At 39.1% G+C, this 72,089-nt stretch overlaps 2 protein-coding genes across 2 annotated transcripts; both read right to left on the bottom strand.

Moving 5' to 3' along the window:
- Positions 1–24,469: 24,469 nt before the first annotated feature.
- On the bottom strand, positions 24,470–30,003 carry LOC149188565 (uncharacterized). The gene is made up of 2 exons (XM_089409994.1): positions 29,374–30,003; positions 24,470–28,636 (listed from the first exon to the last, which is right to left on the bottom strand). The coding sequence occupies exons 1-2, from the start codon at positions 30,001–30,003 to the stop codon at positions 24,470–24,472; spliced, it is 4,797 nt and encodes a 1,598-aa protein (XP_089266120.1).
- Positions 30,004–40,180: 10,177 nt separating this feature from the next.
- LOC149188564 (L-type lectin-domain containing receptor kinase IV.2-like) lies at positions 40,181–50,758 on the bottom strand. Its single transcript, XM_089413046.1, has 3 exons — positions 50,089–50,758; positions 47,766–48,743; positions 40,181–41,314 (listed from the first exon to the last, which is right to left on the bottom strand). The coding sequence occupies exons 1-3, from the start codon at positions 50,221–50,223 to the stop codon at positions 40,484–40,486; spliced, it is 1,944 nt and encodes a 647-aa protein (XP_089269172.1). The 5' UTR covers positions 50,224–50,758; the 3' UTR covers positions 40,181–40,483.
- Between the last annotated feature and the right edge of the window lie 21,331 nt (positions 50,759–72,089).

Below are 72,089 nucleotides of genomic sequence, written 5' to 3'. Positions count from 1 at the left end.
TCTCCTTTACAAAAAGTAGCTTAATCGAACTGTCGTCTTTTGATTTGGAAGTGTCGCAAGTGTTGTTTTCAGTCAAATAAAAGAATCCTACTCTTTTTGATGGTTGATTACACTGTTACTCTTGTAATTGATTTGAATTAATAGTATTTCAAGTGTCGAAAGCAGTTTTCAATTCAAAATCGCAAAGTGTCGTCCTTGTCTTCCTTTCGTCTTTTGAAGAGAAAATTGTTAGTACTGTCGCTTTGAAAAGATAATTCAGATTTATACTTAGCATTCTTTTTGTCATTCACACATTAAGAAAGTGGAAAACAAATACATGCATGTGCATTTGCATTTAGACTGCTTATTGATTTTGATTTAGGACAGTGCATCTAGTGTGTGCTCTCTGCTCTATGTTGAAAGAAATTCACTTCTCTTTCCTTAGTAGCTAGGATTTTCATTGCAAAAAGAAGAGTAAACGACTGTTTATCATCTTAGATTGCATATTTAGGAATTGTATATCTACATCACATGGTGAACCTTAAAGGCAAACTTCTTAAAAAAGATCAACTGTAAATAAATTCAATGAACATAAAAATGCTTTGGAACCTAACGCACAACATTTAGAAGTCTAGGCTAGAGACATATTCCGGCGTCATAAAGCCTGGTAACTATCACTTTCATCGTAGGTTGGGTGATTCCTCCTCTTTGAGACGACAAGTGCTAGTACGGACTTGTGCTCCCACGTACCGTTGAGTATATATTGGGAGACCACAATAGGCTATATCCTTTATCCTTAGGAAGCCGTGTCTGTCACCCTATCGATCGCAATGCACTGAACACAGCATTCAGAAAGATTGACTGTCGTACCGTAAAAAGTATTCTGCAGTTTTGCGATTGGTTTGGTAATCCCTCTGTCTAGATTTCTAGAGTAGTCACTTTCGTTCCTTTTCAGACTCCTTAATAGAAAAGGTCCATCTGAGAACTTGTCACTTTAGGTTCATTAAAAATCGAAGGCAACTAGAGTTATCTTTAGCTTTTTCTCGACTCTTAAAAATTGAAAAAAGAAAGTTGTGTCAAAGCATCTAAAATTCATTTAATTCGGAATCACATATTCCCCTTTTTATTTTGAGTTTATCAAGTAATCCGCAATCGTGGAAGAAAGTCAACCGAAACCCCGTCATTCACGGATACTAATGAGTCAACCATCTTTGACTCCAGAAATGAAACCATTTCGGGCCAAGCGAACTCATTTAACTGGGTCAAAGTCCCCTGGTTTGTTTGAAACTTGTGTTCCAACATCCTCAGAGACTCCAGTTACTCCAACCATTTATGGTATCCCTGCCTCTATAGAAGAAGTTTCGCAGTCACAAGAGGACATTAGAACTGATCCTAGTGTAACAGTAAACATTTCTATTCCTAAACCAACTCCATCTAGGGTTGATTCAGAAGGTTTTACCCCTCCAGCACCTGTCGCTGCAGAATCCATATCTTCTTCGGCACCAGAAATATTTTACGGACCTGACGGTCTACCTCTTCCTCCTGGATTGATTGCTATAGAAGAGATTGTGGAGTATCTTCCATCCAGTACTCCATTGCATTTTGGAACTGGGATCACCCTATATCCTTCTTCGTCAGAAGTTAGTCTTCCTTCATCACAAGTTCCTGTAGAATTGCTAGGAAATATTTTGGATAGACTCGATATATCTGGACAACCATCGACATCTAGGACTGTGTCATCCAATACAGTAGCAGCAGAACCACCTACCGCCACTACGACAATGTTTGCTGGTATACCATCTGTCCCAACTAGTTCTCAACCACTATAGGAAGTCCACCCAGGGACTGTTTCGACAGTATGGTCTATTCCCGTTTGTTCGTCTGGAATAATATCTGGAATTTCTTATGTTGAGTCTCAGCAAATTGATCCTTCACAACAGTATCAATTTGGGCAGTCCGATCTCCAAAGGCCCATCTTTCCTTTGAACACTGGATTTCCGTCATATGGGGGGCAGTATGCCCTTTCATTGTTCCCTCCGGGAGAACAACCATACGAGAGTTCACAACAGAATTCAGGTCAAGTTGGAATCACATCCAGTGGTTGGGTGCCAATACTGCCTCAACGGCCAAGAGTTGTATATTCAATGCAACCAAGTCTACCAGTGTCGAATATCCCCTGTACACCGGCTATTGTAACGGTGTCGCAAATACAAACGTTGCCTATTGTATGTCAACCTCAAGTCTCTCAGATCATAATACGACAGCCTCTTGTCTCCACGACACAACCACAATCACCAATTAGTGGCTCCTTAACTGGAGCGACTCAGACTCAAACGGGTACTATAACCCCTCATCTTGGTCAAACATCTAGTATTGGTCAACAGCAAATGGTCTCACAGCCATGGATGGTACAATATCAACAACCGCAATTCCAACAAGCTTACTGAGGACCTGAGCAACAAAGCTTTGCGGGTAATGGACAACTATATATTCAAAACGGTCAACATCAATCATATCATAATGGTTATGCCCATCAACCCTACCAAAGTTATCAGCATCAAATACATTATGCTGGTAGGCAAAGATCCACTGCTCAGGCAATCCCATCTTATCCCAGGTATGCTTCGCCAAACCTGAATCAATAGTTGCCCTTCGTGGTGACTTTAGAGTTACCAGATCTAAATCGGCTAACAAACGATCCAATTACTTATGCCCCTTTGTGGTCGGCGATTCCTCATAAACTTCCGTCAGATATTCCTAAATTCAACAGAAATCTGGGTGAAGATCCGTCGAATCACGTGATGACCTTCCATCTATGGTGTTCGTCCAACACTCCCAATGATGATTCGATTAGGCTTCGCCTTTTTCAGCGAACATTAACTGGTCCGGCAGCAAAATGGTACATCGAATTGCCTAGAGCTTCATTTGATAACTTCAGCACCCTTGCCACCACCTTTTTAACCCATTTTCAGTTACCAATAAGGTACGAAACAGGAACAGAGCTTCTTACCAATTTCAAGCAGACGACAGCCACTCACATATCTGATCATATTCATGAGTGGCGACGTCATCGTAGAATGGTAAAAACATATGTTCCTGATCAGCTACTAGCTGAATGGTTTATTAAGTCATTGTTACCTTCTATTACAGAAGATGTGGCAAAGGGAGGAGTCGTCACTGAAGAGCAAGTCATTGCTCGTGCGCAATATCTAGACTTGATCTATACTCAATCTGGCACGCTCTACGACAAAATCCCTGATGCTTTTAGACCAAAGTTTTATGTTCCTCCTCCTCCTCCTAAATCAAACAAGGACTCTCATCGACGATGGCATGATAGGTACGACTAGCACAAAAACTGCAAAGGCTACATCGAAGAAAGCCTGTACGGTTTCTAGTCAAAATGCAAATGAAAAACTTCTCACCTCGGAGGTTAATGCTGTGTCACCTGACAAGGGCAAAGAACTGAAGCAACCAGGAGACAAGAAGAAAAAGAAAGGGAAAAATAAGAAGCAGGATGATTCGTCTCCTAAAAAATCTTCTGCAAACCCTTCCGGACAAAGGAAACCTCCTTCGGGGTGTCAGATATGCGATGAGGATCATTGGACGAGAGATTGTCCACATAAAGCTGAGATTAAGAGATTCTTTAAGAATTCAAAAACTTCAGTGGTACTAACTGATCCGTTTCCAAACCCAGAAACCAATCTGGTTGCTAGCGACAATGCTTCCCCATCCCAAGTGCTTATGCTGTCCATTTTGAAACAGCAAAATGATGCTTTGATATCGACAAGGAATAAATATTACGGGAATCCACAGCTGTCGAACAGCAAGGCTACTGATCAACCCAGTATTTCGACAACAACTTCGACCGAAGTTGTGCCATCCATCATTCCTGAGCTAACGATAAAGCCGCCAAAGGGAGTAGTACACAAATTGACATTTAATCCTCGTGCCAGAGCAGCACAGAATTATAATATAGTAGAGGACCTGGCCAAATCGCCATCCGCTATGTTGACACTTGAGGTACTGCAAAATTGCCCCTCCCAAAAGCAAGCTCTATTATCCGCGATAGGTAGGATTGACCCAGCGGATTCCAATCTTGTGGCCTTTAATCATAAAGGATATGAACCTCAGTTACCTACTCAACTTGCTTTCCTCATTCAAGTGAAAGCCCTCAAAAAAACTGTTCATCGAACAATTATCGATGAGGGGGCATCTACATGTATTATGTCAATGAGTTTCTAGAAAACTTTAGGCTCACCACCCTTGTCGCAATCTTCAACGACATTAAAAGCATTTGATGGACGAACATACACCCCATACGGGATTTTAAGTAACTTACAAGTTGAACTGGGGGGGAAAACAGTAGAAATTGATGTTGAAGTTATCGATGGAAACCTCGATTACAACATCCTACTGGGAAGGCCTGGATTTATGCTATGGCTACTATTGTGTCAACATATTTCAGAAAGATTGCATTTCCTTTTCAAGGAGGAATTACAATCGTTGATCAACAAACCTTCCTCCCCAACAGTTCACAAGTTACGGGAAGCATTCCAATGATCCATGCAAGCTCTCATTCACTTCAAAATATCGGAGTAGGCCTCCTAAAAGACCCTACTTTAATGGGTACTTTTGCCCTACCGCCTCCGAGTAATCTGGTGGAAGTGGCCACGGTGGAAACCTGCAATATGATATCTTCTATATCTAAAAGATTCAGAAGATTCCCGAACATTTTGTCAGCATGGATCATAGCCTGGTATTGACCCCAAGCCCAATAGAAATATTGTAGCAATCAATTTTCTTGGCCTGGGGGGCAAACCCAAATCAACGCTCATCGAGTGTTTGGATAAATAGGTCTAAGGAATATGGCACCTCTTCAGATCCTTGGTCGCATGTACATTCTACAGACGAAGGAATCATTCAGCCAATGATGATAGGAGAGGCACCATGGGAAGATTACCACCATCGTTCCCATCTTCCGGATTACCATGAAGATTATTCCAGCGACCTTAATCATCCTTTAGTTTTTGATTTTCTATCAAATACTGTAAATACGGTGGATTCGAGGACAGTTCTTATCTCGTGTCAACCTCGTTAAAAAATGAAACAAGGAGTAATGAGGATAGTTCTTTTACTATGTCAACCTCATTAAAAAACGAAACAACTCCCTTTCCAAATCGAGTCTTTGATTACAATCTCGTAAAATCCAAGTCGAGTCTTTCAAAGATCTCGAAGGTAAACCTTCATTCCAACCACCGCGTTGAATGCAATGAAGCTTGGAGGGCATGCACCTCGATTTGCGTCATTATGCTGGGGGTATGCGAACTTATAACAAGCATAGTTTTTCATTTCAAGCTTGTGTAAACATGCAACCAAATCTGAGCATATGTTGTCGGATGGTTCAAGCTCATTAAAAAATGAACCAGGCTACAAGTAGTTTCACGCGAATTTCAAGCTCGTTAAAAAATAAACCTAGCAATGAGCATATGTTCCACCAGAGTTTAAGCTCATTAGAAAATGAACCCACCTTCGGTAAATAACCATTGCGATCGCATTATCATCAGCTTTTGAGCCTTGGTCATGTTCTTACCATCACCTCCACTCTTTTTAGCCCATCATACGCCTCCATTTGATTGTTTACCCCTTTTGAGGAACAGATGCGACGAGTGATCCTGTTAGCCATCTTCTTTACACTGTTGTGATTGAAAAGTTCCAAACCTTACCTGGAACCAGCTACTATCCAAAATCATCACTCATTCCTCAAAAAACGAGTCTTCTTTAAGCTCTTTTCATCTGACTTGTAAAATATGAAAAGACTACCAAGCAATTGGCCTCTCCAGCTCGTTAAAGTGATCGGAAGTGCTATCCCTCCTCTAGATTTTAATCTTTTTGGACCTGGGGGATTATTACACAAAAATATCGAGCGCTTGTCTTGTTCGACTCGTTAAAACTATCGAAAATTCATCCCTTTCGTATTATTTTACACTTTTTCGGACTTAAGGGATTACATTATGAATAAGGAATACTAGAGTTTCCTTTCCGTCCCTTTTCAGACTCTCTAAAATTGAAAAAGGACCGAGTTATCTTTGTCGTTAAACTCGTTAAAACCAATAGCGACAAACTTGTCCATGCAGGCAAGAGCGAGTTTCACTGTCACTAGGCTCGTTAAAACATAGCGACGGGTTTGCTCGAAGGGCAAATTATAGAACAAGCATATGTTATCCTCCTCAAGCTTGACAAAAATAAAGAGGTACTGGTCAGAAATGACTGGGGAAAAATTGGGAAGAAAACTTGAAGAAACTTTATTGGTAGCAAGTCGCTCTTGAACATGACACTTTCACTCCATCACCATGATTGAGTCGGGTTGGGTTATTTCGTTCACTGGTCATATTACCATTGGTCCACCATACCATCCATTTTTTGGGTTAACACTACTAATCCATTTTAGTGTCACCGATATGTTCAAGAGAAGTTGCTCATAGAATTCACCAACCCAGCTTGTGTCTCATCCGCTGCAATACCTTTACGCTTCATTCATTCATGACCGCCACCCTGAACCCTATATCATTAGATCGTTTTCACCTCCACAAAGTCATTTGCTCTGTTCCATGTTGTAGATGTGGGATTCATCAATGCCCTCCTACGATGGGTCACTTCTTGTTGACATCAGCTCATTATCCAAGAAGTTGACTTAGGAACAACCCTTTCAGTACTTTGAAGCTTGCTTGCCTCAGTGGCAAGTTTCTCACTTTCGGCAACAGGTTTACATCAATGGCCTTCAACCAAAAGATTTTGTGTGGTGTTCGACATCGATTCATGCATTCACACCACGTGAATTGTACTGCAGTACCTTGAGGATCATTATCATTATCGGTGATTCCTCTCGCGTCTGTTAATAGCTTACATCATTGGCTGGTAATCAGGTGATGTCTTTCCATGTTCGACGCCAGAACATCTTTTCACATGGATCGACTTGTACTTCAGGCGAAGATTGAACGAATTTTAAAGACCCCGGATCTAGTTTCATCCATCCGGGCTGCGATATATTCAGGAAAATAAAGACATCAAATGTACATCATTGCTGCACAGATAATCATCCAAGCCAAAGGATGATGGCTCTACCAGAATCATCAATCTGCCATACAGACGGTTGTCTATCTTATGTACATGAAAATGAATTTATAAAGCTGAGCATGGGAATGTCTGCCTCAGCTAGATCATGAAAATATTATGAAGATAATGTATTTTATTGTATCTTATTACAGGTCTCCTTCCAGTTCGAAAAACCTCGAATCCTCATGATAAAGCATTTCACCCGACATCAAAAGGATTTACGACCTCATGCTTTAGGGGGCAACTGTTATAGACATATTTGGGCACTGCAACCCCAATCACATATGTCCATAAACCAAGGGCTTCTAAGTCCCTAAAAGTGTTGTTTCATACCCTAAAGGAGCAAGGTTAGCTGATTACATAATCTCCCAAAAGTTCTCCCTGAAAAACTACTCAGAACTGGTCAAAACTGGACCATACAGACTGCTCAGTGCTAAGGGTGCGATGCATCTCACCTGCCACATGCAAAAAGTGCAATGCATACTGAAAATCCCTTCTATGGGGTGTGATGAGTGAGAGCAGACAAATGGCAGAAACAGTTGGCTAGGTGGAAACCCAGAGAATCTTCTAGAAACTGCCCATTTGACACTTGCCTCTCTGAATTCACCCAGGGATGAGTAAGAGATCATGAATCTCCAAGTGGAACCAAGAACTATCAGAGAGAGGACACTAATCAAAATCCCAGAAGCTGACTCACCCACCTGCAAACATCTATATATGGATCCCTCATCCCAGAGATCCAAAGGCTGGAATTTTGCATCTTGTAAGGAAGTGCTATTGGTTTCTTTGTGGAACATCATAGTGTTGGGTGATCTAGCTTTTCATGAGGTGAAGAGGGCTTTCATGCTGGGAGGATGGCGTTGGGTCAGACCAATGGGTTGTAATCCTCTCTTCTACTACTTCTATCAATAAAGCTATTTGAGTTTTCCTCCATATTCTTGTATATATTTGAATCTTGAATTGGTATATGCATTTGTATGGTTAATATATATCTGATCCTATATTGTTTATGATTATAGATCTCTATGCTTTGATGGTATTATGCTGCTTTGACTCTACAGGTGTTCTTTGAAGCGGGACAAGTGAGGAAGGAGTGGCAAAGATCTGTCAAAGGGGAGAGGAAACAAGCAAGGAGCCAAGCGAAAGACTGAGTTTGGTACTCTCTGCTTCTTTCTCATCTATCTCTCATAAAGGAAAACACAAGTGACTTTAGTTTGTTTGTTTCTAAGATAGCTACCCGTCTTAGTGGGACTAGCAGCTCTGAATGGACACTAGTTTTCCCAATAACAAGAAGGCCAAGAAGACAAAGTGTATTGGTTGAGGAAAGCTCTTTATGGGTTGAAGCAAGCACCGTATGCATGGTGCAGTAGGATAGATGATTACTTGTTGGATAATGATTTTGACAAATGTGATGGTGAGCCTACCCTCTACATCAAAGAGAGCGATGGTAAGACTCTTGTTGTCGTCTTATACGTAGATGATTTTGTTTTTATGGGAAGTGATGATTTCGCCATCGCTAATTTCAAGCAAGTCATGAAGAATGAATTTGAAATGTCTGACTTGGGATTATTAAGGTATTTTTTGGGCATAGAAGTGAAGCAAACAGAAAAAGGCATTTTCATTTCTCAAGCAAAGTATGTCACATACATTTTGGAGAGGTTTAAGATGCAGAACAACAAGCCTACACCAACTCCAACTGTCATGGGATTGAGGTTGAGAAAATAAGATTACAGCAGAAATGTCAATCCGACATTATACAAAAGCATGATAGGCAACTTGATGTATTTTACACCAATAGGTCGGCTATAATGTATGCAATGATTTTGGTGTCAAGGTTCATGGAGACACCCAAGGAAACACATTGGCAAGTAGCGAAAAGGATTCTAAGGTTTGTCAATGGGAAAAAGGAGTATGGTATTCAGTATGTTGCAACAGATGATTTTAGGTTGGTTGGTTACACTGAAAGTGATTGGGAAGGAAGTGTCAATTACAGAAACAGCACGTCATTATATGTTTTTCATTTGGGTTTCGGAGCCATTTCATGGGCTTCCAAGAAGCAGCTAATAGTGTCACTTTCAATAGCAAAAGCTAAATATGTCTCCGAACAATAGGATCATGTCATGCAGTTTGGATGAGAAGAATGTTGAGGGATCTTCGTCACGGCCAAGGGGGAACAAAAACTATTTTCTGTGGCAACACCTAAGCGATTGCATTATCAAAGAAATATTTTTTTCACATGAGAACCAACCATATTGATGCTAAATATCATTTTATTAGAGAATTGATTAACAATGATGAAATTGTGTTACTACACTAAAGGTCACAGGAACAATTTACTGATATTTTCACAAAGCCATTGGCACGTGAAAGTTTTGTTTATCTCAGAGATTGTTTGGGAATTGTTAATGGTGGCAGTTGTGATTAAGGGGGAGTGTTGGAAATAATAATCCCAACCACCGTATTAAACACACTAACAAACACCATGCTTGCCCGGTCAACTACTGCACGATTGCGATTTTGTTTGCAGGCGAAAGGACTGAAGTCAGAGCAGAAGTACAATGCTGACCATTTCGCAACACATAAAAGAAGTTAAGGCACTTAATGAAGTTGGTAAATAAATATGGGCAAACATTCACTCCGCAACTGTTGCCCACACTCCACAAAACCTGCAAGTTCAGAAAACCATTTACTATGTAAAATCTCCCATATTGCATATTAATTATTTTCTCTGTCATGTATTAATGTCAAAATAGTATGTTGAGATAAATATGGATGTAAAAGTAATTTGTAATGTTGGGTAAGTTAGATAGCAAGAGAGAGTGAAAATTTGTGATGTGGTGAGGAGAAAACCGTGGAGGAAATATTGGTGGGTGCGTGAACACTGTTTTATGGAGTTTTACAGACATTTACTCTGCAACCCCTGTGATGCATAAATCACAATAAGTATTTTGTGATTTTTTTTACTTGGAGCTGCAATGTCCATTTATAATGTGAATGTATTTTCTTATATTTTAACATATAATATAATGTGTGGCTTGTTGCGTTATGGTATTAATCTTTCACAAGTAGATTTACCACAACCTTTTTTTTTAACTCCGTTTTGTTGTGAATGAGTTCTCTATTTTATTAAGCCTCTTTGTACTTGTGATTTCTTTACTGCAACATAAGACTTACCTCGCCGCAACTGAATTTGACTTCGCCAAAACCAAATTTTTAGCTAGACTTCTCTCCTCTACCCTGTAAAATTTTATAACATGGTATCAGAGCAGGTTAAACTCTGTTAGTGTAAAAACAACTGCTTTTACTAACAGTTAAAAATTGTTTTGAGGGCAGAATATTTGAAGTGTATTTACTAGCAAGTAGAAAGTTTTTTTTCTTTCACTTAGAAATGGCAACATCAAGCACAAGCTTGAATAATCCTCAAATACCTCAGTTTAATGGAAAAAACTTATGACTATTGGGCTATTACAATGAACTTCCTCTTTTCATCTCAAGACATTTGGGATTTGGTGGAGAATGGTTTTCAAGAACCAATAGATGCAGTAGCATACAATATTTTGTCTCAAGAAGTAAGAGATTTGTTAAGGGACAACAGGAAGAAGGTTGCAAAATCCCTCTTCTACATTTTCCAAGTAGTTCATGAAAGTATTTTCCCAAGGGTTGTAGTAGCAACAAAGTCCAAGAAAGCATGGTACACCCTCCAGATAGCCTACCAAGGAATTGCAAAAATCAAGACAGCAAAGCTGCAAATTTTGAGAAGAGACTTTGAAACACTATGTATGAAAGAGCCTGAGAATGTGAACTCATTTTTTACACATGTCATTGGGTTGGTTACTCAAATCAGGTGTCATGGTGAAACACTTGAGGAAAGGAGAATAGTTGAGAAAGTTTTGAGAAGCCTGCTAGCAACGTTTGATGCGATAGTTGTGGCCATAGAAGAGACAAAGGATCTCTCACAATTCTCAGTAGATGAGCTTCATGCATCAATAATTTCTCATCAACATAGACTTAATAGAGCAACAAGCTCCTCATTGGAGCATGCCTTCAAGACACAAGTTTCATTTGGTCAAGGTCGAGGCAGAGGAAGATCATATGCTAGAGGAAGAGGAAGAAGCCCACACAGAGGTGGAAGAAGTAGCCCTTCAAGCTCAAGTGGAAGGGGCAACAATCAAAATACAAGTCAAGGCCCAAGCCAAAATCAAGCACAAGGTTAGAGGTATGATAAATCTCAAGTCCAATGTCATTACTATAAGAAGCATGGTCATTATGCAAAAGAATTTAGAAAGAAGCAATATGACATTAGTAACAAACCAAGCGTAAATTTCACAAAAGAAAATCAGAACCATGATAGCATGTTGTTAGCTTGTAATTGCACAAGAAAAACAAAGTGATATATGGTATCTAGATTCAGTGTGTAGCAACCACATGTCAGGGAACATAGAAATGCTTTCCAATCTAGATGAAAATGTGAAATCTGAAGTGACATTAGGGACTGATAGTAAAGTCTTTGTCATGGGAAAAGGAAGAGTAAATATCCTAACAAAGAAGGGGGAGAAGAAGTACCTCTCAGATGTTTACTTTATCCCCGGTCTAAAGCATAACCTCATAAGCATTGGACAACTCATGCAAAAGGGCTACAATGTCTTCTTCAAAAGTGACGTGTGCACAATTTTGGATAAGCCTCCAAGTAGACAGCTGATTGCAAAGGTTCAGATGACAAACAATAGAATGTTTCCCCTAAAGATAAGATCAGATTTGAAAGAAGAAGGTGCAAAAGAACAACTATCAATGAACTCACAAGAGGATAGAAGAAAAGATGCATTTGTCACACAAGTAAACTATCAAGCAGAGGTCAAAGATGAAAATTGGTTATGGCATTTGAGATTTGGACATCTAAACTTTGGAGGTTTGAATTTGCTGCATAGGAAAGGCATGGTGAAGGGATTACCACTTATAGAAAAAACAAATAGCCTATGTGAAGGATGTATCTTGGGAAAGCAACATAGAGAGACATTTCCAGTAGGAAAGTTAGTAAGGGCAAAGACACCTTTGGAGATTGTCCACTCAGATTTATGTGGACCAATGCAAACACCATCAATTGGTGGCAGCCATTATCTATTGACCTTCATAGATGACTACACAAGGAATATATGGGTCTATCTCCTAAAATAGAATAGTGAAGTGTTTGAGAACTTTCGCCAATACAAAGCTCTTGTTGAGAAGCAAAGTGGACACTACATCAAAGTCCTTAGGACTCACAGAGGTGGTGAATACATATAAAATGATTTCCTTCGATTTTGCAGGTAGCAAGGAATTCACAAGAAAATTAAAACAAGATATACACCTCAGCAAAATGGTGTAGCGGAAAGGAAGAATAGGACCATTATGGATATGGAAAGGAGTATGTTGAAGGGAAAGTATTTGCCAAATGATTATTGGGCTGAAGTTGTCGCATGTGCAATATATATCTTGAATAGATGTCCAACCAAAAGCATCCAAAACGTAGTTCCTAAAGAGGCATGGAGTAGAAGGAAGCATAGCGTCACACACATGAGAGTCTTTGGATGTGTGGCATATGCACATGTCCCGGATGAGTTGAGGAAGAAGTTGGACAACAAGGGGGAGAAATGTATATTTGTTGGTTACAGTCATGAATCCAAGGCATACAAACTCTACAATCCATTAACCATGAAGGTCATAATCAACAGAGATGTGCTTTTCATAGAAGAGGAAGCATGGGATGGAAGTTTAGAGAAGATGGTCAATGTCAAAGCATGCATACTGCATGAGGACAAAGAGGAATTGACAGCAGCAAGCAATTCCTCAATAGTGACTCCGTCTACTCCTATTCAAGTGCAAAAAGGCGGGCAACAAGCAACACCATCGACAAATAATAGGACAACATCGCGCAGTCAAGCAAGTGCTTCTCCAAGCATGCCACAAAGTGCAACACTAAGTGACATGTCAAGCCCATATTCAGCAAGCACAAGAAGACCAAAATTCAGAAATTTAAATGAAATTTATAAGCAAGATGAAGTTGATAGCAGCACTGGTCTGAATTGATTATTTGTTTTGTTTTGTCATGTGGATGAACCAATCCATTTTGAGGATGTAGTCAAAGAAGAAAAATGGGTTGCGGTAATGGAGGATGAAATAGAAGAAATAGAAAAGAATGACACATGGGAGTTAGTAAACCTTCCGAAAGGAAAACAAGTCATTGGAGTGAAGTGGGTCTATAAGACCAAGAGCAATGTCAACGGTAAGATTGAAAGGCACAAGTAAAGGCTAGTTGTCAAAGGATACAAGCAGCAGCATGGAAGAGATTATTCGGAGACATTCGCGCCAGTCGCGAGGATGGATACAGTGCGTACAGTTGTGCCGATTGCCACACAACATAAATGGAAAGTGTATCAAATGGATGTAAAATCAATGTTCTTCAATGGAGTGATGAAGGAGGAAGTGTATGTTGCGCAACGGCCTGGTTATGAGGTAGAAGGCCAAGAAGACAAAGTGTATTGGTTGAGGAAAGCTCTTTATGGGATGAAGCAAGCACTGCGTGCATGGTGCAGTAGGATAGATGCTTACTTGTTGGAAAATGGTTTTTACAAATGTGACGGTGAGCCTACCCTCTACATCAAAGAGAGTGATGGTAAGACTCTTATTGTCATCTTATACGTAGATGATTTTATTTTTATGGGTAGTGATGATTTCGCCATCGCTGATTTCAAGCAAGTCATGAAGAATGAATTTGAAATGACTGACTTGGGATTTTTAAGGTATTTTTTAGGCATAGAAGTGAAGGATACAGAAAATGGAATTTTCATTTCTCAAGCAAAGTATGTCATATACTGTTGGGTGCAAGATCCCCCAAGGGAACTTTTGGGGCTGAAAGCCCAGATTTTGACCAAATCCGATGTAAATACTCCGCGTTTTGTGGGCGCGGAGTGCGAAGATTGTAAATGAGTCATAGGGTTGTCCGCACTCATTTTTGTAATGTAATGTCAGCCTTAGAAATCTACCCATGGTCCACGGACCATGGGATTGTACAAATAGAGCGAGGCTCTAAGTTGTAAATAAGTAAGAGAAGTGGAAGCAATAAAGATGAAGAATTGAGTCTTATCGAAGTGTAGAGTCAAGTCTTGGGTCATAGAGTAGGAGAAGGCTCTGCATCTAAGTGTGCAGAGGCCTAGTAGTCCGCAGCTGAGTGCGCAGACCCCTGCAACTGAGTGTGCAGGGTTAATAGAGTCTGTAACCTTTGGAGAAGTAATAAAGAGAAGTTTCATATTATTTCTATGTATCTTTTCCTATTTTATGCATTGAGTATATTGGGTATGAATTGCATTTTTACTGTTTATATGCGTGAACTTATATGATTATGTTGACTAAGAGAATATAAGACAAAGTATCTGTTTACGCGAAGTTAATTAACAAGTATAAGAAGATAAGTAAGAATCGCAGTGTAACTTGGGAAATTAGCACAGATCACTGCCTTAGCAGTGTGAAAGCACCCTAGTCCCTGGTTAGGACTACGCAAAGGCAATTATAAAAAATCGTAAAGGCCTCACAGGCCACGGCGGTGCACGAAGTAACCTACGTAAAGGTATTCACAGTTGGACTAAACCGACCCCTTAGACATCTCAAGGGTGTGGAAACTTGGTTCATGCATCCCCCCATGCTGCTTCAGGTAAGATCTCAGTCCGCGCTCCGTGGGTTGTTGCCAAAAGGGCCAGTAGTACAGGGACTTGTTTAGCTAATTAACTATGAACCTGGGTCAGGCCTCCTCAAGCCAACAAATGGTTATGTTGTCGGGATCGGAATCTGCATAGAGATGTCTGATGTCGTATCATTGGAATCCAACTAAGAAGGAAATTGAAGGGTGGTTGGACAGGAGAATTCACGAGTTCATGGCACAAGAGAACAGGAATCCATCACTGAGAAAGGAAGAGTGGTTACACTGATACCTGTACATAGAGATCCATGAAATCTTTTTCTCATCTTTCCCTACTGAGCTGTATGAGTGGTTCGCGAAGCTAGTAGATAACCAAGGAAGGTGGAAGATTGACGGTCCTATTGTGTGGACCCCAGAGTTGGTGCACAGATTGGAAGCATCAGAAGATAAGATCATGTGCATTATTGATCACTGGCTCGATCAGATTATAGGAGGATTCATTACTGAGTTCGCGGTAGATACTTCAGTCAGCTATAGCAAGGCAGAGTGAAGCTTCCTCAAAGGACCGCAAGGTAAGTACATAAAGTCTCTAAATACTTGGATTAAAATGCTATTGTGTGAAAAGAGGGTTATGCAATTACCTTGATGTTCAAAGCTATGCGAACTGGAAAAACCTACAGAAATGAAGGAAGTAAGGGACCAGAGAATAACCCTTTGATTTCACCTCCTCGAGGGAATGGGGAAGAGCTCGCAAAGGCCTCTCTGTGAAGTGTGATCCATTTGATAAGGCAAAGGATTCCACACATACCACCCCCACCCACACCACCACCGGCGTCACTGCCTTCACCTCCATCTTCACCCATACCACCTCCGCCACCACTGCGAGTCAACATGGCAAGCGCAATAAAGTTGCATGTGTTCAAGGGAGTAGGAAATGAGGATCCGGACCAGTTTTGGTTCATGATAAGAGCCATATGGGAAGCACAGGGAGTTATAGATGACAATATAAAGAAAGCGACACTGGTTAGCACCCTACAGGACTGCACACTGATTTGGTATATTAAGCATTCTAATGACAGTCTGAATTCAGGGATCGCGGATATCCAAACTACGCTAAATAAGGAATTTAGCAGGCCAAAGCCAGAAGTGCAGTCGATCATTGGGTTCAAAGAGATCACAATTCTACCAGGCGAGACTCCTTAGGATTTGGACTAAAGGCTGAAGTGCACAATTCGCGAAACTAATATGACTTTGACGGATGGACAACACCGTGAATAGTTTGTAGCATCGCTAATGCCGCATTTGAGGAACACATTGTCGCAACAAAGGTTAATGACTCAGGCAGAGGCCTTGGAGATCGCGATGAGCTGCATGAGACCCCAATACAGGGTCCTAACTTGGGAGTTCAGTAGATCCACGTGCAGTTGAAAAACTTATGCCTTGAAATGCAGAGTTTGAAATAGGACAAGACAACCTGACTAGAAGTGTGTGAAGAGGTATGGTGCGTTAAATGTAAGGGTCAGGGTCATGACAATGACCACTACTTGGTTTTTGTGAATTACCTCGTGGGACGAGGACCGATGCCATTAAGGCTAGAAACGCAACCAAGAGCTAGTGTGGTGCTTACTTTGTGGTGCGTGATTTGTCAAATAGGAGGGAAACACACTACAGACAACTACCATTTGTTATAGAAGTATACACAAAATTCACAGCAATTGTTTTGTAACTTGTGTAGGTCAGTAGGAAACGATGAGCGCACTTGTAGAAGCTATGAGTTAATGATGGATAGAATTCCCACCTACAGAGTTCAGGTTGAATCGCGGCCCCTAGACCTAAGTGCAAGGATTGTGCGAACCAGATTTCCGGAGCGCGGACGACGCCGAGGTGGAGTAGGACCTGGAAGAGGTCGCATACAGCTGATATGCTATAATTGTGAAGGGCCAGGACAATATTCTTGTGATTGTATGAATACAACGCATCCATCATGTATTTATTGTACCTTGTTTGATCGTGAGATGGAGGATTGTCCTACGCTGATAGCTAGGATACATGACAAGTGAGCGCTACCACCTCCCCCGACTCAGAACCTGCAGATGATGAGGTATGAGACGTGTGAGGAAGATCCAAATGTGAATATTGTGCTCCGAAGTGGAATTACGATGGGAGATGATAAAGGAAAACAGCCTGAAGATAGCACGTGGGTTCGCAAAGCTCCAACGAAGGAAGCAGAGTTTGATTTGGAGCGCGCTAAGGAAACTTTCATGGAAGCTAAGAAGAGCTTCACTGATGCCTCCACTTCAGAAAGCAAAGATAGACCGAAGCCAGAAATGGACCCATGTATGCTTACGACATTACTGGGAACATGCATGAAGCTACTACGTGACAGTAAGGCTGTAAAAGGATTGCAGTAACTCATTAACAAATGCGCTGGGACTGCACCAGGAGAACTGCGCATAGTCTGGAAGATTGGAAAGCATAAGACAAGGTCAGGGAGAGAAATGAGGCTAACCTCATAGATTGGAGAATATGAGATGGACCAAGTAATTCTGGACTTAGGATCGGACACGAACATTCTGCCGAAGCAGACTTAGGAGTGCATGGGGAGGCCTACGCTGCAGTGGTCTCCTATTCAACTGCGAATGGTGAACCGACAAAAGATAATACCCTTGGGGCGATTGCAAGGAATCACTATGGATATTGAGGGAGAGAGCACACTAGTAGACTTTGAGGTGATAGAGATTTTTGATGACAGCAATCCCTACCCCATGCTCTTAGGAATTGATTGGGCCACTGACATGAATGGGGTGATTAATCTGAAGAAGCACAAGATGATTTTTGAGAAGAATTCTTTGCGCATAGTTATACCCTCAGACCTTGCTGAGGGATCGTGCTACACCGAGCCGGTGCACGACTATGAAAGCGACGACGACTGCATCTACGAGATAACCACGCAAGAGAAAGATTGTGTAAATCCCACCGCGGATGGATGAATATCATGGGAGCACGAAAACTCCTGCACTTCAAATTCGGATGAGGAGATAGAACGATGGGAGAATTGGTTACACTAGGTAACCACACTTAATTGTAACATGATGACAAGGTCACTACGCTATGTACCAACAGAGGTGAGAGATCTCCCTACTTATGATGGATTAGGTGAGGTAGATGCTTTCTTGGATAGATTCGAAAGGGAGGTGCCTAAAAAGCAACGTTTCCAAGCCTTGAATTGGGTATTGTGCGCTACACCTGGAAGGTGGTGGGTTACGCATAAACGAAGCTTTGAAGACTAGCACACATGTAGAAAAATTTTGCGCTCATGGTTTGGGAAACCTATACTACGATTGGAAGATAAATACAATGGATGGGATGGTCCATGTGCACATCTGTCTAGGTGGGTATAGGCATATGGTAAACAACCTGCATGGATACACATGAACGGTGTGTTGGGAAATAAGGTCAATAAGCATGTGTTAGGGGGGGGGGGAATGTGCGAATGGTTCCTCAAGTTGGAACAACAGACTATGGAGAGAATGAGCGCGCAGAAGGTTATCGGCCCGGAATCATTTAACGAAGTGTGAAAAGCACTGAACAAGGTATGTAATGCACAACGAAGTGATTGGGACCTACACGTACCAGCAGTCTTATGGGCTTATAGGAAAATGTGTAAGAAACTGATGGAACAGACGCCTTTTAGGCTAACCTATGGAGCGAATGTTGTAATGCTGATGGAATATATCATGCCTAGTCTGCGCGTAGTAGCGCCCCTGGATATGACGGTTTGTGGAGCCTTGGAAGAAGGGATCATACAGTTGGAAGAACTCGAAGAAGAACGCTTGGGACCTAATGAAGAGATTCTTCAGGGTAATCTTAAGCTCCAAGAACTCATGAATGAAAGATTTTGGTTGAGGGAGAAAAGCGCCATGGTGGAAGCAGAAGTCAAGAAGCTTGAGGAAGGAATACAGAAGGACTTTCTTGATAAGAAAACTATGGTGATAAAACAAGATGCGCATGATTATGTTGAAAAATTTAGGACCTACCACCGAGAGTTGATCAGTTTAATGCCTTGGATTGGACCATATGTTACTAAGGGGATCACAGATGGTGGGGTGATGCAGATGGTAAAGTGAGCGATGCAGATAGTAAAGTTAAAAGGCAGACTTTTCCCAGGAAAAGTGAGTGATGGTTGGTTGAAGCCATATACAAGTGGCTCGACAACCTGACTAGCCATAGGAAGCACAGTCTTAGTGCCCCAGGCAGTTGAAAGGAGGTGCGGGACTATAAACTACTCTATCTAGGCGCTGTGCAATGTCAGGGCTGCGTGCAGGAGAGAAGTGTAACAAGGTCCGCGACATCGCAAGGGTAGTTGCGCTGCCGCATGGGTCAGATGGAAAGTGACCGTTATAGTCACTATTCACGATGTGATGCTTGGTTTGAGACCAAATGGAGTGGGCGATAAGCATTTAAGATAGGCTTTATGTGCTAGATTTGGGAAAATCTACCGCTAAAGGAGCATTAATGAACCAGATTTGGGGGGAACGATCGAATTCGAATTCAAAAGGTGTTATAAATTGCAAAGGGCTACCCAGCAAACAACACTTGGCCATTTGAGAATTGAGCTATTGTGCACCCAAAGATCTATGAACCCAGATCTATTTGATTTTTTGAAGTCGAAGGCATTGTTTGAGCACTTACCTAAGCTGTTGAGAGATTTGTGGAACAGCAGTATGACCACACTAGAGGAAGCCATGGATATCGGTGAAATGACCACTGAAGAGGCTGTGCAGGCCATGACAATAGGAGATGCCCCTGAGAGTGCCGGGATAGTTGTGAAAATCCCTAAATCACCACGCATGCTGAGACCAAAGAAAGATAAGTATCCCATGGTTCTAGTGCGCATGTCCCCTAGAAACCCGCTGCGAACTAAACTGACCATGGAAGAAAAGGGGAAAGCAGTTAATGTGGAAATCGATGAGGAGGAGAAAGACCTTGAGGAAATCCTAGTCAAAGAGGAGGAGGACGAAGAAATGGAGGAAGAAACCTAAGGTGTGGACCCTCTAACCAAGCTACCAAAATATGTTCCTCCACAAAAAGGGAAAGAAAGGGTACTTAAGGACCTAGATGAGAGCAAGAGCTCTCTGCAAACTCCGCTACTACCTAGCGATATCATTTTTGAAGGAGCGCAATTGGGATGGGTGCCGAGTCTAAAGTTTGAAGACTGGGATCTTGCAAACCATGAGAAGTTCCCACACTTGGCAACCTCCCAGCTCATGAGGCTAAAGAAAAACACTACGGTGAGAGTCATAGAGTTGGAACCACACATGTGGTTGCGCGGAGTCAAGAAAGAAGGGTTGTTAAACCTACTCTGGGTGCCGAATTACCATCACGCCCCAATAACTATCTTTGTCATCAGGTAGCTACTTTTCCTGGTGCATGATAGGTGTCTATGGCTGGAGGAGCCCATCCCCATTAGAGACCACTTGATTCATAGAATTACCCGACTTCCCTGCAAAGGGGAGGACCCCGTGGATATTTCGGAGGGGAAGAGAAATGACTTGGCCATCGCGGAGGCCATGAAGGAAAAATTCAAGCTGGAGAAAAAGAAGAGAGGGTATGCGATCTCCAGTATCAACAACAAGGCAGTCAGAGTTGTCACCCATATACTGGCTAACAAGGTTATGTGAAAGTGCCACGCAGATAAGGTGCTCGCGTCGATGATAGAAGTTGCCACGCAATGTGTGGAGGGGGTCCAATTTAACTAGTCTGAGTATTTGCGCAAAAAGTTCTTGGAGAATTGTCATGAGGCACAGGAACAGGGGAAGACCTTCCACTATGCATAGCTTCTGTTGTCCATAGTGCTGGTGGCTTGGGAATTTCCTAAGGACAACTAGTTCCCCACAATTGTGCGAGATCTTCTGTAGGCAACAAAGTATGCTTCGCTATGGGCCACTAAAGACGCGTAGAGGATCCGAGACAGTAAGATATTCTGGGTGTTCATGGAGATGAACATCAGAATGGGGATTAAACGCAAGCCATAGTTATCGCCCATTATCTATAATAGTCTACAAAACTTTGCGGAGTTCAAGGTAGACTTCCACCACATGTATGTTAGGGCACGCAATGACCCTACGAAGAAGTGGAATGAGCTCCCATACCTAGCCATGGACGATGTCATATTCATCGTACTTGAGTTATGGCCGCCAAAGTGGTGTGATCCAGCTATCTCCACGTTAGAAATGGAGAAATCGGCTGCACAAAAGAAGAAGGTGGAGGCAAAACTGTGGATGGCGCAGTTAGCAGAGAAAAGAAGAAAAGAGGCAGCAACAGCAAAGGCACAAGAGGCGCAGAACACCATGAAGGCAGCAACAGAATAGCAGAAAGCAGCAGTTGAGTAGCAATAGGCAGCAGAGAAGGAGCATGAAGGCCATAAATCGCCCTTGCCTGAGGAAGAGCCCGAGATAGAGGAAGGTGGTGCAGACCCAAAAGTAACATCTACATAGTTGAAGTGCCAACGCTCGAGAGAGCAGGTGGGGCCGCGAAAGAAGTCGAAAGCTTCTAATATTTCTTTCGACCTGATCATCCTCACAGAAGGAGATCTCCATGATATAGGGGAGACGTTACACGACGTCAGCGCGGAGGCCCGCCAGCAGTTCGCGGAGGAGAATCAGATTGTCTTGGGGACCTTCTGAGCACAGATACAGGAGTTGCAGGTGCACACTCCTCAGGCTGGTACTCTCTCCACCAGCCTTGCAGTAGGAATGGTTGCAGCTAAGGAAATGCTACGCATCCACATGGCCAACACCATAGTGCTGCCAGAGGGGGCACTGGTTACAGAGAATGAGGTTGACAAGCCTATAGTCAGTGCATTGAAGGGAGTAGGGATCAACATGGTTACGCTCCCTTGGGAGACACTCTATGTCCTGCAGGACGAAGTGACTGCAAAACTGCAGCTAGGGAGGGCCGTGCACTACATGTGTTAAGTGAGCAAAAAATTAATATGGAACAACTGAGCCTACAGCACGATGAGTTAGTGGCGCAGAACCAATAGATGGTATAGGTGGTTGAGGAGGCCTGCGAGATGGTCCCTAAGATGGCCATCCTAGCAGAGGTGCACATCCAAAGGTTAGTAGTAGGTGTGCGCAAAGTGCGAGAAGAGATGGCTAAGGTTTAGCTAGAACTAAACCTTCAGATAGCAGAGCTATGGTTGAAGGTGCAACCTTCAACTCCTCTAGAGGTGAGGGAACAACACGCTAGCGCCATTACATCGGGGATGGAGGAGATCAGTAATGCAGTGAAGGACTGCACCAAAATGTTGGAAGAGTCATTCGAGGTCCTTAACACTCTACAGGAGGACCCGAACATACATCACTTAGAAACAGATGCGCGTGAGCTGCAGCAACAGTATGATGATATAAAAGGGACCACGTAGATGGTGGCCCTTACACAGAGGCTCACATGGATGCAACAGGCAAAAGCGCTTAAGGAGCAGGTAGACGCGACGCAACACAAAGAAGTAGATTTGAAGGCGCACATCCAACCTTGGATTGATGAGGCATTCTTCATTAAAGCCTCGATCGAAGCCAAGCTTGCGCAGATGTAGGGAACGTAGGAGAAGATGCAAGGAAGTAGTTCAAATATCGCGGTCTCTGAAGAACGCATGCAAGAGGTACAGTAGGCAGCTGCTCAGGGCACTATCGATCTTGCAGCAGTTCAAGCAGAGTTGGGAGGTCTCCACGCAAAGATCTCCACACTGACAGAGTGACTCGAGGGTGAATCACGATGTTTGTGTTAGGGGCCTATTGGACACGGGATCACCCAAGGGAAGTTTTGGGGCTTAAAGCCTAGATTTTGACCAAATCCGATGTAAAAAATCCACGTTTTTTGGGCGCATGTTAGGTTCCTATAATACTAGTGATTCCCCCATTACTATTTTCGTTTTATCCCTTATTAATATTGTTGTGTCCTTATTTTCCTCATATTGTTATTATTGCGCCCCATAGAATATTGTTATTTTTGTGCCTTTATATTATTATTGTTAGGTCGGCTTGGCTATATTGTGACCCCTTAGACTCCTATATAAAGAAAGGAGGTTTTGTCATTTGAATCATCAAAGAATTGTTCATTGGTGTAATGTAAAGGAGGTTTCCCCCTCGAAGAGACTGAATTATATGGCATTGATCTATATTTTCTATCTTTTTATGCGTTGGTTTCATAACATGTGGTATCAGAGCTTTGGATTCTAGGGTTTCGCTGCTCCAAACAGGTCATCGTGGAATTTTTTTTTTTTTGAAAAAGTCGGTTGCTATGTATTGCATTCTGAAAAAAACGAGGGTCTAAATCCCTCTTTGTACATAAAGTTCGCAGATTGAGAGGAAACAAGGGGTTTACAAAATGAGGCTGCCCCCTTGATCCTTAGGCTACTTTTTTCCTTACTACTGCTAGAGATGTTGCTAGTATAGATTCTGATGAAAGAAGATAACAAAAAGATGCATTTGATTTTCATTCAGTCGATCATTATGTGTTGAATGTGTCTCGCTGTTGATTCTTCTGGATTCTCATCTTTGGCTCCTTGGTTTGCGCTGGAGGAGCTGGTGGCGTTGGTGTGCTTATCCAGCCAGGATTTCAGAGTGTCGAGCGATTCTTCAACATGGCCACAGCGATTTGAGAGCTGCTCGAATTGATCTCGGAGAGAGGAGACCCTGTGCATGAAAAGCTGAATTTCTGCTTTGTATTTCTCCGTGTTGATGCGGTCTTGTTCAAAAAGTCTTCTACTGTGCTCATCAAGGCGCCGGTCATGCTCTTCTAGCCTTGCAGCAAGCAGACCCTGTTTTTCCTCTATCAGTGACTGTTGGGTCCTTATTTCTTCCAGCTCAAATTGAAGGTCTGCACAGTGCAGACAGTCTTCACTGCGCGCCATGGAATGGGGGTTGCAAAAAGGGGAGAGGGTCCAGTAGGCAGTTAAGATTTTGAAGATTTTGAAGATATCTTGCAGACGGGTTTGGAAGGCACTGTCAAGGGATACAGCAGATCCCACTTTCTGAGCGTCAAGGGAAAAATATAAATGGACCCGGATGTTGGCGCGCAAGCTTGAAGGGAGAGTACTGTAGATAAGGGAGAAGGAAACAGAGGGGAGTTTGCTGTAGGTGCAAGATTGAGAAATGGAAGGCGACCAGCGGAGGTGATGGAAAGAGAACAGAGAGTAAGGAAAGGGTGGAACAGCAATACTGGCCACCCCACAGATACTACTCCTGTAAAACACCACGACAGAGATTAGTAAAAAGATATACAAGACAGGAAGTAGCAATACCAGAGACTGTTTTTTTCTTCGGCCCTGGACGAGAGCGCCTTCATCGAACCAGAGTATCTGCTCTTGCGCAAGGCAGTGAATGACAATTCTTTTCTTTCCTCTGCCCGTATTTATGGAGTGAAACCAACAGTAGCCTGGGTGTATTACGGGAGCCGTATCCTCTGTGGCGATTAGATATTTCCCTGAATCTCGATGGCGATCTGCTGGTGCAGCATATTCGATCTTCCGGCCTTCACTGAATTGATTGGTTTTCCTTGGGATGCAGGTTGCTCTTTGAATCGATGCTTGGATAAGACTACTTATGCATTCCATGCTCTCTGTCAAGTGTCCTGATGCTGATGAAACCAAGCCCGTCGCACGCTTGATGGATCTGCGAGCCTGGGCAAAGTCAAGATTTGCCTGTATCATGGCAGAGGCTGGAAGGTATCTCTGTCATTGTGCCTCAACGCACCTTCCGGATTTCCAACTGCGTTATTCGCATGTTTGTCAGCTTCCCCGTTGAACGTGCGAAGGATATGGTAGAATCTGATATTTTCAAAGTGTTTGAGAAGGAGCTTGATGCGTTGGATATGTTGCTGAAGGTTGCTGTTTGTTGATCTTTGGTTGTGGTTCATGAAGCCAATGATTATGGAGGAGTCCCCAAATACTAAAGCTTTTCTAATCCCCAGATTTTTTAATTGCAACAACCCTTGATAGAGAGCTAAGGCCTCTGCGTTATTATTTGTTTTTTTTCCTAGACTCCATTCATACTTGCAGATTTCTTCTCCTAATTCATCTATGATAACTCCTCCCGCGCCTGCTGGTCCTGGGTTGGACTTTGAGGCGCCATCAAAGTATAAAATCGGGCAATTGTTACTCTGTATCCATCTCTTGTAGTCCTGGGTGGGAAGTCTTATTTCCCACTCCCTGGTCTGGTCATGATGCTGTCTGTTAGTTCTCTGGATACTCTGTTGATGTCCTGGACGGCCTAGAATATGCCTAATAATTGACCTCTCCTCAACTGAATAATCTGCTGCTTTGAAAGTCCCTGAGTGTTTTGCTGCAATTGTCTCCTGCGCCAATAGGTGAGCCTTGTTGCATGTCTTCCATACATTACTCTCTTTGTTTTGGAAGATTTTTTTATTTCTTGTGAGCCAGATTTTCCATAGTAGATTGTGAGGTATGATATCCCAAGTTCTTTTGACAATCTTGCTCCTTTTATCTTTCCATGGGCAGCTCCTTCTCCATTCTTGAATTGTCTCTGCAATGTTCTGATGAGGTTGCCATGTTATATTGCCCAAGTTGGACAAGTTTATCCAGCATTTCTTCGCGAAGGGACAGTCAAGGAATAGATGGTGGATGGTTTCCTCTGCTGAGCAGCAGTTGGGGCAAATTGAAGGACCATATATCCCTCTCTTTCTTAAATTTTCAGAAGTGAGGATTTTGCCTTTTAACAGCAGCCATATGAAGAATTTGACCTTGGGGATGGCCTCTGATTTCCATATTGTTCTCCATTGGTTCCAGATAGGAGTCTGGTAAGTGCTGTTGCAGATGAATTGATAGCCGGACTTGATGGTGTAGCTTGAGCCCGTGGGGTCCCATCTGAATCCATCTGCTGCTCCTTTTTTAATGGGAGCTCTGTTCTGAAGGTTTTTATGAAAAGCTTGGAAACTTAATTCTAAGTTTGAGGGGATAACTGGAAAATCCCAGCTAGTCCAGGCTCCTGTGTCAACATCCCATTTTGAAATTTGATCAAGCCTCTGAATGCCTTTGCTATTAAGATGAAGGATGAAGGGAATGGCTTCTTCAACTGTGTTTAGAGGTTGGAAACCCATTATCTTATCAGAGGCATAATTAATACTGGTCCCTCCCCCCGGGATCTTTGAAATGTTTTGATTGAGAATGGGAATCGCTTTCTTACAGAGGTGCCAGATTTTAGTAGAATCTCTACTGGGAATATCAGTTTCAAGGAGTCTTTGCCTATTGTCAGAGAGGTATTTGCATTCAATGACCTGTTTCCACCAAGCTTTTGGTTCATTAATTAATCTCCAAGCCATTTTGATCCCGAAAGCGAGGTTAAGAATTTTAGGGGCTCTAATTCCCAGTCCACCTCTATCTTGGGATTGAATTACGCTTTTCCATTTGACCAAATTGAATCTATTTTTTTCTTTTTTTCCTCCTTGCCATAAAAAGTTGCGGAGGGCAGTTTCCAACTTATAGTGAAAAGAGGCAGGAGCTTGGTAAAGAGTGAAACGGTATAGAGGTAAGGAGGAGATACCTGATTTGAGCAAAATTAATCTGCCTGCTGGGTTAAGCCATTGAGTTCCCCATTGCTGAACCTTCCTTTTGACTTTGTCTATTATTTCATTCCAGGTAGTGGCTTTTAGAGAGCCCATGGTGACCGGCATCCCAAGGTAGGTGAAGTGGTCCCAGGTTGCTTTGTAGGCAACTCCAAAAATGTTGGCTATGATGTGAGCTGTTTGATTGGAGATATTCCATCCATAGATGCAGCTTTTTTGAAAGTTGACCTCTCCCCCTGAGCACTCCATGAACTGGTCGAGGAGGATTTTGAAGCGCCTTGCTATAGTAGTGGATGCCCCTCCAATGAGCAGAGTGTCGTCAGCAAATTGAGAGTGGTTGATATTCTTCACTCCGTTTCCAAACTTGATACCAGAGATGAGGCCAACTCTTCTATTGTGATCAAGGGCGCTGCTAAATGATTCAGCCATCAAGATGAAAAGATAGGGGGAAAGAGGGCAACCTTGCCTTAACCCTCTTGAGGATTGAAAAGCTTCACAAGGGCGTCCATTTATGAGAGGCGAAATCCAGGGGCCAGAGATGCAAGCGGCAATGGTGCTGATGAAGTCAGAATTGAATCCCATTTTCCTCAAGACAGCAAACAAGAAGGAGTGTCTTACTCGATCAAATGCATTGGCTAAGTCAAGCTTAAGAACGAAGCCTTTCTCCTGCCTTGATGTGCTGGAGTGAATAGCTTCTTGGACCAAGGTGATGGTATCATGAATTTGCCTGTTGGACATAAAGCCTCCTTGATTTTCGGATATAAGGGAAGGGAGAAAGGGTTGGAGTCTGGCTGCTATGATTTTTGCAAAGATCTTATATGAAGTGTTACACAGTGAAATAGGTCGAAATCTGGAGAAAGAAGTGGGGCGATTTTCTTTAGGAATGAGGGCAAGGAAAGTTGAGTTTGTGAAGCCCCCCATCTTCTTTTTTCTTTGGATTCCATTCATCATTTTAACAAGGTCTTTTTTAATCAATTGCCAATGGTCCCTATAAAAATTTATTGGGAACCCGTCTGGACCTGGAGACTTATCTGGTTGTAAAGTCCAGATGGCTTTTCTGATTTCCTCCTCTGTTATTTCACTGTTTAAGCTGTCATTCTCCTCAAGAGAGATTTTTTCCGGTAGATGCTTAAGGAGCGCCGAATAGTCAGCATCTCCTTGGATTTCCGTGAGGAGACATTTGTAATGGAGGAAGGCAGCTCGTTTGATGGATTCTTGATCATTATGCTGGCTGCCTTGGCTATCAATTATAGTGTTTACATTATTCCTTGTTTTTTTGACAGTGGCCTGCTTATGGAAGTAAGCCGTATTTTTATCACCTTCCTTCAGCCAAACTTCTCTTGATTTGATTCTCCACTTGATCTCTTCCGCTCTCTTGATTTGAATTAGCTGGCTCTGAATTTCCCTTTCTTTGTTTTTCAGCTGATGAGTGAATCCGTGGTCCTCTATTTGCTTATGGATCTCTTCCAAGTCCTGCTGAATTTTTTCTCTTATTTTTTCTGGCTCTTGATAGCTGACTTTTGCCCAATCCTTGAGTGCTCTCCTTATGTTTCGAAGTTTTGTTTCCCAAATATGGCTTGGAGAGCCTTCAACGTGTTGCTTCCAGGTTGCATCTATGATAGCCTCGGCCTCAGCGTTGTCTCTCCACAGAGGATTGTATTTGAACGGAATTGGTCCCAAATGAGAATGGGAGTCCAGCGTTAAGATAATGGGGAAGTGATCTGAAGCTGTGGCACTGAGAATTTTGGTGTGGCCTGCAGCAAAGGAAGAAAGGAGGGAGACATTAACCAAAATTCTGTCCAATCTTTCCATAATGTTGCCTGGCCCCAACCTTCTGTTGTTCCAAGTGTATTTCCTATTTTTTGGAATGATATCCATCAGTTCATGGTCAGACATTATCATTTCCATCTGTCTTCTGAAGGGGTCGGGGGTGAAGGTGCCCCCCCTTTTCTCATTCGCATGGAGGATTAAATTGAAATCTCCAGCAAGAATAACATTTGAGTTCTGCTCATTGTCTATTTCTTCCTTCAGTTCCTTCCAACATTGTTCCTTTTCCCGGTAGTGATTGGGGATATAGACATTATAAATGATGAAGTCACAGCTCTCTTCCTTGTTACTAAGGTTGGTCCTAACCCAATTTTGATTGAGGACAAAGGATTTGCAATCCCAGTACTGCTTATTCCACATAGTTGTGATTCCTCCAGAAGCTCCTCTGGAGTTGCTACTGGCCCCTGAGAAATTTTTGTGGGCATCTATAATTATTTGCATTTCGCTCTGACTTTGCTTGGTTTCCTGTATCAGAACAATTTCAGGTCTTTCTGTTTGAAGAAGATCTCGTAGGGCAGCTGATTTGGAGGGGTGCCCCATACCCCTGCTGTTCCAAGATAAGAGCTTCATCATGAGGCGTTCGAGCGAGGAGGTGCTCGCCTCTCATGATCTTTACCTGCTGTTTCTTTTTCTTGTGAACCTGTAATGAAGGATTCCATAGGGGTTTGGATCCCTAGGGCTATGTCCTTTTGTGTGCTTTCTTCCCGGTGTTGCTTGGCTGACTTTCTTCCTGGTCCCGGTTTCTTATGGATATCACTGGAGGCGCCAATGTCTTTTGAAGAGCTTCTGGTGGTTCTGGGGGGGGGAGGATCAATGGGAGGCTGAGAGGGGGTCGAAGAAGTCAAGGGAGGTTCGATCAGATCCGGAGAGGGCTGATCAGGCTGAGGATCATCAGAGGATAAAATAAAGAAGGGGTTGGAGGAGGAGGGGAAAGAAGATTCAATGGAGGGTCCAGGAGGATTTAAAGAGGGAGAGGTGGGGCGGGGGGAGGAAGAGCCCGGTTGTTCAGAAGGTGGATCTTGTTTTGATTGAGGGGGTGCTTTCTTTTTTTTCACAGTTTCCCACTGTTCTACTTGGTCCTCAGATTCAAGATTAGTAATTTTAGAGCATCTATTGGCAAAGTGGCCGTATTCATGACATACCTTACATTTAAAGGGTATTTGTTCGTAGTCCAGCTGCTGTATGTAGCTCCAGTCATCCACCTTCAGCTTGATGGCTTCTGGCAGGCCTTTCCCAAGGTCCACTTCTACGCAAATCCTTGCACAGGCCTGCATGTTATCTTTAGGCTCGCTTCTGTCGATGTACTTGCCTACTGCATTCCCTATTGCTTTTACCGAGTCATCTCCCCAGCAATGCAGGGGGAGGTGGGGAAGACGGACCCAAACCGGAACCGCATTAGGAATATCGAGTTCAGGGTCGAAGTCAGGAGTCCATTTGTTCAGATATAACCCTCGAGAGTCCATGAAATAGGGCCCGTTCCTGAATATCAGATCCTTGTCTGCCTTGGTTTCAAAGTGAAAAGTATAGTAACCTCTGCCACAAAATCGAATCGAAATCTTTCCTTGTGTTTTATCAGACCAGTTCCTTTCCACCCATCTCTGGACTGTCTTTGGTGAAGGCCATAAGCCTGTGAACTGCCCTATGAGCCCTTTTTCTGCTAAAGATAAAGCTGCCATTCGAGGGAGAGAAGGAGGTAGCTGAACTTCTTGGAGAATATCAAGTTTCTTGACAAATTTTGATGTTGCTGGTTTCGGACGGACGGGGGGCAGAGATTTTACCAGATCAGAGAAAGCTTTCTCTGCATCCCCCGTAGATGGATCAGAATGGGCCATGGCGGAGGCCAGGCCCCAAAAAACAGGCCTCGCGGCCTAGGCCGAGGCGAAGCTGCAGCTGCTCACCAGTCTTCAGTCCCGCGATCCAGCTCCGCGCGTGCTCCTAAACAGTCAGGTCACCGTGGAATTTTTGCTATAATTTTTTTTTTGTGATGTTTCTGATGCTAAAACCAAAACCCATTTGGGTTGAAATCATTCTGGACCTCGAGACCAAATTTCAAAGCTTTTCGTGCTATATTTGCGGAGATATGAATTGAGGAAGTTAGCCTTTTTGTAGACTCTCGAATTACATTACAAACAGGTGACCTGGGCAAAATAGTCATAACTTTTGTTTTGAGCATCGGATTGAAATTTTGTAAGAAGTTATAGAAAGAGAATGGACTGTAGTTTCCTATGTATATTTTTTAGATCTTAAGGTCAAAACAGTGAAACGTGGCACTTCATACAAGTTCTCTCTTCTGAAAAGGTATATAATCAGGTCATCTTGGGAGATTGTGCATAACTCTTTCTTGGAGAATATAAATTCAATCAGATTGATGCCATCGGAAAGAGGATGCAAAGGGCTACTGAAGGTCACAATTTCAGAACTGGAAGATCAAAAATTACAGAGATACATCAGATGCAATATTGAGCTCCTACAAAGTGAAAAAAGGTGTGTAGATTTTTAAAACTTTTTGCATAAGCTTGGTTTGAAAAACTATTTTGAAGGAATTCGAAGGGCATAGTGAAGCATTATTATGGGTAGTTGATTCCCCGAAGAAAGAAAATGGAAACACCTAGCAAGCAACTTGAAAACTCTAGCATGAATCGTGAAGAAGAGGAAGAAATGCAACATGATATATCAAAATGACAAGACCAAGTACAACAAATTTCATTCTCACTAAAGGTAAGTGAAGCCAAGATGAATGGCATGGAAGCTAATATGAATGGAATGCAAGTTAATATGGAAGCTAAGATGGATGGCATGGAAGCTAAGATGAATGACATGGATGATAAGATGGAAGAATTGAAGATAAATTTGAATAAGTTGCTACAAGAAATGGTCACTAATGGTGAAAGGGTAGTAAAGGAAACTCATGATGAGAACAAAAGAAATGTTAATCATGATTTCATAGACTCTAATGTTGTATTGAAGTCCAAAAATCGATACGAGGAAGTTTGATGGCAAGGATCCCAGAACATGGATACTACAGATGGAGCAATTTTTCGATCTCCATAATGTGCAAAACACACAAAAGGTACGTATTGCAACTTTATATTTGGAACCAAATCAATTTATATGGTATCAATGGCTTTGCTCTCGTAAACAAATTGTCACTTGGGCAATTTTTATGGAAGAAATGACAGCACATTATGAGGATACAAAAAGCAACACTTTTTTTAGCCAATTGATAAATCTCAAACAAAAGGGTTCAATGATGGAGCACATTGAGGACTTCCAAAAATTGAACATAAGGGTAAAAGATATTCCAGAGGAGCATAGGATTGATGTGTTCATAGGGACTTTAAAGGATAATATCCAACATGAGGTTCACCTTGGGGAACCTAATTCATTGGAGAAGGCATTCAGGTTAGCAAGAAAAATGGAAAGCAGAATTATGGCAACCAGGAAGCCTACCAGTCACAACTATAAATATGGAACTGTTGTTTCCCCTAGCCTTCCACAACCTACAAGGTTGAAAACACACCAATTAGAAGAAAAAAGAGCAAAAGGGCTTTGTTACAGTTGTAATAGAAAATACACTAAACGTCATAAGTGAGCTGACAAGAAATTATTCTACATAGATTGTGAAGAGGAGGAAGAAAAGGAACAAGAAATTTCAAAAGAAGAGGATATACTCCAGGAAAAAAACCTAGATAAAGAAGAAATGAATCCAACCATATCTTGTAATGCATTGGCTAGAATTACCACTCCTCAAACTATCAAGATAGAAGGACATATCAAGAAGAAAAAGCTAATAGTGTTGATTGATTCAGGAAGTACCCATAATTATATTCATTGTAAGATAGCCAAAGAATTGAATTGCTTCCTATATCCAGCACCAGAGTGTCAAGTGATGGTTGCAAGTGGAGGAACCATAAATTTCTCTGGAAAGTGCCATAATATCAAGCTATCCATGGGAGAATATGTATTGAATAGCCCAATGCTTTCCATTCCAATGGGTGGTGTTGATGTTATACTAGGAGTCCAATGCCTACAATCCTTGGGTACAATAGCTTTTAATTTTCAAGAAATTTTCATGAAATTTTCTGTGAAAGGAAAGGAAGTTGAATTAAGGGGTATTGCAGGGAAACTGGGAAATATAATAAGCTCTAATAGTATGACAAAGCTTCTAAAGAAGGAACAATGAGGTGTAATTGCACAATTATGTTCACTAGATGTTTCCATAGGGAAATCATCTATTTCTCCAGATCTCCAAAAGGTATTGGACAATCATTCCAAGGTATTTGAGACTCCCAAAGGTCTCCCACCTATTTGTGATCATGATTACGCTATTCATTTGATTCCAGGAAGTGTTCCTCCTAACATCAGGTCGTACAGATATCCCTATGCCCAAAAGAGTGAAATTGAATGTATGGTTGCAGAAATGCTAGAGGCTGGTATAATTCACCCTAGTCAAAGTTCTTTCTCTGCTCCAATAATATTCGTGCACAAGAAGGAGGGATCTTGGCGCATGTGTCCAAATTATAGGGAGCTCAACAAGCTCACTATTAAAGATTAATTTCCCATTCCTGTCATTGATGAATTATTGGATGAATTGCATGGATCAATTTACTTCACCAAGTTGGATCTTCGTTCATGATATCATGAAATCAGAATGAAGACTGAAGACATTCCGAAAGCATTATTTAGAACTCATGAGGTTCATTATGAATTTTTGGTCATTCGTTTTGGCCTTACCAATGCACCTTCTACATTTCAAGCTTTGATGAATTCCATTTTCAAACCCTTCCTTAGAAAATTTGTGTTAGTATTTTTTGATGATATACTAATCTACAACAAGTCTTGGAAGGATCATGTTGAACATGTTGACAACGTGCTCAAACTATTGAAGGAGAAACAATTATATGCAAAAAACTCCAAATGTTTCTTTGGATTACAAGAGGTGGAATATCTAGGTCATATTGTTTCACGTGAAGGTGTTAAGGTAGACCCTAGCAAAATTAAAGCCATTAAGGAATGGAAAATACCCACATCCATAAAGCATCTACGAGGATTTCCTTGGTTGACAGAGCATTATCGCAAGTTTGCTAAGAACTATGGGAGAATAGCAGCACCTCTAACAACATTATTGAAGAAAGATGCATTTTCATGGACTCCAGAAGCAACAAAGGCCTTCGAACATCTTAAAAAGGCAATGTGCCAAGCACTGGTCTTAGCTACACCAGACTTCAAAAAAACCTTTATTGTGGAATGTGATGCTTCAGGAAATGGAATTGGTGTTGTTTTAATGCAAGATGAAAGGCCCATTGCTTTCGAAAGTTGTCCAATCAAGGGAAAGTATTTACACAAATCTATTTATGAGAAGGAAATGTTGGCAATACTACATGCACTTAAGAAATGGCAACCCTACCTAATCAGAAGACACTTCAAGATAAAAATGGATCATGATAGTCTTAAACACTTTTTAGAACAAAGATTATCCTCTGAAGAGCAACAAAAATGGGTCACAAAGATGTTGGGTTATGACTTTGAAATCATCTACAAAAAAGGGAAGCAAAATGTTGTGGCAAATGCACTCTCAAGAAAGGATGAGGATGTGGAAGAATTATTGTGCACTATTTCTATTATCCAACCAGATTTGATAAACGAAGCAAGGGAGGAATGGAATAATGACAAAGAAGTGTGGGCACTTATTCGAAAGTTACAACAATATTCCAATACATCTGATACATTTAGCTGGAAAAATGATTTGTTATGGTACAAAGATCGCTTATACCTCTATAAGAATTCCAAACTCAAACAAAAGATTCTTATGGAATTGCACTTCTCCCTTAGGAGGGCACTCAGGATTTTTAAAAACTTACCACATGGTTAAGAAGGAATTTTCTTAGGATGGCCTTAAATCGGATATTCAAAAGTTTGTGACAGGATGTTTGGTTTTCCAAAAAAATAAAGTTGAAACAATTAAGACCCCAGGTCTATTACAACCTTTATCCATTCCAAGCCAATGTTGGGAGGAGGTTTCAATGGATTTTATCATAGGTTTACCCAAGTCTGAAGGAAAGAGTGTCATCATGGTGGTAGTTGACAGACTTACCAAGTGTGCACACTTTTGTGCATTATCACATCCATTTAAAGCCAGTACAGTTTCTATTGCATTTATGGAAACAATTCAAAAGCTACATGGAAACCCAAAGATTATTGTAAGTAACAAAGATCCCATTTTCACTGGAAATTTTTGGACATAATTATTTTCTTGTCTTGGTACTCATTTAGCTCATAGCTCATCTTATCATCCTCAATATGATGGGAAAAATAAGATAGTAAACAAATGTTTGGGAGGATATCTTCGTTTCTTTGTATCTAATAAACAGACACAATGCGTCAAATGGTTGCCTCTGGCTGAATGGTGGTATAACACTTCCTTCCATATTGCAGCAAAAATGACCCCACTTATGGCACTTTATGGATATCAGCCACCATCCATAACATCATATTTAAGAGAAAATTCTAAGGTTCAAGCAGTGGAACATCACATCGAGCATCAACAACAAGTTCTCCAACTCTTGAAGGATAACCTCACGTTGGCGCATAATAGAATGAAACAACAGGTAGATCAACATCGCAGCGAAAGAAGTTTTCATGTAGGTGACTGGGTATTCCTACGGTTGCAACCATATAAACAAATGTCCTTCAAGCAAGCTAATATGGATAATAAATTATCACCAAAGTATTATGGTCCATACAAGGTGTTGCAAAGATTGGTACTAAGGCATACAAATTGGAGCTTCCTGCAGCTTCTCGACTGCACCCAGTTTTCCATGTTTCATGTTTAAAGAAGGTTATAGGAGACAAGCTCCCAGTTCAAACAATATTGCCCCAACTTGACGAGGAAGGAAAAATTATATTGGAACCAGAAGCAGTCACAGAAACAAGAACTCAACAGCTACGAAATTGATCAATTTTGGAGTATCTCATAAAGTGGAAGAACTTATCTGCTGAAGATTCCACATGGGAGGATGAGAATTTTATACAGAAGCATCCAGAACTACTCAAGCATTGAGGACAACACTTTTTTGAAGGAGAGGGGCATGTTAGGTCCCTATAATTCTAGTGATTCCCCCATTACTATTGTCATTGTATCCCTTATTAATATTGTTGTGCCCTTATTGTCCCCATATTGTTATTATTGTGCCCCATAGAATCCCTCTATTGTTATTTTTGTGCTTTTATATTATTATTGTTAGGTCGGCTTGGTTATATTGTGACCCCTTAGACTCCTATATATATAAAGGAGGTTTTGTCATTTGAATCATCTAAGAATTGTTCATTTGTGTAATGTAAAGGAGGTTTCCCCCTCGAAGAGGCTAAATTATAAGGTGTTGATCTATCTTTTCTATCTTTTTGTGAGCTAGTTTCATAACAGCGCATAGCGTGAAGATTTAAAATGAGTCATAGGGTTGTCTACCCTCATTGTTGTAATGTAATGTTGGCTTTAGAAATCTACCCATGGTCCGTGGACCATGGGATTCTATAAATACAACGAGGCTCTAAGTTGTAAATAAGTAAGAGAAGTGGAAGCAATAGAGATGAATAATTGAGTCTTATTGAAGTGTAGAGTCAAGTATTGGGTCATAGAGTAGGAGAAGGCTCTGCAGCTGAGTGCACAGAGGCCTAGTAGTCCGCAGCTGATTGCGCGGTTCCCTGTAGTTGAGTGCGCAGGGCAAGTCGAGTCTATAACCTTTGGAGAAGTAATAAAAAGAAGTTTCATATCATTTCTGTGTATCTTTTCCTGTTTTATGCATTGCATATATTAGGTATGAATTGCATTTATACTGTTTATATGCGCAAACTTATATGATTATGTTCACTGAGAGAATATAAGACAAAGTATCTGTTTACGTGAATTTAACTAACAAGTATAAGAAGATAAGTAAGATCCATTGTGTAACTTGGGGAATTAGCGCAAATCACTGCCTTAGCAGCTCGAAAGCATCTGAGTCCCTAGTTAGGGCTGCACGAAGGTGATTATAACAGATCGTGAAGGCCTTGCAGGCCAAGGCGGTGCGCGAAGTAACCTGCGTGAAGGTATTCACAGTTGGACTAAACCAACCCCTCAGACATCTCAAGGGTGCGAAAACTTGGTTCCAGCATCCCCCGATACTGCTTTGGGTGAGACCTCAATCCGCGCTCTGCGAGATGTTGCCAAAAGGGCCAGTAGTACAGGGATTCATTTGGCTAATTAACTTCGAACCTAGGTCAAGCCTCCTCAAGCCAACACAAACATTTTGGAGAGGTTTAAGATGCAACAGCAAGCCCAAACCAACTCCAACTGTCATGGGGTTGAGGTTCAGCAAAGAAGATTTCAGCAGCAATGTCAATCCAACATTGTACAAAAGCATGATAAGCAGCTTGATGTATTTGATGCCAATAGGCCGATATAATGTATGCAATGAGTTTGGTGTCAAGGTTCATGGAGACACCTAAGGAAACACATTGGCAAGCAGGGAAAAGGATTCTAATGTTTGTCAATGGGACAAAGGAGTATGGTATTCAGTATGTCGCAACAGATGATTTCAGGTTGGTTGGTTATACTGACAGTGATTGGGCTGGAAGTGTCGATGACAGAAAGAGCACATCATGATATGTTTTTCATTTGGGTTCTGGAGCCATTTCATGGGCTTCCAAGAAGTAGCCAATAGTGTCACTGTCAATAGCAGAAGTTGAATATGTCGCCGCAACAGCAACAACAAGTCAAGAACTTTGGATGAGAAGAATGTTGAGGGATCTTCGTCACGACTAAGGGGGAACAACGACTATTTTCTGCGACAACACCTCAACAATTGCATTATCAAAGAATTTTGTTTTTCAGAAGAGGACCAAGCATATTGATGCTAAATATCATGTTATCAGAGAATTGATTAACAATGATGAAATTGTGTTTCTGCACTGCAGGTCATAGGGACAATTTGCTGATATTTTCACAAAGTCATTAGCATGTGAAAGTTTTTTTTTATCTCAGAGACTGTTTGGGAATTGTTAATGGCGATAGTTGTGATTAAGGGGGAGTGTTGGAAATAATAATCCCGACCACTGTATTAAACACACTAACAAACACCATGCTTTCCTGGTCAGCTACTACATGGTTGCAATTTTGTTTGCACGTGAAAGGACTGAAGTAAGATAGAAGTACAACACTGACCATTCCGCAACAAAGCAAATAAGTTAAGGAGCTTAATGAAGTTGGTAAATAAATATGGGAAAACATTCACTCCGCAACTGTTGCCCACACTCCACAACACCTGCAAGTTCAGAAAACCATTTACTATGTAAAATCGCACATGTTGGGTATTAATTATTTTCTCTGGCATGTATTAATGTCAAATTTGTATGTTGAGATAAATATGGATGTAAAATTCATTTGTAACGTTGGGCAAGTTAGAGAGCGAGAGAGGGTGAAATTATGTGAGGTAGTGAGGAGAAAATCGTGGAGGAAATATTGGTGGGCATGTCAAAACTATTTTACGGAGTTTTACCAAAATTTACTCACTGGGTTACTCCGCAACCCCAGTGATGCGTAAATGGCAGTAAGTCTTTTGTGTTTTTTTTACTTGGAGCTGCAACCTCCATTTATCACGTGAATGTATTTTCTTGTGTTTTAACATATAATATAAAGTGTGGCTTGTTGCATTATGGTATTCATCTTTCACAAGTAGATTTACCACAACCTTTTTTGTTTTACTCTATTTTGCGGTGAATGAATTCTGTGTTTTGTGTTTTATTAAGCCTCTGTGTACTTGCGATTTCTTTGTCGCAACATAAGACAACCGAATTTTGAGCTAGACTCCAGAAATTTTCTAACAATTTTTGGGAAATAAAAAGTTTCATAGATTCTTCTTCATGCTTTGATGTGATTTCATTAATGTATATCAAATCATTCAAGACTCCATATCTAACCAATGAAGAAGCATATTTTAATATTTTGTACATATAACAATAATTCTTTTGTAGCTAACTTCTAATATGCTAAATTAACTATGCATATTTAACAATCATGTGGATACACAAAATTATTTAATCTAATATATTTGGCAATGTTTTCGTATTTCAAAAATCTTGAATGGATGAAAATTTGTTAAATTTAGAATTTCATTAGCATAGATACCTACATACATATATCCATTCCATGGGTAAAAGGATCCACCATGAATCTAAATGACAACCAAGCCAATTTTCCTTCCCCTTTGAGATGTTCTAAGGACTTGTTTTAAATTACTCAATTATTATTATAAGATGAATATATTGATTCAAGATATTATTAATTAATTAATTATATATATATATATATATATATATATATATATATATATATTCAAAAAAACCCTAGGCCAAGTTCACTCTTCTCGGCACAAAGAAAGACAACGAATACATGTCATCTGAACCATATAATTAATTTATAATAATGTAACATCATAAATACCTAAATTTATGATACCTAGGTGTGAGGAGCTCCAATGGAGCATGTCATAACACCCATTGCATCAAGGCGGGGAGAAGAACAATTTTATTGCATGAAGTGAGGTAGGTCATCTCTCAAGAGCCATACATGCCAAGAAAAAAAGAAACGAGACAACTATAAATACTTTAAGATTATGTTTATTGGAATTTTTCAAAATAAAGCTTAATACATGAGCAAATGAAAATATAAAAATTATGGTGTACTACTCTTTTCCAAGAAACTATTTCAAATAAGATCCTTTGTTATGCCATTATAAGTATCTTTGCAATAACTTGCATCAATGTGAAACAATTTCACTGGAACCAAAATGGATAGCCTTACTTAAAGGCCCTACGTATACATAGTGGAACTGTATAATAAATTGGACTACATGTCATGGATGATATAGTCCTATCTTAGAGCTAAAGTGGCTTAAGAGTTTAAATTTAAATAATTAATTGGGAGTTTGTGAACCTATTAATGCCAGTTGGCAGTTACTCAATCTTGATAAGAGCTATGACCTACCCCAAGAATTCTCCATCATCAAAATAATTGACATGGAGATAAAAAATGAAGTTAACACATAATTTCCAAAAGAAATACAAGGAAACCTCCTAATTGTTGCAAGGACGTTTACCAAATAACATAAAGCATTGATCCATCTAGTTGTTTCTTCATGTTGGGAGTGTCCACTAGTCCACAGAAAATATTCTTCTTCCTCGAATCAAGTGATTGGTTAGCTCTAAAGTCAATGAATAGCTGAACAATATTCTCTTTACGAATATTAGTTTTTTCACCTTTCTTACTAATGTTAGTTTACTAGTACTCCCTCATCCTAGCCATAATTGAAGATGGGCATGGCTAACAAAAACAATGATGATGTCAAATGAAGTGGTTAATGGAATATAAAATGACTCTCTTGTGTTCCTAAAGTCCCCAGTTAAATTTTAAAATTCATTTAAACATTAATTAATTTATTTCTATAAGTTTTGAATAGAGTTAAGATTTAAATTTTCACAAATATTTTATTTTATAATAACAAGTAAATAATAACAACGTTTTAACCAAATGTACACATTTATAAAATTAAATAATAACAGCGTTTTAACAAAATATACATAGAAATAATATTTAAAATCAAATATACATGAAAATGAAAATGAAAAATTCTAAGTGATAATGATGATGTCATCTAGCATTTATGTGATTATGATGATGTTGTCGAGGCATTACATTTATTGTAGAATTTTTGGGATCGATGATAAGAAAAAATCATGAATTTTGAATTTAATTGATAAGCATGTACATATTAATAGAGGAGAAATCACCATAAATCAATGGAGGAATGAAAGGGAAAAAAGTTAATAATTTTTCAATATGCATGTTTTTAAAGTAATTAAATGTTTATGTTATAATGAAAAAGGAAACCTTGAAACAATCTTTAAACGCCCAAATCACCATAAATCAATGGAGGAATGGAAGGGAAAAAAGTTAATAATTTTTCAATATGCATGTTTTTAAAGTAATTAAATGTTTATGTTATAATGAAAAAGGAAACCTTGAAACAATCTTTAAACGCCCACTCTACTATACACTGTATTCTGCAGATTGTCCCAACATTTATAGTAATAAACGTAAAACAATAATATATCCCACGCCTTTCTCTGAAATTGTGTAGAATAATTCTGTAGACCGCAGAATATAGTATTCAACCTTCGGAACATTTTGCAATTTGAATTAGCGGAGGCAGGATCGAGCCCATTCTTTTTGACCGCCTTTATTTCTTAGTAATATAACGGTGAAAGACCAGCTGTGGGTTAAGAACCCATAAAACTGACGTTTAACGAAGATATGCAGATGTCCGGAAGAGGAGCTTCGCCTTCCAGTATTTGGCAGGCATGGCGCATGCGCAGCCTGTTATCCGGCTCTGGGTGACAGCACAACAACCCCAATTTCAGCACCTTCTCCATCTCGCCCACATCATATCCGTCCTTCCCCAGCTTTGGATCCGATGCCTCCAGCAGCCTGTCCTCGCTGTACAGCTCCCATGCCCACTCCACTAAAATCGTTTGCTCGGCGTCCTTCGACAGATCCACGGGCCTCCTTCCGCATGCCACTTCCAACAGCAGAACCCCAAAACTGAATACATCCGAGCTGGGAGTGGCCTTCCCCGTGTATATGAGTTCCGGCGCTATGTACCCCAATGTTCCGACCACATGAGTCGTCCGAGGATTCTCGCTCTGATCATGCAGTCGAGCGAGGCCAAAATCTCCTAGCCGCCCGTTGAGCTCGGAATCCAGAAGTACGTTGCTTGCCTTGATGTCTCTGTGGATGACCATTTTCTCCCATCCCTCGTGCAGATACAGCAGTCCCGCCGCCACGCCTTTCAGGATCGCGTATCGCCGAGGCCACGGCAGGACTATGGTTGGGTTTCCGAATATCAGATTATCCAAGCTGCCGTTAGGCATATAGTCGTAAACTATGAATAAGTGTTTTTCCCTCCGGCACCAGCCCCGGAGATGGACCAGATTCCGGTGCTGTAGACGCCCCATGCTCGAGATCTCTGCGACGAACCCTTTCATTCCCTCCGTGAACTCCTTCGTTATGCACTTCACTGCGACTTCTTGGCCGCTGCTCGGGAGGACGCCCTTGTATGTTGAAATCTAATTTCAACGCAGCCATACGCTCTCAGCCAAAACCGCCAGAAAACGTTAAGCAAAACAGCCGGAAAGCTCTCGGGTTGATTTCAGGCAAAGGTACTTTTCCGATGATCGAGCCCGAGAAATTTTGGAGCTGACACGTGGTTCAGCCCTGACGTAACGCAACGTCATTTTCTCGGAGGTTAAAGTTCAGCACTTGTTGGTCTTCCGATATTGCCCTCCACCGTCGGATGTGCTCCACTTTCTTCAACCGTTGATTGCCCGAAGTTGCTCCAAACCTGCATACGGCAAATATTAAATTCATAGCGTGGAGTAAATCTAAGTTTTGTTGACCATACGTTTAATTAATGAAATGTCATAGTGGTAGGTAGTATATTGAAGTTTTCATATATTGCACGTAAATGTTTTTAATCGGAGGTATGGGCGCATATGCTCATTAACTAAGTATTGTAAGGGATATGGGTACGTAACTTTTTTTTATGTTTTTTTTATGCGTTGACCATTTTTGAGTAATGGTATGTAAAAAGATCATAGACACGAGTTAAAAAAAACAGATGAACGAGCCAAGGAAAAATATGCTCGTGGGTTGTAATGGTGGTGGTGTTGATTTTGTAAAAAAGAAGTGTAAAAGAAAAAAAACCATGTGTGGTTTTGCACAGCAGTGCATAAAGAAAATGGTGAAGCTAGTTTTTGTAAGTCTGTGTAAGTTTTGCTTTTACAGCAGTATGTAAAATTGTTTTACACCAGTAAATGTGAATGGAGGTTTTACAGCAGTAAATGTTAATGGGAATTTTTCCAGCAGTGTAAATTCTCATATGGAGACACAGTGAATGTTTTTTTTGTTTTAATGAATAGAAATATTTTATGGTGAAATCCTCTGTTCCTCAGTGAAATTTTTTTTGAGTCTTCTGTGTGCATAAAAGATCCTGGAGTCAAAGAACAGAGCATTGTCTCTGTGTTTAAATTGAATCTTGGTTTTTGGTATTTTCCCCATCAAAAATACCCAACAGTGGTATCAGAGCAGGCTTAGGCTCTTTGAAGGTGACAAAGAAGCTGAAGGGAGAAGGTTTGTAGCTGCAGCAAAACTTCTCAGGCAGAGAGAAGACTCAGACATCAAAGGATTCAGGTATTTCAAAAGTTTTTTTTGTGTTGCTGAAGAAACAGTCAGCTGTTTTAAACACACAATCAAGGATTTAGAGACATAGATCAGAATACAAGGAATGGCTAGCACAAGCACTGGTATGGGTTTGTTTAACACCCAGCTCCCACAGTTTAATGGGAAAAACTATGACTACTGGGCAATAACCATGACAGCCCTGTTTGCCTCTCAAGACTTATGGGAAATAGTTGAGGAAGGTTTTGAAGAACCAGCAGATGAAACTGAGTTCAATGCACTAACTCAGGGAGAGAGAGATCAGCTGAAGAGCAATAGGAAGAAGGACTCAAAAGCCCGTATGTTGTTGTATCTAGCAGTAGACCAGAGTGTGTTTCCAAGGTTAGCAGCAGCTAAGACAGCAAATGAAGCATGGCAAACCCTCAAGACAACCTATCAAGGCATGGAGAGAGTGAAGACAGCAAAGCTACAATTGCTGAGAAAGGACTTAAAGAATCTGTGCATGAAGGAGTCAGATAACATTGACTCATTCTTCACTCATGTGATTGGTGTAATCACACAAATGAGAACTCATGGAGAAACCATTGAAGACAGAAGGATTGTGGAGAAAATATTGAGGGTCTTACCCTCAAAGTTTGATGCCATAGTCACCACCATCGAAGAGACAAAGGATCTCTCAAGTTATTCAGTTGATGAGCTACATGCATCACTGATAACTCATGAGCAGAGGTTGAGTAGGAATGAAAACTCATCCCTTGAGCAAGCCTTCAAGACCCAGATGTCCTTTGGAAGAGGAAGAGGTCAAGGCAGAGGAAACAAGAGAGGAAGAGGCAGAAGCCAGAACAGAGGTGGAAGGAACAGCCCATCAAATGCACAAGGAAGAGGCAGCAATCCAAATCAGAACCAAGGTCAAGGCAGCAGCCAACAAAGAGATCAGTATCAGGCTCAAGGACAAAGGTATGATAAATCTAATGTTCAATGCTATTATTGCAAAAAGTATGGACATTATGCTAGTGATTGTAGAAAGAAACAACATGATAAGAACAGCAGACAAAATGCCAATGTTACAAGAGAAAACAGCAGTCAAGACAATGTCCTGTTAGCTTGTAACATGGCTGAAACACATAGTGAGGACATTTGGTTTTTAGACTCAGGTTGCAGCAACCATATGACAGGGAATATAGCCCTCTTTTCAGCCTTAAATCAGAATTTGAAATCAGAGGTCACACTAGGAACTGATAGTAAAGTCTCTGTTATGGGAAAAGGGGAGATAAAAATATTTACAAAACAAGGAGAAAGGAAAACCATAGCAGATGTCTACTATGTCCCCGGAATGAGATGTAACCTATTGAGTGTTGGACAGCTTATCCAAAAGGGTTACAATGTTTACTTTGTAAATGATGTGTGCACCATCATGGATATACCACCCAGCAAAAGATGCATTGCTGAAGTGAAGATGACAAGGAACAGGATGTTCCCTCTTCGGATCCGGGCAGACTTGAAGAACAAGAAGGAAATGGCAACAGTCACCCAAGAGGCCTTCCAAAGCGTGCCAAAGGATGAGAACTGGTTATGGCACTTGAGATTCGGGCATCTAAATTTTGGAGGTCTAAACTTATTGAGCAGAAAAGGAATGGTAAAGGGATTACCATTGATAGAGAAACCGGACAGCCTATGTGAAGGCTGCATTTTGGGAAAACAACATAGAGAGAGTTTTCCATCAGGGAAAAGCATAAGGGCAAAGACACCCTTAGAGATTATCCACTCAGATTTGTGTGGACCAATGCAAGCTCCATCATTAGCTGGCAGCCTATATTTCTTGACATTCATTGATGACTGTACAAGAAAGACTTGGATATATTTCCTTAAAAACAAAAGTGAAGTGTTTGAGAAATTCCAAAATTTCAAAGCACTTGTGGAGAACCAAAGCGGGCTGCACATAAAAGTATTGAGAACTGATAGAGGAGGTGAGTATATCTCCAAGGAATTCCTAAGATTTTGTAGAGAAAATGGAATTCATAAACAGTTTACAACTAGGTACACTCCACAGCAAAATGGAGTTGCTGAAAGGAAGAACAGAACCATCATGGAGATGGCAAGGAGCATGTTGAAGGCAAAGCATTTGCCAAATGAGTATTGGGCTGAAGCTGTACATTGTGCAGTTTATATATTGAACAGGTGTCCTACAAAAGCAGTCATGAACAAAGTGCCAGAAGAGGCATGGAGTGGGAGAAAGCAAGGAGTCACCCACATGAGAGTTTTTGGATGTGTGGCCTATGCACACATACCAGATCAGCTAAGGAGGAAGTTGGACAGCAAAGGGGAGAAATGCATCTTCATTGGATACAGTGATGAATCCAAAGCCTACAGGCTGTACATCCCATCTACCAAGAAGTTCTTTGTCAGAAGGGATGTTCAATTCATTGAAGAGGAAACTTGGGATGGAAGCATAGAGAAAACAGTGAATGTCAAAAACTGTTTGTCTCATGATGAAGATGATGAGGAGGTGGCTGAAATGAATCCCCAAACAGCAGCGCCAACACAAGGACAGCAAGGGACACCATTGAGGACAACACAAGGACAGCAAGGTACACCATTGAGGATCAATGAGAGTGCTTCTCCAAGCACACCACAAGGAGGAAATTCAAGTGCATCTTCAAGCACTTGCACACCAAGTGAAAGAGGTAAGAAGTTTAGAAATCTAAGTGACATTTATGATGAAGGAATGAATTCCTTATTTGCCTTGTATTGTCATGTTGATGATCCTATTCATTTCGAAGATGCAATTAAAGATAGGAAATAGATAGAAGCTATGGATGAAGAGATGAATGCCATAGAGAGAAACAAAACATGGGATTTGGTTGAGTTACCAAAAGGCAAAGAAGTCATTGGTGTGAAATGGGTCTACAAGACCAAGAGCAATGCTGAAGGCAAGATTGAAAGGCACAAGGCAAGGCTGGTTGTCAAAGGGTACAAGCAGCAGTATGGGAGAGATTATGAGGAGACTTTCGCACCGGTTGCAAGAATGGAAACCGTGAGAGCAGTGCTGTCCATAGCAGCTCAAAACAAATGGAAAGTCTACCAAATGGATGTGAAGTCAGCATTCCTAAATGGAGTGTTAAAAGAAGAGGTTTACGTTGAACAGCCTCTCGGCTATGAGAAGAAAGGTGAAGAGCACAAAGTGTGCAAATTGAAGAAGGCTCTTTATGGGCTGAAGCAAGCGCCAAGAGCATGGTACAGCAGGATAGATTCATATCTATTGGATAATGAATTTGACAAATGTGAAGGAGAGCCCACAGTCTACATCAAGGAAAAGGATGGTAAAATTTTAATTGTTGTTTTGTATGTTGATGATGTGATTTTCACAGGTAATGATGATCAGCTCATTAAGAATTTTAAATCAGTCATGAAAAAGGAATTTGAAATGACTGATATGGGTTTCTTGAGATACTTCTTAGGCATAGAAGTAGATCAAAATGAAAAAGGAATTTTTATATCTCAAGCAAGATATGTAAATCAAATTTTGGGCAGATTTAAGATGGAAGAATGCAAGGCAGCAATCACTCCCACAGTGATGGGATTAAAACTCAGCAGAGAGGACAGCAGCAAGGATTTTGATCCTAGTTTGTATAAAAGTATTGTGGGCAGCCTTATGTATTTAACAGCTACTAGGCCTGATTTAATGTATGCTGTTAGTTTAATTTCCAGATTTATGGAGAGGCCAAAGGAGGCACATTGGCAGGCAGCAAAGAGAATTTTGAGGTATGTCAAAGGCACCAAAATGTTTGGAATTTTATATCATGCCTCAGAACATTTAGATTTGGTTGGATACACTGACAGTGATTGGGCTGGAAGTGTAGATGATCAGAAGAGCACTTCCGGTTATGTTTTTAATATGGGTTCAGGAGCCATTTCATGGGCTTCTAAGAAGCAGTCCATTGTAGCATTGTCTACAGCAGAGGCTGAATATGTGGCAGCTACAGCAGCAGCATGTCAAGCAGTGTGGATGAGAAGAATGTTGAGAAGCTTAGGCCAAGTGCAGGCAAAAGCGACAGTGATTTTTTGTGACAATAGCTCAGCTATTGCATTGTCAAAGAATTCAGTGTTTCATAAGAGAACGAAACACATTGATACCAGGTTTCACTATATCAGAGAATTGGTGAACAATGGAGAAATTGTCCTAGAACATTGCAGGACTCAAGAACAGGTAGCAGACATCTTGACAAAGCCACTTGATCAGAAGAGCTTTGAATTTTTGAGAAAGTGTCTCGGTATGACCGAATGCCCAGCTGTTGAAATTAAAGGGGAGTGTTGAAATCTAATTTCAACGCAGCCATACGCTCTCAGCCAAAACCGCCAGAAAACGTTAAGCAAACCAGCCGGAAAGCTCTCGGGTTGATTTCAGGCAAAGGTACTTTTCCGATGATCGAGCCCGAGAAATTTTGGAGCTGACACGTGGTTCAGCCCTGACGTAACGCAACGTCATTTTCTCGGAGGTTAAAGTTCAGCACTTGTTGGTCTTCCGATATTGCCCTCCACCGTCGGATGTGCTCCACTTTCTTCAACCGTTGATTGCCCGAAGCTGCTCCAAACCTGCATACGGCAAATATTAAATTCATAGCGTGGAGTAAATCTAAGTTTTGTTGACCATACGTTTAATTAATGAAATGTCATAGTGGTAGGTAGTATATTGAAGTTTTCATATATTGCACGTAAATGTTTTTAATCGGAGGTATGGGCGCATATGCTCATTAACTAAGTATTGTAAGGGATATGGGTACGTAACTTTTTTTTTATGTTTTTTTTTATGCGTTGACCATTTTTGAGTAATGGTATGTAAAAAGATCATAGACACGAGTTAAAAAAAACAGACGAACGAGCCAAAGAAAAATATGCTCGTGGGTTGTAATGGTGGTGGTGTTGATTTTGTAAAAAAGAAGTGTAAAAGAAAAAAAACCATGTGTGGTTTTGCACAGCAGTGCATAAAGAAAATGGTGAAGCTAGTTTTTGTAAGTCTGTGTAAGTTTTGCTTTTACAGCAGTATGTAAAATTGTTTTACACCAGTAAATGTGAATGGAGGTTTTACAGCAGTAAATGTTAATGGGAATTTTTCCAGCAGTGTAAATTCTCATATGGAGACACAGTGAATGTTTTTTTTGTTTTAATGAATAGAAATATTTTATGGTGAAATCCTCTGTTCCTCAGTGAAATTTTTTTTGAGTCTTCTGTGTGCATAAAAGATCCTGGAGTCAAAGAACAGAGCATTGTCTCTGTGTTTAAATTGAATCTTGGTTTTTGGTATTTTCCCCATCAAAAATACCCAACATTGTAAACTTTGCCAAAACCCCCTTGTCCCAAAATGTTATCACCACGGAATCTGCTGGTGGCGATGCTGAGCTCCTTGTAAGGGAATCTATGGGGCCAGTACTCTTCCTCCCATTCTTCGATCGTTTCCCTGTTTTTCGCTCTTTTGAGAAACCAGACCGCCCAAATCCCAAGCGTGAAGAGAACCAAGGTGGCCACGGTGACGCCGGCTATGAATCCCGGGTCCAGATGTTTGGAATACATGTTAGCAAGTGAAGGGAGACGCGACACATTGACGGGCGGCGCCGTCCCTTCGTTGGTGAAGCTCCACGCCATAACGTAATGGTCTTCCACTAACATCCCTGTGGATGCTGAAAATCCAACAAACATCTTCTCTTTCAGAACATTGTGCAGATCAATTTTCATAGATATCAATGGCCTGTGCGGTCTCGGCAAGCCGGCTAACGTGATGGTAATGTTGAGGCGGCGTTGAGGATGATTGTAATCGATCCAGGCCTGTATGTTCTGTCCACTCTTGAGGCTCAGTCCATGGAAGCTGTCCACCCCATCCCAATAACCGGCAGGCACGGTCTGCTCCGAGATGAGGCTGTTGACGTCTACACCCACGTGGTTGTCGTCGGGATCATTGAATTCCGGATTCTTGGTCGTATCGAACTCCACTGCAAATAAGTGATTGTATGGCCGCCCGTTGCTGGTGAGGTCTAACAAGCCCAAATACTGGGACGCAGTAGCGCGAATGGGGTAACTGTGGGGCATCATGATGAACGCTAGTCCATGTCCTCCGTCGTTAGAGGGAGGATGCACAATGGAAAAAACGAAGGTAGTGCTAAAGGAGAAACGAGTCTCGTTGCTTTTCATCTGCACGGGAATTGAATAGAGCGCGCGGCCGATCATAAAATGCGATTGCTTTGTGAGAGCAAGCACGGATTTCGAGCCGATGACAGAAGCCTCCTCTTCCAAGATCAGGTGTGTAACGCCCTGGCGATTTGGGCAGAGGCGCGCCTTCACCCGACGGGCGACCCGGGTGGGCAACCCGTGGGCCACCCGTGCACGACGGGCGGGCGCCCCGGGCGCCGCGACCCATGCACGGCGAGCGATGACAGGTTTGGCGAGCTGCGACATCCGGCGAACGAGGGCGAGCTGCGGACGAGCTGCAGCAGGTTTGGACGCGGGTGCAGCTACCCGAACCGGCGGACAGTTTACGGTTGAGGCTCGGGCGAGCCGAAACGGAGAGTCGACCCAAGGGCGACCCGCGCCCGACGGGCGGGCGACCCATGGGCGGCCCACGCCCGATGGGCAGACCACCGAACAGCGACATGGCAAACGGCACGACATGGGCGCGAGTTGGTTCAACACGGGCGTGGCACGGTTGGGCGCGTAGATGTGGGCGAAGGGAGGGCGACCCGGGCGGGCGCCCCTCCATACGACGGACGGGCAGAACGCGACCACAACCGGACGTGCGACAGCAAAACGACAGTGCGACGAAGGGCGGACAGGTGCGACGTTCCTACGAGCCGGCTGCGACGTTTTGGGAGCACTTACGAAATACTTAAGAAATAATGCGATGGAGTGCAGACTTTATAAGGGCGTAGGGAGGCCTTGCCCTTAGGCAAGGGCCGACCTGCCCATAAGTAAAGAAGGGGCTCCAACGTATGTATTTAGGGGGTCGGCCTAAAGAGCTGACACCCCTTCATCATAGAGTTGAGATGGCTATATATTCATGGCGCAGATGGCTCATTTGACAACAAGCACTTCGCTCTCCTCTTGGTCTTCGATCTAGAGATAAGAGGACGCAGAGAAGTGCGCATCTCTCATGCGCATAAGTGAATAAGTGCGCAGTTCTACCGGGGATTGGTTTTGAGGACGACAGTTCACGGTGAAGGACGATTTGGTGCAGAATTGATTTGGTAGAGTTTTGGAGGCTCGGGTGAGCTCGCTCTTACCAAAGGTAATTGGTATCGAATTGTAAAAGGCTCTCTTGCCTCGTTGTAAAAGTTCTAAGTGTTGGCCGTGGGCTTGCCCGGCACACTTGTGATTGTATTATTGAAAAGAGATTCATAATATATATTTGGGCGAACTCGTTCGGGAGTTGCCCCTCCCATTATCATTGTGTGCAATTGTTATGTGCTCGGTTTTACATTGCATATTGGTTATGATTGTATATGAAGATTAATGCCTTGTCTTAATTAAAGAAGATGAATTAAGCATGTTAATGTGTAAGGCGTAGTCTATATGTACAAGTATTACGAAAAAGAAAGTACATGGTAGTGCCGCACCCCGCCAGATAACGGTTGGAAGACTACCGTAGACTTGGGGGCGTGACAAGGTGGGTTCCGTTAAATCCGTCGAAGATGAAAGTGGTGTGTTGATGATCCTCATCGACCTGTGCAGGAATAAGTGGTAAGAAGAGAGAGGTGCAGGCTATTAGGAGGAGTCTGCGCCATGGTATTAGCATCATTAGTCGTTTCTTTGGGTGGAGCGAAATTCCCCAAAATTCCTTCTGGGAAGAATAAATAGATATGGATATTAATACCTTTTTTTATAAAGAAAAAAACACTGATATTCAATACATTGAAAACCAGTACATGGTCTAATATAGTCCATAATTGTTACCATCAGCCATAAGCTGTATCTACAGACTTAATGAACTAACAGAACAGATATAACCATAGCCATTCTAAAGTCCACGGTAGATAGTTGCATCCCAATACAATGACCTGATCTCTCAAAAAAGATGTCCCTCTATCATCATCGAATACTATAAAAGTCCTACATAATCAAAAGCATATAACAGCTGAAGTATCAACCAACATAAACGGTTGCTACAGAAAACTATCAATAGAAATATTAGCCAAATGGTATGGAGCGATCCTCCATCCTGGTACTATTTCCAAAGAACTGGAAATGCAAGCGCCCAGAAATGATGGATATTAATACATACTCAAATGATGGATATTAATACATACTCAAGTGATCTATAGCCACAAAACATATATCAAATAAATGAAACAGAATGAAGTGTTGGGTGCAGTTATCTTCCAAAGATTTGCTAACCCTAAAAGCACCCTTCGAAAATCCTGGCAAGAGCATTGAAGGTCTACGTTTCTTATTGTAAATTTTTCATAACTTATGACCACGGAGATTTCGTATCGTTAAAATATTCTTCTTTCGGAACGAAAGAGGAATAACAGGGAAATGACCGACGAGATAAGAATAACAGGGAAATGACCGAGAAGATAAGACGTCGTATTGAGGAAGGAGGGAAGAATAACACAGGAATGACTCCGAAGAATGCCGCTTCATAATTACAAATGTAGAAGAGAAATTGCAATTCATAAATGTGAGAGTGACATTAACATCTTAGTTGTAATTTGGATTACTTCTCATCTCAAAATTATGACATCTTCCGACCCGTGATTTCATCCATGTTACTGGAGTGATGCTAGATAAACTCGGTGATAAATAACGTGTTCAAAGAATTCTGGCTTCATTAAAAGTGAGTTGGCAACTAATTGACAAGAGAAGTCATCTTAGATTAAAATGTAGATATCAATTTATACTACACCGGTAAAAAAATAAAATTATAATTTTATTTTAAAATTTTAGTATAAAAAAATAACATATATATATGAATAGATTTGGCAAGTAGAATATATTTAAAATTACTTCTATAATTAAAGATGAAGATGGGAATTATCAAATGTGGTTAACGTTTTTTATATTTTATTATCCACTTGAATATATTTATTATGTTTTTCTTTGGATTTAGTGACTATTATAGAATTTTTTTCTTTATTTTGGTTTCTTGTCCGTTCTTCCCTTTGCCTTATTCATTTCTTTGTGTTTTTCTTTTCCTTTTCCTTTTTATATTTTATATATTATATTTTTATGGAACTTAATTTATTTTATATTCTTTCTTTGATTTACGAATTAATAATTTAGATGACTTTCTTATTTATTAAGCTTTGTAATAAGAATAAGTTTCCTTTATTTTGATAATAATCCCTAGCCTCAATTTATTCCATATATATATATATATATATATATATTAATTTATACTAATTCTTAATCAAGTCAAAAGTTAGCTTAGAATCTAGGATTTTAATTTATATATATTTAATTATTTAAATTATAATTAAAAGATTAATTTTTTAGTTAAGTAAAAATAAAATCAAATTTTATGTAAGAAAAAGAAAAGATAATATTAATATCTATTTATATACATTTCACTTAATTATTTAAATTATGATCAAATTATTTTTTCACTTATTTTTTACCTAGTCAAAAGTAAGTGTTTCGTTATAGCCAAAAGATCTCTCTTATCTGATTCTTCATCTTACGATGAATCACACTAGTTAGTTTTAAACATGTCGACAAATATTTCTTGATGTGATTATTACCGATTTTTTTCTTTTGTAAATATAAATCACACAAGCCTTTCTTTTGTAAATATAGATCACACAACCTTAAACTCGATTAGAAATATATTATTTTATAAATAATAAAAATATGTAATTAATATCTTTTTAGTCTTTACTATCAACTTATTATTTTATAACTAATAGAAATATAAGACAATATAGACTCATTAATAGTTTTTCAAGAAAATATACTTAAATACTACAATTATTCTATTCTCTTGCAGGGAAGCCCACGAATGGATAGTCTCTCTGGCAGCACGAAATACTACACATAATCTATATATATAATACACATAATCTATATATGTAATAGAAATATATATGTTTTGTTTTTTATTTTATTTTTTAATATGTAATTCTTATTTTCTATAATACAATAAATATAAATATAGTTTTGTCTTAATAATTTGTTATTTAGTAATCACAATATAATAGAAATTTTATCAATAATAATTTTAAGAAAATTCTTATTGAGTTTGTGTTTTTTGTCGGTCAAAAATATTTTATTATTTGTTTAAAAAATTACATTTAATTTGCTATTTCTTTCTTGCACTCCCTGTTGAAAATAAAAAACCAAAGTATCATACACTACATCCAGAACTCAAGTCATAAACACGGATACACCAGAAAAAATCAGGAATACAAACAAAACAAATCATCATCAGAAATTTCTTGGAGGTGTCAGGCCTTGCCCGACATTTGGAGGGTCCAGGGGTCAAATTGGATCATGAGCATGGTGTTCCAAGCGATCGATGCTTTTGTCAATTTGGTCTAGCTGATCCATCGTGCGTCATCGATTGCGCCAAATAGAATCCATCCTATCCATCATCACCCATTGGTTGTATTAGATGTCATTCAAAAATGTGATCAAATCATTTCTATCTTCATGTCATTGTTGCCTCATCTCTCCCAAGTATACCATGACCAGCTGGAGCTAACTAGCTATTGATTCCAAGGAGGGCGAGGTGGTTGCTATCCCAAGCACTGGTCCAAATTCTTGGGCCATTTCTCCATCAGACGCACCATTGTATCCACCCCTACCATGCTCGGCCACTACTCTACCAACCTAGGATGACATATCACACCGAGGAGCTCTGCCATGCCTGCCCCAACCCCTTTGGCGAATCATTTTAGATTCTTGATTAAACCAAGTAAACACCCACCAAGTCCCACACTATCTCCTTTTCCTAGCCCTGTCCACTTCATGCAAGAACAACTAGCAAAGACCGGTGTGTGAAGATGCCCCATCGAATGGAGCGAGACTAAGAAAAACTAGAAAATTCCACAAGGTACCAAGTTGCAACATTCAAACAATGCAGAATTAAAAATCCACCCACTGCCAACTCTCCTAGTATCCACCAAAACTAGAGTACCCCTCTTGGCCAAATTCCTACACCCTGCAAGACAGTTGAACACAAAATCTCCTCCAGGCCAGAACTCCCCAGAATTCACTAAGAGAAACCAACCAAGCTAGATATATACACTACCGAATTGATTAGAGACCCCTCCAGGCCAAAGAAGGCGAATTGAAGGGACAAATATTACCATCTCATCAGGAAATTTTCTTTAAGCGTTGAGGCCTCCCTCAACTAAGTAGCATTCTAATTGCGCGTCCATACCCCACGACTGCTGACCGCATGAAAACTGGTCAGGTTTCCCGGGCCTTAAACCCAACAATTCACACTTTCACTCTCAACCAGACCTCTAACCCTGTCACTAGGACTAACTTCACTACAAAACAACCATGAAGTAAGGGGCATGCACAATCAACTAGCCTATGCATACTCCTCAACATTATCACCACCCTCCTCAGCTCCCATAACTACTATGAAACTCTGTCTCCAACTACTTACATACATCCTTATTGTAATGCCCCTAATAATAATGAATAAAATGAATAATAAATAAGAAAGAAAGGATAATAATATTAAATAAATAATAAATAATGAAAAAATAAAATAATAGTAAATAAATAAAATAATAAATAATGAAATTTGTAAATAGATATATATAAATGTAAATTATAAAAATAATAAAACTTAGCAAGGTTAACAATGAGCCTAGATCCATCCTAACATCGGATCTATGAAATCTCTTGAGGTGCAAACCTATTTTTTGAGTGCACCTTGAGACATTTGATCCTTCTCAGTGCTTGATAGATCCGGCGTTAAGATGGATCTAGGCTGGTTTCAGTGGTGTGCGGTCATACAAAATTTGTTGAACATCTAATTATTTTGATAATTTTAAATATGTTAAATATGTCTAAGATTAATTTGGTCAATTTAATTTAAAATTTTCTTGGTTACCTCAACAAAGTGATATGTCTAAGATTAATTTGGTCAATTTAATTTAAAATTTTCTTAGTTACCTCAGTTTGTTGAGATGAGAGAGACTGTTAGTAACTTGAATGATGAAAAATGATGAAATAAAAATTTTGAGTGCATAGTGTCAATGTAACAATTTTGATAGATAGAAAATGTGAATGCTAAGAATATAGTCAATTACAAACAATCTTCATTGCAATCAATCTGAAACTATTTTTTTCCATTTTCTCATATCATCATATGAAAAGAGTAGATGGAATCATAGGCCATTCAAATATTTAACTCGAGCTACCATAGTAAACAACATACCTTGTCTCTGCTATTAATAGTAGTTTTATCCAAGGTAAATCATTGTGACTTATGGAGTGTTAAACCCCAAATAATTTTCAATGGTAGTTATTTTCTATTACCACGTTTGAATGCAAAGTAATTAACAATGTTGAATGATGGAAAATAGGAATAATAAGAATGTACCCAATTATAAATTCAAGTAAGAAAACATTTTATTTAGGATGAAAATTCAAGTATTGTATGTATGGTTGATCAATTTTTATGTGCTTACACTGAGACAGAGTGTGTATGTTTTGGGGGTGAGAAGGAGAGACAAGGGGAGATAGAGATATAGATGGGGGGAGAGGTAAGAAGAGAGAGGCAAAGACAGGGAGGGAGGAAGAGATATGGATATGGAGAGAGAAATGTTAGAGAGCGAGAGAAGGGGAAGAGAGAGAGGGAGGGGAAAGCGAGGGACAGAGGGAGAGAGAGATAGATATATATGGAGAGAGAGTTTATATGTTTAGGGGTTGAGATAGAGAGATAGAGAAATCAATGCACACTATTAATCTAATTACTTTGAAATTAATGTACACCATACATCTTGTTGCATCAAATCAAAAATCAACATCTACACTAAAATCAATGCATCTAGTGCAAACAATCAAATAGGATTAGAAATCAACATCTAAACTGAAATAAATGCATCTAGTGCAAGCAATCAAATATGATTATAAATCAATATATACACTAAAGCCAATGCATATAATGCATGCAGTCAAGTATGAGTAGAAATCAACATCTACGCTGAAATCAATGCATCTAGTGAAAGCAGTCAAATAGGATTAGAAATCAATATCTACACTGAAACCAATGCATCATGTGCAAGTAATCAAATAGGAGTAGAAATCAACGTCGGTACTGAAATCAATGCATCTAGTGTAAGGTAATAAATAGAATTATAATTCGACATCTACACTGAAATTAATGCATATAGTGCATGTGATCAAATGGGATTAGAAATGAACAACTACATTGAAATTTATCCATCCATTTTAGTGAAAATATAAAATATTCATGACTTTCTAGATCTAACTTCTATGTCTATATTTGTCACTATGAGACTCTTTCTTCTTCCCTCTCTCTCCACCTTCCATTCTGTATCTATCTCCCTCCTCCTCTCCTTCTCTCTCTTCCCCTTCCTCTCTCCCCCACCTCACTCTATCTGCCTCTCCCTAACTTTCTCTATCTTTCTCTTCTTTCCTCTCTCCCCCTGTCATCTATATTTATACCTCCCTCCATCTCTCCTTATTTTTCTCTCTATCTCAACCCCCTAAACATATGCCACACTCTCTCTTTCCCCCCCCCATATCTATTTATATCTCCCTCTTCCTTTCCCTCTCTATCTCTTCCCCTTCTCTCTCTCTCTCTCTCTCTCTCTCTCTCTCTCTCTCTCTCTCACATTGACTCTCCATCTATCCCTTGCCACTCCTTCTCCACCTTTCTCTCTCTATGTATTTCTTTCCCTTCCAACTCCATCTTTCTCTCCCCCTCTCTTTCTCCTCTCTCTAAAGTCATCTCTCTTTTTCCTTCCTCTCTCTCCCCTTCTCTCCCACCTCCATCTGTCTCTGCCCCCATTGTACACACACTCTCTCTCCACCCTCCAACTCTGTCACTATCTCCCTCCCTCCCTCCTTATCTCTCTCCCCCCTCCATATATATGTCCCTGTATCTCTCTCTTCCCCTTCTTTCCCCTTCTTTATCCTCTCCTTTTATCTCTCTTCCCTGGTCTCCTCTCTCCCTCATTCCATCGTCATCTATCCATTGCCACTCCCTCTCTTTCCCCCTCCAAATCCATCTCTCTCTCCTCCCTCTCTCCCTCTCCTCTTTCTCTTCATTTCTCTCGCTCACTGTGTCTCTCACCTCTATGTCTCTCTCCCACACTCTATTCCCCTTTCCATATCACTCTCTTTCTTAAATCTAATACCATTGTATTGTATTTAAGAAAGTATTTAAATAATAAAAAAACATAATTGGTTGTAAAATATTAAACCTATATTTTGGATCAATCATGTTAAAGAAAATACAATAATAAAAATATTAAAAGAATCACCCACTATCTTTCCTCTATTATTGTTAATTACTTTTCTTTCTCACTTCACTTGGATCCTTGGTTAAGATGCATCCATCCTAGTTCTTTATAATATTATTTATATTATATAAATTTCACATATGTATATATAAAAGTATTCTCATTTTTTAATTTATTAAAACCTCCATTTAATGAAAATTCTCATTTTTTAATTTATTAAAACCTCCATTTAATATCTATGAAAATATTGTTAGTAGTCATGAGGATGGAAGGTTTAGATATACCTCAGAAGAAATTATAACCTTTTTTCTCTTAGAGTTAATTAAAAAATGTTATAAAATTAAATTAGAATAAAGTATTTGTAAAATAGTTTTATTTTGAAATAAGTTATTGTTTTTGGGCATGTAGTATTGAAAATCCATGGTATTGGCCCATGGTATTTTAACAATTAAAAGGCTAGATCTATGGTAAATATTCATGATTAAAAATATTGTAATATGGTAAAGATTAAGTTTTTTATCCACTTATTAATTAAATTTATAGATGGAACACATTTATATTAAGTGTTACAAATATATTGATTACATAAAATCTAATATTACAATATTATATGTTACCCAATATTTATAATAGTGGCCAGAGGTGGGGAGAAATACTAATTAAAATGCAATATTATTAAATTTTACCTAATATTTCAGGTCATGCCCCATCCTAAATATTACATTCTACTCAATATTTCCCCTCACTCCTAATTTTATTGAGCACCTTCCTACTATGGAAAACCCTAAATGCAACGAAATATAAATTTACCTGAGTATTATTATTACAGAAATCACACAACTGAAAGCCTGAACGCCACGAAATATAAATTTACTGGGTTATTATTATTACAGAAACCACACAATGGAAAACCTAAATGCCAGTAAATTTACCTTTTTATTATTACAGGATATGCCCAATTGAATCCTTTGCTTCCTTTATCTAATTTTCTTTGTTATTCAATGAATAAGCTTATCACACAACTGAAAACTTGAATGCCACGAAATATAAATTTACTGGGTTATTATTATTACAGAAACCACACAACGGAAAACCTAAATGCCAGGAAATTTACCTTGTTATTATTATAGGATATGCCCAATTGAATCCTCTGCTTCCTTTATCTAATTTTCTTTGTTATTCAATGAATACGCTAATCGATCTCTTTTCAGATTATATATATATCGGTTCAAGATTGAGTTTGTTAATATTAGCCGACACATATATAGTAATGTTACACATATATTCAACATATACAATATATGTTAGCTGACATATATATATATATATATGTATATGTATATGTATATGTATATGTATATGTATATGTATATATGTATATATGTATATGTATATATATATATATATATATATATATATATATATATATATATATATATATATATATCTGTGTGTGTGTGTGTTGTTTTTTAATGTAACATTATGTTACGTGACAACATCTCCCTCATATTTTTTTTAATACTTTTTTTGTAATGTAATGTTACGTTACGTGACAACATCTCCCTCATATTTTTTTAATATTTTTTAATGTAATGTTACATAACGTGACAACATCTCCCTCATATATTGCGTTGTAGAGTGCCTCTTGGCGCAAAAAGTGAAAATGAATCAAATAAGAAAGAGTTAAATTATCAGAAATAATGAATTAAGTAAAACTTAAAACAAAGAAATAAAAATTGCATGTTGACACATGGATTGTGTGCATGCGGATCCCTTTCCAATTCCCTTTTCATTTTTGGAACAGTTGGTTCTATTTAATGGACGAAGAGGGGAATGAGATGATCATTCTTCGAGAGAAGAGTGTTGAGAGGGAAATGAAACCTTGGTAGTAGTACATTGACTGAGGGCTCAGGGGTGACTAGTTGTTGGGCAGCGGATCCCCCCATAGCAGGTTTTTGGGGCATGAAGCCCGAATTTTGGTCAAGTGTAATGAAAAGACCCCACAAAATGCGGGCACAGAGTGCGAGAGTCTAGGGTTGTCCGCCCTAAAATAATATAATTTAATGTAAAGTGTGTCAGCCTACCCATGGTCCGCGGACCATGGGATTGTATAAATAGAGCAAGGCTCTAAGTGTAAAGTCAGTTTTAGATCTAGAAAAAAATAACATGTTCTTTTGGATAATGAATTAGCTCTGAGTCTCTAAGTCTAAGTCTTGGGTTGTAGTAGTAGGAAAAGGCTCTGCAGCTATGTGCGCAGAGGCCTGATAGAGTCCGCAGCTGTGTGCACAGACCCCTGCAGCTGAGTGCACAGGGTGGAGTTGGGATTGCACTTGAACAGAGGATTAACAAAAGATAAGTTGATTTTGAAATAATGTGTGTTTATGCTTCTGTTGTATTTATGCATCTCTTTACAGTTTTATGATTCTGCGCACTTGTTATGAATGTTGAATGGTTAATGAGAATATTGGGTACACATAATTAAGTCAAGATCTATAATAATAGCACAGTAAGGATAAAGGATCTGGATAGCACCTCTTCGCACTCTTTACAGAGCTGTGGAGAAGCAATTGCACAAGTTGTGAAGGATAGATAACTGCGCAGAGCAACGCAAGCACACAGGTTCGGTTCGCGAACTTCCTAGACTTCATCAAGACATCCCTAGGGTGTGAAAACCTGGTTCCAGCACCCTCCCATACTACCTTGGGTGAAACCTTAGTCTGTGCACCGTAGACTGTTGCTGAGAGCATCGGTAGTTTTGGGATTTGTTTGGCTAAATCACTTCTGAACCTGGGTCAGGCCCCAACAAGCCAACACTAGTTATAGAAAGATTATGTGCAGCTGAGCCTATGGTTGGGTGGAGAGTCATCCCCAAAACTTTGTTGCGGTTAGCGAGATTCAAATAGTATTCAACTGCGAAATCACAATTAAGGAATATCATCGCTATAAGTAAGTAGTCTCTGCTCACATTTTTTGAAATTATATGTTAATTAGTTGAATAGTTGTGTGTTGATTATAAATCACATAATGAATCTAATTAGTTGTATATTTAAATTATGAGTTGTTATATATGGTATCAGTGGCAGTTCCAACTTTGTGTGACCTCTAAATATATATTTGAAAAAATTACTTTATTAGATTTATCAATATATTTTTGAAATACAATATACTATTTTTTAACAATATATAAAATTATATATATGTTTTCTAAAATTAAATACTATTATATAAATTATTAAATAAATACCATATCAATTCCTTTAGCAAAGTAAATAAACTTTTTATTTCAATCATTAAATATAGACTTTAGATTTTTCTTATGTGTACGTTTACATACACTACAATATACTAACATACAAATAACTCTACAATATACTAACATTCATACTCTAAATACGTTATTATAATTTTTTTTAAGTAAAAAAAGCACAATCCCATATTATCCATCCATGACCGCTATTGAATTGCAATTTCCATCGCTATTGCCAACACCATTCCTATTGACTCGTTGATATTTCCGACCAACATCAACATCGTTCATCGCCAATCAACATGAACATCGAACTCGACATGCATCATGTAACCTAATCGTAAAAGCATTCGGCATTACCACAGAATAACATTCTATTTCCACTAAATTTGCCTAATCATGTTTGTCGTCAGCACCATGACAAGTCACACCATTCTTATGCTTTCGATATTGAATAAAAAAAAACTTTATGTTATGTTTTTTTAAGGCCATCGGTCAGCTTCCATAACTCAGGTCTTCATTAAAACTGAAAGAACATAAATACAGAGGAGATCAGGAAAAACACAACATCTCCCCCAGTAGCTATTTCTCTCTCTTTAAATGTTCCAGAACCTTGAGGAAAGAGGTATAGCTACAGGTGCTCAATTACACCAATAATAAAAAATCGGGAGTGGATGATCTCCGCCTCTCCATGATCCTTCTATTTATAGCATATTTTTATGTCGGTTACAACAATTAAAAATATGTATTTTTAGGTGGTGCTTCCCTTTTGTTTCTGTAGGCAGTGAGGCGATGGTAACTTCTGGAAGCTTGAAGAGCCAAGGCGGTGGCTATGACGTTAACGGAAGATGTGAAATAATTATTCTTACATTCTCCCCCTTAATTATTTCACAAAAAGAACAAAACTTTGCTATTACATCAAAATTTTGTTACATCATACATACCCCTATGTTTTTCGTGTGAGTTTGAAACAATTCTTTTCCCAACGATTTTGTAAATAAGTCTGCAAAGTGGTCTTCCTATCTCCATAACTCCATATTTCATTATTTCTTACTAATTCTCGAATGAAATGATACCGTGTATCAATATGGTTACTCTTCTTATGGAAAACATGATTTCTTGATAGTGAAATAACAGATTTGTTGTCTGAGAAAATATGAGTGGGTTATTTCTGTTCATGAAACAACTCTTTCAAAATTATTCTCATCCACACAATTTGACATGTTGTTGTTCTCGCTGCAACATACTCTGCTTCAGTTGATGATAAAGTCACAATGGATTTCTTCATTGATGCCCATGAAACTGCACCTGAACAAAAACTGAACACATACCTAGATGTGCTCCTCCTGTCATCAATATTGCCTGCAAAATCACTATCTATATATCTAGTTAGTTTAAAATCTAAATCAGATGCATACAAGATACCATAATTTCTTGTTCCAACAACATATCTTAAAATCCATTTTCCAGCTAGCCAATAGGTACTCTTCAGAGACTCCATGAATCTGGAAATTTATATTACACCAAACATTATGTTGGGCCTTGTTGCAGTCAAATACATAAGACTTCCAACCAATTTTTTAAACAAGGTTGGATCAATATCTGAGCCATAATCATCCTTACTGAGTTTTGTACCAATTGCAATTGGGGTTACAACTGGATTACAGTTTCCCGTCTTGAACCTTTTCAATATATCCTTTGCATACTTAGATTGAAAAATTAAAATACCATCTTCAAATTGAGTTACTTCAATACCAAGAAAATATTTCATTAGGCCTAAATCAGTCATATCAAATTCTCTTTTCATGTTGGTCTTAAAATCATCTATTGAGATATCTCTTGTGAAAATTAAATCATTAACATACCAGTACACAATCAAAATTTTACCATCCTCGTTTAATTTTATATACAAAGTTGGCTCACTTGGACTCCTAATGAATCCATTGTTATTCAGATATTCATCAATTCCACTATACCATACTCGGGGTGCTTGTTTCATTCCATATAATGCTTTCTGTAATTTGTAAACTTTATCTTCTTGAACATCAATTTCATATCCAGGAGGTTGTTTCACATAAACCTCTTCTTCTGGAAAACCATTTAAAAATGTAGACTTAACATCCATCTGATATATTTTCCATTGATTTTGTGCAGCAATAGCTAATACCATTCTTAATGTGTCAAGTCTAGCTATAGGTGCAAAAGTTTCATTGTAATCAATACCAGGTTGTTGACTGAACCCCTGAGCTACAAGTCTTGCTTTATGCTTTTCAATTTTACCTTTAGCATTCACTTTCATTTTGTAAATCCATTTAACACCTATAGTACTTTTACCTTCAAGAAAATTTACAAGTTCCCAGGTATTATTTCTTTCTATATCATCAATTTCTTCATCCATGGATTTTATCCAGACTTTTTCTTTCACAGCTTCATCAACATTTACTGGATCATATGCAAGTAATGCAAAATTTGAAACTTGATCTATTTCATCATTCTGCTCATTCAATTTGTTTAAGATTCTAGTATTCTGACATTTAATTCTATTCTTTAATGTAGCTATTGTAGGATTATAATCATTACTTACCTTTGATCCTTTTGTTTGCTGCCCACCATAACCTGATGGTTCGCCATGTTCATGATTTATCAGTGTTCATAATTGTAATGGACTAACTCTTGGTGATTGGCTTGCTGAGGTGCTTGCAGCAGGTGTATATGGAATTGGTTGTCCACCTTGTGCTTCTTTCTCATCTTCATTATCATTTCCATGAGATAATATAGTTGTCTCTACAACAGATTTATCTATGCTTCCATCCCAAGCTTCTTCTTCCTTGAACTAAACATCTCTATTGATAATATATTTCTTGGTGATGGGATTATAAAGTATATATGCTTTAGAATCGTCACTATATCCAATAAAAATACATTTCTCACTTCTATCATCTAAATTCTTTCTCAATTATTTAGGAACATGTGCATAGGCAACGCAACCAAAGTTCTTAAATAAGATATATGACAACTCTTACCATTCCAGGCTTCTTCGGGAACTCGATCCTTCAAGCTCTTAATTGGACTTCTATTAAGAATATAAAAAACACAAGCTACATCTTCTCCCCAATATTCATTTGGTAGATGCTTTTCTTTCAACATACTTTCAGCCATATTCATAATTGCTCGATTCTTCCTTTCAATTATTCCATTTTGCTGTGGAGTATAACGTGTAGTAAACTGCCTCTTGATTCCATGTAATTAACAAAACTCAATGTAATATGTTAGCATATATTCACCACCTCTATCTGATCTCAAAATTTTAATATGATTTCTGCTTTCCTTTTCAACCATAGCTTTAAATCTTTTAAATACAGAAAATGTTTCAGATTTCTGTTTCAGAAGATAAACCCATGTTTTTTTACTGTAGTCATCAATAAAAGTCAAAAAGTAAACATTACCCAGTCAAAAGTAAGTGTTTCTTTATAGCCGAAGAATATCTCTACCTATCTGATTATTCATCTTGTCCTAACAATGAACCACACTAAACATTGGTTAGTTCTAAACGCGTCGACAAATATTACTTGATGTGATTATTACCGATTTTTTTTATTTTGTAGATATGAATCACTGGAGCCTAAACTTGATTAGAAATATATTATTTTATAACTAATAAAAATATGTAATTGATATATTTTTAGTCTTTACTATCAACTTATTATTCTATAACTAATAGAAATATAAGACAATATAGGCTCATTAATAAAATATTTGTTTTTCAAGAAAAGATACTTAAATACTACAAATATTCTATTGGATGGATATTTTGGCTAGCAGCAGGAAATACTACAAATAATCTATATATATAATAAAAATATTTATGTTTTATTTTTTATTATTTTTTTTAATATCTAATTTTTATTTTCTATAATACAATAAATATAAATATAGTTTTGAAGTTGTATTATTTTTTATTTTTAATAAGAATTTTTTTTTTTGTTTTTTTTCTTAATAATTTTTTATTTAGTAATTAGAATATAATAGATTTTTTATCAATAATAATTTTAAGCAAATTCTTATTAAGTTTGTGTTTTTTTTATCAGGCAAAAAGATTTTATTATTTGTTCAAAAATTTACATTTAATTTGTTATTTTTGTCTTGCTCTCCTTGTTGCATTCTGACCAGATTTATTAGCTAGGAGAGTTATGTGAAAACAAAAACCAAAATGTCATACATTACATCCAAAACTCAAGTCATAAACACGGATACACCAAAAAATTGGGAATACAAACAAAACAAATCATTATAAGAAATTTCTTGGAGGTGTCAGGCCTTGCCCGACATCTAGGGGGTCCAGGGGTGAAATTCCATCATGAGCATGGTATTCCAAGCGATCAATGCTTTCGTCAATTTGGTCCAACTGCTCCACTGTGCATCATTGGCTATGCTAGATAGAATCCATCTTATCCATCATCACCCATTGGTTGTATTAGATGTCATTCAAAAATGTGATCAACTCATTTCTATCTTCATGTCGTTGTTGCCTCATCTCTCCCAAGTCTGCCATGACCAGTTGGAGCTAACTAGCTATTGATTCCAAGGAGGGTGAGGCGGTTGCTAGCCCAACCACTGGTCCAAATTATTGGCCATTTCTCCATGAGACGCACCATTGTGTCAACCCTACCATGCTCAGCCACTACTCTACAAACTCGGGATGACATATTACACCGAGGAGCTCTGCCACGCATGCCCCAACCCCTTTGGTGAATCATTTTACACTCTTTATTCAACCAAGTAAACACACACCAACTCCCACAGTGTATCCTTTTCCTAGCCCCTGCCACTTCATGCAAGAACAACTAGCAAAGACTGGTGTGCAGAGACTCCCCACCGAAGGGAGTGAGACTAAGAAAAACTAGAAAATTCCACAAAGTACCAAGTTGCAACATTCAAACAATGCAGAATTAGGACACCACCCACTACCAACTCTCCTAGTTGCCACCAAAACCTGAGTAGCCCTCTCAGCCAAATTTCTACACCCTGCAAGATAGTTGAACACAAAAGCCCTCCAGGGCAGAACTCCCCAAAATTCACTAGGAGCAACCAACCAAGCTAGATATATACACTACCGAATTGATTAGAGACCACTCCAGGCCAAAGAAGGTGAATTGAAGGGACAAATGTTACCAGCTCATCAGGAAAGTTTCTTCAAGCTTCGAGGCCTCCCTCAACTAAGTAGCATTCCAATTGTGCATCCATACCATGCAACTGCTGACTGCGTGAAAACTGGTTGGGTTTCCTGGGCCCTAAACCCAACAATTCACACCCTCACTCTCAACTAGACCTCTGACCCTGTCACTAGGACTAACTTCACTACGAAACAACCACGAAGTAAGGGGCATGCACAACCAACTAGCCTATGCATACTCCTCAACATTATCACCACCCTCCTCAGCTCCCATAAGTACTATGAAACTCTGTCTCCAACTACTTACATACATCCTTATTGTAATGCCCCTAATAATAATAAAAATAATAAATAATAATAATATTAATATATATAAGTAAATAAATAATAAATAATAAATAATGAAGAAAATATAATAATAGTAAATAAATAAACTAATAAATAATGAAAGTTGTAAATAAATATATATAAATGTAAATTATAAAAATAATAAAAATTAGTAAGGTTAACAAAAAGTGAAAATGAATAAAATAAGAAAGAGTTAAATTAAAAGAAATATTGAATTAAGTAAAACTTAAAACAAAGAAATAAAAATTGCATGTTGACACATGGATTGTGTGCATACGGATCCATTTCCATTTCCATTTCGTTTTTGGAATAGTTGGTTCTATTTAATGGATGAAGAGGGGAATGAGATGATCATTCTTCGGGAGAAGAGTGTTGAGAGGCAAATGAAACCTTGGTAGTAGTACACTGACTGAGGACTCAGGGGTGACTAGCTGTAGAAAGATTATGTGCAGCTGAACCTATGGTTGGGTGGAGAGTAATCCCAAAACATTGTTGTGGTTATCGAGATTCAAGTAGTGTTCAACTGCAAAATCACAAGTGACGAATGTCATCGCTACAAGTAAGTTGTCTATGCTCACGTTTTTCGAAATTCTATGTCAATTAGTTGAATAGTTGTGCATTGATTATAAATCACATAATGAATCTAATTAGTTGTATATTTAAATTATGAGTTGTTACATAGGGTATCAGAGGGAGTTCAAACTCTGTGTGACCTCTAAATATATATTTGAAAAAAATACTTTATTAGATTTATCAATATATTTTTGAAATACAATATACTATTTTTTAACCATATATAAAATTATATATATGTTTTCTAAAATTAAATATTATTATATAAATTATTAAACAAATACCATATCATTTCTTTTAAGAAAGTAAATAAACTTTTTATTTCAATCATTAAATATAAACTTTAGATTTTTCTTATGTATACGTTTGCATACTCTACAATATACTAATGTACAAATAACTCTATAATATACTAACATTCATACTCTAAATATGTTATTATAATTTTTTTTGAAGTAAAAGAAGCACAATCCCATCTTATCCATCCATTACCGCTATTGAATCGCTATTGCCAACACCATTGCTATTGACTCGTTGGTATTGCCAACCAACATCAACATCGAACTCGACATGAATCATGTAACCTAACCATAAAAGCATTAGGTGTTACCACATAATAACATTCTATTTCCACTAAATTTGGCTAATCATGTTTGTTGTCAGTGCCATGAAAAGCCACACCATTCTTATGCTTTCGATATTGAATAAAATAAAACAACTATATGTTACATTTTTGTTTAAGGTCATCGGTCAGCTTCGATAACTCGGGTATTCATTAAAACTGAAAGAACAAAAATATAGAGGAGATCAGGAAAAACACAGAGAACCACAACTACAGCTGCTCAATTACACCAACAATAAAAAACTGGGAGTGGATGATCTTTGCCTCTCCATGATCCTTCTATTTATAGAATATTTTTATGTCAGTTACATCAATTAAAATATATATTTTTAAGTGATGCTGCCCTTTTGTTTTTGGAGGTAGTGAGGCTGTGAGGCAGTGGTGACTTCTGGCGGTAGCGGTGACGGTGACAGTAGATGTGAAATAATTATTCTTACATTTTTCCCCTTAATTATTTCACAAAAAGAACAAAACTTTGCTATTACATCAAAATGTCGTTACACCATGCATACCCCTATGTTTTCCCTGTGAGTTTGAAACAATTATTTTCCCAACGGTTTTGTAAATATGTCTGCAAACTAGTCTTTTGATCTGCAAAACTCCATACATATTTCATTATTGCTTACTAATTCTAAAATAAAATGATACCTCGTATCAATATGTTTACTCTTCTTATGGAAAACATGATTTATTGATAATGCAATAGCAAATTTGTTGTCACAGAAAATATGAGTGGGTTCTTTATGTTCATGCAACAACTCTTTCAAAATTCTTCTCATCCACACAGTTTGACATGTTGTTGTTGTGGTTGCAACATACTCTACTTCAACTAATGATAGAGTCGCAATGGATTGCTTCACTGATGCCCATGAAACTGCACCTGAACCAAAACTGAACACATACAGAGATGTGCTCCTCCTGTCATCAATATTGCCTACAAAATCACTATCTATATATCTAGTTAGTTTAAAATATAAGTCATATTCACACATGATACCATAATTCCTTGTTCCAGCAACATATCTTAAAATCCTTTTTCCAACTAGCCAATGGGTACTCTTCAAAGACTCCATGAATATGGAAATTAAACTTACACCAAACATTATATCGGGCCTTGTTGTAGTCAAATACATAAGACTTCCAACCAATTTTTTAAACAAGGTTGGATCAATATCTGAACCATGATCATCCTTATTGAGTTTTGTACCAATTGCAATTGGGGTTACAACGCACTTACAGTTTCCCATCCTAAACCTTTTCAATATATGCTTTGCATACTTAGATTGAAAAATGAAAATACCATCTTCACATTGAGTTACTTCAATACCAAGAAAACATTTCATTAGGACTAAATCAGTGATATAAAATTCTCTTTTCATGCTTGTCTTAAAATCATCTATTGAGATATATCGAGTGAAAATCAAATCATCAACATACAAGCACACAATCAATTTTTTTCCATCCTCATTTAATTTTGTATACAAAGTTGGATCACTTGGACTCTTGATGAATCCATTGTTATTCAGATATTCATCAATTCTACTATACCATAATCGGGGTGCTTGTTTCAATCTATATAATGTTTTCTTTATTTTGTAAACTTTATCTTCCTGACCATCAATTTCATATCCAAGAGGTTGTTTCCCATAAACCTCTTCTTCCAGAAAACCATTTAAAAATGTAGCCTTAACATCCATCTAATATATTTTCCATTTATTTTGTGCAACAATAGCTAATACCATTCTTATTGTGTCAAGTCTAGCTACAGGTGCAAAAGTTTCATTATAATCAATACCAGGTTGTTGACTGAACCCCTGAACTACAAGTCTTTCTTTATACTTTTCAATTTCACCTTCAACATTCACTTTAGTTTTGTAAATCCATTTAACACCTATAGTATTTTTACCTTCAGGCAAATTTACAAGTTCCCAAGTATTATTTCTTTCTATAGCATCAATTTCTTCATCCATGGCTTTTATCCAAAATTTTTCTTTCACAACTTCATCAAAATTTACTGGATCATATGCAAGTAATGCAAAATTTGAAACTTGATCTATTTCATCATTCTGCTCATACAATTCCTTTAAGCTTCTAGTCTTCTGACCTTTAATTCTATTCTTCAATGTAGCTATTGTAGGATTAGAATCATTACTTACCTCTGATCCTGTTGTTTGTTGTCCACCATAACTTGATGGTTCACCATGTTCATGATTTATCGATGTTCTGAATTGTAATGGACTAACTCTTGGTGATTGCCTTGATGAGGTGCTTGCAGCAGGTGTATATGGAATTGGTTGTCCACCTTGTGCTTCTTTCTCATCTTCATTATCATCTCCATGAGATAATACAGTTGTCTCCACAACAGATTTATCTATGCTTCCATCCCAAGATTCTTCTTCCTTGAACTCAACATCTCTACTAATAATATATTTCTCGGTGATGAGATTATAAATTCTATTTTCTTTAGACTCGTCACTATATTCAATAAAAATGAATTTCTCACTTCTATCATCTAACTTATTTCTCAATTCTTTAGGAACATGTGCATAGGCAACACAACCAAAAATTCTTAAATGAGATATATGAAAACTCTTACCATTCCAGGTTCTTCGGGAACTCGATCCTTCATTCTCTTAGTCGGACTTCTGTTAAGAATATAAACAACACAAGCTACATCTTCTCCCCAATATTCATTTAGTAGATGATTTTCTTTCAACATACTTCGAGCCATATTCATAATAGTTCGATTCTTCCTTTCAATGATTCCACTTTGTTGTGGAGTATAACATGTAGTAAATTGCCTCTTCATTTCATGCAATTGACAAAACTCAATGAAATCTGTTAGCATATATTCACCACCTCTATCTGATCTCAAAAGTTTAATATGATTTCCACTTTCCTTTTCAACCATAGCTTTACATATTTTAAATACAGAAAATGCTTCATATTTCTGTTTCAGAAGGTAAACCCATGTTTTTCGACCATAGTCATCAATAAAAGTCAAAAAGTAAACATTACTCACCAAAGAAGGTGTTTACATTGGTCCACATAAATCTGTGTGAACAATCTCCAATGGAGCTCTCGCCCTGTATGAAACTCCAGATAAAAATTCTATCTATGATGTTTTGCAAGTATACAACTTTCACATGAGCTCGTCGGTTGTTGAATACTGGGTAACCCTTTCACCATCTATTTCTTCTGCAACAAATCTAGACCACCAAAATATAAATGACCATATCTTAAATGCCATAACCACGACTTGTCGAAATTCTTAGTTTTGTAAGAATTCAAGGAGGGAGTCAATTCATTTCTCATTACAAGTGGAAACATCCTATTCTTTGTCATTTCTACTCTTGCTATCAGTTGCTTACTTGGATATTTGTCAATGATAGTACACACATTATTATTGAAGAACACTCTATACTTTTTCTCTATCAATTGTCCAATGCTCAATAAATTCCATTTCAAGCTAGGTACATAATAACCATCATCAATTGTTCTTCTATCACCATCTCTAGTATAAAAAACAATCATTCCTTTCCCTTTAACACATACCTTAATATCATTACCCAACTTGACTTTAGAACGAATACTGGTGTCTAGATTGGAAAACAAATCCTTGTTTCTAGTCATGTGATTTTTTCAGCCGCTATCTAAAAACCAAATATCATTCGAATATTCTTGAGTTACGTTACAAGTCATAAACACTAGCTTCTGACTGTCTTCAAATTATTTTGAGATGTGTGTAGATTGCTTACCAACATCTGCCTGCCTCTCCAAACACTTATTATCAAAATGGCCATATCTTCTACAATAATAACATTGAAATTTAGATACATCATACCTTTTATTTCCTCGATGCCAGGTTCTATTGTAACTCCCCCTTAAATTAGGAGGACGTTGGTGATATTTCTCTTCATGATAATAATTATCTCGCAAACGTCTTTGATCAGCTACTCTACCGCCTCATCCTCTATTACTCGATCTTCATCTGCCTCTTCCTCTAAGAAATTGAAGTTGAGTTTTGAAGGCATTCTCCAACGTGCTATCATCATATCTTGACATCCTGGATTCATATGCAATCAATGAATCAGTCAACTCTTCAGTTTTCATTTGACTTGTGTCCTTGAACTCTTCTATGGATACAACAATCGCTTCAAATTTCTTTGGCAAACTTCGAAGGACTTTCTCGATCACCCTCTTGTTTGAGAGGTATTCTCCATATTGTCGCAATTGATTAACAACACTCATGGCTTGTGTTACACAGTAATTTGTCACCATTGGTCACCGTCCCTGTTACCCCTTTCCCGTACTTTGGAGGACTCATTCCGGGACCTGTGAGCAGTGACATAACTTAAAAAAACTTGCATTATGTTCCCCTCAGTATGGACTTCATATGCCCTGAAGACACCTCCTGCAAAATATCCCTGAAAAGTACCCTTAGCGCGGGTCCACAATGTACTACCCGCGCCAATGAAGGAGATCCTCAAAAGAGGGCGCGCCCATTGGCGCTCTGTCATAGAGTAACACCCGCGCCAACCAAGTTTGGAAAGGATTTTTAACAAACGTGCGCCCGGATGTTTTTTCCCTTCAAAATCATGCAGTCTTTTGAGGATAAAGTTGATCTTCTAGATGTCGAGACTCATCATCTATCCTTTACATCTATCCACAGCGGCTTTTTGGAGATAATGCCAATCCATAATGGGTGTCTTGATTCATTGCATCTTCTTCCCTTCTCCATCTATAAAAGTCTGTCCTCATGCATTTGACAAGCTAGTTCTTGAGTATTGGTGATAGTGCTAGTAGTGATAATGCTTGTCTTGAGTGATAGTAAGAGTCTTGGAGCATAGGGAGGTTATGCTGCCGGAAGTCTGAGCTGTGTGTCCATAAGCAAAGAGAGAGAGAAGGTCTATTGCAAGGCATATGTAGCTGTTCGCCCAGCCAGAGGAGAGATTCAACGTCAGAACATTGGTTGTATTTTTCTCTGTTGATTATTCATTAATAAACGACTATTATTATGGTTCCGATCTTATTGTTCATGATGATAATGTTTGATCTATATCTTTTCTGACCGATATATAGTTGTATTTAGTGGATTTTATGCTGGTATTCGCTTCGTTCTTTGCATGTGCAGGTGTCCATTCACGGAGATCGTGAGGATCGTGACCTGCCGGAGCAAGGGAACGGGAGTATCAACTCGTCTACGACACTAGCGTTGGACTCCAGGTTGGTCTTTCATAATCCACTTTCGATT

This window comes from Pinus tabuliformis, chromosome 3_1 (genome assembly GCF_031772625.1).
Source record: "Pinus tabuliformis cultivar Carrire ecotype Pingquan chromosome 3_1, CPIR1, whole genome shotgun sequence".
NCBI classification, from domain to species: Eukaryota; Viridiplantae; Streptophyta; class Pinopsida; order Pinales; family Pinaceae; genus Pinus; species Pinus tabuliformis.
The sequence above is the reverse complement of the archived record's forward strand: the minus strand, read 5'-3'. Positions and strand labels throughout refer to the sequence as shown.

Bases quoted from the DNA above. Each gene is read 5' to 3' on its own strand.
- LOC149188564 (XM_089413046.1), bottom strand. From the start codon at position 50,223: ATGATGCTAATACCATGGCGCAGACTCCTCCTAATAGCCTGCACCTCT. The intron at 48,744-50,088 runs GTCACGCCCCCA...CCAAATCGCCAG, and splicing joins GATTTAACGGAACCCACCTT to GGCGTTACACACCTGATCTT. The intron at 41,315-47,765 runs GTTGGGTATTTT...TCAACATACAAG, and splicing joins GTTTTGGCAAAGTTTACAAT to GGCGTCCTCCCGAGCAGCGG.
- LOC149188565 (XM_089409994.1), bottom strand. From the start codon at position 30,003: ATGGCCCATTCTGATCCATCTACGGGGGATGCAGAGAAAGCTTTCTCT. The intron at 28,637-29,373 runs GTGGATGACTGG...GTTCTGATACAG, and splicing joins CAGAAGCCATCAAGCTGAAG to GAAACCAAGCAAAGTCAGAG.